General features: G+C 46.6%; 1 long non-coding RNA gene across 1 annotated transcript; it reads right to left on the minus strand.

Moving 5' to 3' along the window:
• Positions 1-35,537: 35,537 nt before the first annotated feature.
• On the minus strand, positions 35,538-51,718 carry LOC144761670 (uncharacterized). The gene is made up of 3 exons (XR_013595840.1): positions 51,196-51,718; positions 44,192-44,338; positions 35,538-35,985 (listed from the first exon to the last, which is right to left on the minus strand). It is a non-coding gene; the product is annotated as an uncharacterized LOC144761670 (long non-coding RNA).
• Between the last annotated feature and the right edge of the window lie 20,371 nt (positions 51,719-72,089).

Raw genomic sequence — 72,089 nt, forward strand, 5'->3', positions numbered from 1 at the left:
AAAGACTCCAACTTCCTGTTACAGTCCTTTGTATGTACTTTGTTATTGTGGGTGGCCTGACCATGTGGCTGGCGGACATTTTGTTAAGCCAGGCATTGTGCTTTTGCCATAGGCCTGCATTGTCTTGTATTCCTTTACTTTTTTTCAGAGTGGCCTGGCCATGTGGTGGCAGCCATTTTGTGGGATCAGCCACTATGATTTTGCCATAGGCCTCCAAGCTTGTGGCCTAGTCTGCCAGTATGCCCAAAGGTACTCATCAATCATCATGGGTGCATGAAAATTGAACAACTGTTTTTGACATCATGTATGGCATAGATGGCATTGAATTGAATTGAAAAATGTGAGTTTTTTGGGGGGTATATTTCTCTTTTTGGGCGTGTTAAATAAATGCATTTTTTGCATGTGTATGTGTTGTTGTTGCTCCCTGATGCTGTATCCATCCCACGTGATGCACACATTTAGGGCAAACAGGCGCCACTACATTTATGTTTTTGATCTTTGCTATTCTTATTCTTTCCTGAGTGTACACAGTACAGTACACCAGGAAAGCCCTGGCCTTGTTGTCAGTCTCATAAATGGCTACACTGTTTTTGTTCACTGAGTTACTAAAATGTAATAGTGGGCCCAACCCACCAACCCAGGCTCAAGCAGATGAGTGTGGAAGAGGTATCCAGCCTAATGGTGGAAAGCAGTGATGCTGAGACTGACCTAAACTTATCTCTTTCTCAAAGTAGTACACAATCAACGTAGGAGGGAACACAGCAGATAAGTGGTCAACAACAACAGCCGCAACCACCACCTGCAATAGTAGTTGTTGATCCTCAGGAAGTAGGGGCAGTTCAGGAAATTGAGCCTCATGCAGAGGAAGAAGAAGAGGAAGCCACTCATTCAGGGGATCCATTGTCTTCCAAATTCCTAGCAAGGAAAAGGAAGGTTAGTCCATCGAGTTCTTCGCCAAGCCTCCCTTTTGATGATCTAGATGTCACTTGGGAGTCACAAAAACCTGAGCATGAGAGGGAGACACATCCCAAGACCAGGATAGGGAAAAGGAAGGTTCCAGAAAGCCTTAGACTTATCGATGTAGAACAGCAGTATAATGATGATGAGTCAGTCATCACGAACATCACTCCTGGCCCCGAGGACATGGAGACCAACATTACCCTATCCAGAATGGCTGAGAGGGGTGTAGCACGCATACCTCCAACACAGGTAACACCAACACGACCTCCAGCTTCCTTATTTACATTAGCAAAGGGCTGGCAGCGTCCTACATCCAGTACAAGCACCACCTCAGCAGAAGTGGGTAGTGGTACTGCACAGCCACAGAGCCAAATTCAACGCAAACCCTCCTGTTCATCTGGCATTGGAAGTGGCACCTCCAGCAGGAGACAAAAGTTAAGCTCCCAAGTGTGGGATTTCATTACGATTAGCACAAAAGGAGGAGAACATTGCTATATGCTTCATTTGTCATACCTCTGTTAGCCGTGGTAAGCTTGGTACAAACTATGGTACCGGAAGCCAAATGACCCATCTGAAAAAACACCACGCAATCAACTGGGAGGACCACCTTCATCGCATAAAAACTGAAACCATTGCTGTTGGTGGGGATAAACGAGTAGAAGGTCCGCTCATGGTGGACCAGGAAGAAGAATAGGGAGACATTCTCTCTGGTAGTGGTACACTAAGTATCCCTGTCCTCAGCACTGCAGTGGTACCGCCCACATCCTCAGCAACATCTCAGTGGCACAAGAGTAAGAGTCAGCCTGAGACACCAAGGAGTACTGCAATGAAAAAAAGTGCGGCGTTGAGCCTAACAGAAAGGAATACCACGCAGCCTACCATTCTTAGCATGTTTACTAGGCAGTACGAACACAACCACCCAATAGCACGTTTGTACAATGCGAAGTTGGCTAAAATGTTAACACTGGACCTTCTCCCTTTTTCTTTTGTTGAAGGGGTGGGTTTTCTGGAATTTGTGACAACCATCTGCCCAAAATGGAAGGTTCCCAGCCGCTACTATTTTGCCAGAGTTGCTGTTTCAGAACTACATCACAACATGCTGGAACACTGGATCTCTTTTTCGGGTGTTAGAGAAAAGATATCTGCAGGTGTTGACATTGCTGAGATTTTTAATGATACTCACAAAAATGCAACTGTAGCCATGTTTGCTATGGAGAAATCTCATACTGCTGCAAACATTTTGGATGAGTTTATCAGCAAGGTCTTTGAGTGGCTGCGACCAAGAGGGCTTAACATTGGTTTTGTTGCCACAGACAATGGCAGTAATGTACTTAGGGCCATGAAAGATGGTGGCTATTTCAGGGTCCCGTGTTTGGCACACTGCATTAACATTGTTGTTCAAGACTTTCTAAAAAATGAAAGCAAAGTCAGCAGCTTAATGACCACCTGCAGAAGAATATGCACACATTTCAACCATTCTTTTAAAGCCCGAAAGCAGCTGAGGGTCATTCAACGTGAGCATAAAATGCCAGTCAAAGGACTCATCCAGGGGGTTCCAACACGTTGGAACTCAACTTATTACATGCTTGATCGTCTGTTTGAGCAGTACATACCAATTAATGCTTATGTCATGAAAAAATTAGTCCTACTGTGAAAGGCATGACTGTTGAGATGGCCCAATGTGACCTTGTTAAATGCCTGACAGAGATGCTACTTCCTTTTGAGGTCTTCACACATGAAATCAGCAGGGAGGACTGTACTATGGACCAAGCTATCCCATTGTTGTACATGCTAGAGCAACAGCTGAAGGAGGTGTCTGAAATGTACGCAGGTGTGGATGACAAAGTAGACGCATATTATTTGGCGGACACCTTAGCCGTTCGCTTATCTGAAAATACAAGGATTCAAAATAACATTGTGTCACATCGACATCACATTACTACCACAATTTTGGATCCGCAGTACAAATTATTTCTGAACAGTAATGCAGTAATTCCTTTTTCAGAAGTGGATGTTGCCAAGTACAAAACTTTAATAGCTGAGGAAGCCACTAATTTTGAAAACGAACGGCTCTTAATTAGAGGCCCGCCACCCCAGGACAGAACAAGTACTACATGGTATTCAGAGTCCAGTTCTACTTCAGAGCCTGAGAGCAGTGCGTTTGCCTCTCAGCAGTCACCAACACTACCAATAAGTACATCAACAACAGCACAAACAGGATCATCAGCCACATAAAAAAACAGCAACTGATTGGTTTCTACGTAAAGGGTTTGGTAGGTCCATTGCTGATGCAAAGGCAAAAGAGGCCAAGCAAATCGGAGCACCCTTGAACATTGAGCGGATGGTCCAGGCCTATCTGGATGACACAACAGAGGTCTTCATGGAGCAAAGCCCATTGGTGTATTGGTATGGGAAAAGAAGCCAATGGCCAGTGCTTAGTAGGCTGGCAATAAAGTATCTGGCTTGCCCTGTCGCAAGTGTCTCTTCTGAGCGTGTTTTCAGTGCTGCTGGTGCCATTGTAACTGTGAAAAGGACTAGTCTCTCGCCCAAAAGTGTGGAGAGGTTAACCATGATCAAAATGAATCAGCACTTCATACCACCGGAGTACAAAATACGTGAATCACAGCAGGAAGAGGAGAGCGACTTCGATGACATAAGTAGTAGGTTACATGACCTCCTTCTGTCCGAACCACCGGAGTTTGAGGACGAGCTCCTCTTTCCTGACAACTAGGCATTCAAATTGTTACTTTCTTCCTTCCTTTATTTGTGTGTGTATCTGTCTTTTTGGTTCAAATCAAATCACAACAAATCCATCACCACCGTCTCCTCTATTTTTATTTCCATTTCCCTATTGGAGTTGCACGTCTGTGCATTTAACTGTCCACTCCACTCCTCAGAGTCCTGTTTCATCTTCATGACTCGCCCTAAATACATTTCCATCAAGCCAGACATTGGATGGAGATGGAGAATAGTACAATAAATGTTGCCTCTAACAGTCCCTCCATAAGAAGTGAAACGTGACTATAGCTATCTTCCATTTTGTTTCCGAGCCGAAACTCATCACTGTCCTAAGGCTTCTGCCTCTGTCTGCAGGCATCCACAACTCTTCACTGTCAGAACTTGAGCAGGCATCCAAGAGTAAACTCATCATTGTCAGAAGGCTAGGTATCTGATCTGACAGCCAAAGAGAAGAGCAAGACAGTTAATGATTAATGAATGATGGCATGCATTGCATTGGATGCTTGCTGACTCTGAGCGAATGTGCATGAAGTCGAACTATACTAGTTAATCTACAAAGTAAAAGTGACTCAAATGAGAGTCAATGTTTCCTTGTTGTTTAATAACCACATTGTACTCCTACTACTGCAGGTGCAGACCAATATCTGTTGCAATTTTTTTAATATGGAATATGGACTTAATCAGAGTCACTATAGACTGAGTTGGTGTTGGACAACACGTACACGTACCACACCATGATAATGACCATACTATATTTGCATCGGAGATGATTGATGGAATAACTGTGTTTTATGAACTGGCATAAAAGGTAAACACAATAATTTAACAAGAACCACAGCAGACCTAGGCTACATGTCCATGTAGTGGTGGAGACGAGTGTAGTGGTATGACTGACAGTGGCGCATTGATTTAGTCACTTGATTTGGAAAATGCTAGGTTGCTGTATATGCATTTTGACTGGCTCAGTCAAAATTTAAGGTAAATGGAGGTTGGGTCACAGCCCGGTGCTGTGGGCCTGTTCAGTGCTGGCTCCTGTCCTGTTGTTGTTGTAGCTTAATGCTGTAAATAGAGAAGACACAATGTATCCAAGCCACTTCAGTCTGAAAGTGTTCTCTCAAGAGTCTTGTCTTCTAAGTTCTTGCACTCCACTGTAATTGATGCTTTTTTTTATACATTTATTTTTCAATACCCCTTTTGTTTTTCCATCTACACTTAGAGGCCGGCCTTTACCCTGTGCTATACTGGGAGAATCAACTCACACTTACCTTACCAATCCACATCAGGCAGGCAGTGGCACCCAAGAATGATGTGCAGAGTGTCAATGGAAGGGAGGACCAAGATGAATGACGAGATGCAACTCCACAATTGGACCTGGATAATACAGTAACTTTAGTATCATTCATCATTCGTCTTTTAATTAATTTGATTCCTTTTTTCTCCTCAATCATTACGACTGTGTTTTGTTGTGTTGTTGTTTGTTAGCTAATTGATCCCTACAACTACTTTTTAATTTTCTTTGCTAGCTTTAAAAGTAAGACCGGTACAGCATGTAATTTGGGTCTCTCTAAGGGCATACAGGCAAGGCAAATTTCATATTAATAGTACTGCTGCCCTGTACTGTCTAATTGTGTAGGAGTAGTTAGTAAGTACTACGTACTACTCATTAACCATCAAGTTATCTTCATCATCATGCATGCATTTACTTTTTCTCCCTTGGTAGGTTTATTGGATAATGGATCATGGTAGTCTTCCAAGATTGAGTTTTACTTTTGTTGTGTCCATGCGTACTGTTTTTCTTTGTCAAACCTTTCCCCCTTCCCATCCATTCATCAAACACTAACCCTCTTCCCCCGGGCTGTGTGATTTATATTGAGGTATGATGTGGTGACTACATTAAATGTACCCCAACAATTGATCACACGCTTGCTTGATCACACGCTTGCTGGGGCAGATGTGGTGAAAGCAACACTAATTCAATTTCAAGGCAGGACGAGGATCTTCTTCTGCTTGCCCACCCATGCTCAGTCTATGTATAAGCCAATTTTTTTTTCTAAGGGACCCACCTAATACATCATAATTAATTGTGGGCATTGATTTGATTCATCATCAACATCCTACCACACAGCAGTAAAGTTTTCGAATTACGATTGTGTTAGGTGACTCACTCGACACAACTAAAATTTATAACTTCTTGTACTAGGCTGTCCCTGCCACCATTATGTTTTATTTTACTTTAGCAGTTGCAATATTGTTTGCTTGGCAGTATTCTTCTGTACTGTACTTTACTTTGTTCTACTACTCCTCCCACAGTCTCTCTCAGGCAAGTGACTGTCTCTTTTTTTTGTTTGCAAATGCTAGTGCCAGTGTCTACTACCACCACGACCATGGGATCTTCTCCATTCTCTTGGGAAACCATGCAGCCATCGCTGTGCCGAACTTAATCATCATCAATCACAGGTAAGATAAGTTTGGTGGGAGGTATGATAGACTAGGAGGAGAGACTGACAGTATTAGCAGGACAAATAATAACTCAGTGAGGGGTAACGCATCTATCTGTGTGTTACAAAATTGGCAGATTATTTAAATTCAACACTGGCTGCTGCCCTGCAGCAGCAAGGAAACCATGTGACATAAATACATTCATGAAACAGAAACTCCCCCACAAGATATTATCATTGTATGTGTAAGTATAAATAAATATAATGTATTACCCTAACAAAAATAAACTTTCCCACACCTGACACACCCCTCTCCCTAACCCCAACCAATGTCCAAAATGAAAAAAGTCCAAACAATGTCCATAAACACCAACACCCAATATCCACCCACCAACAAAAATAATAAAAAAAGGGGCAATGCAACGGGTTCCATAGTTCTAGATTCAGCGGGCTTTAAGGTGTTTGTCCACCATGATCTTAACATGCTCCTCTAGCCGTGCCACCCGGAGGAGAATCCTGCTGCGAAATGCCCTGCAGTTGCACTTGCATCCAGGGTGGAGGCAGCAGTGCTTGCAAAAGTGCGGCGGTGGTCGGTTGCCTGACCGAGGCACCGTAACACTGGAGGCGGGGCCTGGCTGGGGCCCGGGGCATTGGAGGAGGCTGCAGCTGCTGCCGCCTCTGCCTCCTTCTCCTCCTCCTCTGCCTGAGCCACCAGCCGACGGTACTCTAAGCAGATGGCCAGGCTCTGGCTGCCAAATCCTTCCTTGTGGGTTTTTCTAGTTGTGAAGGAGTATCTATACCAAGAAAGAAAAAGAATTGTAACCAATACTCTTAGCAAAACAGTAACACAAAATTAATTCAACACATAGTGGCACAGTACCACTAGCAATCGCTGTACATAACATTTGTGGTAAATATCTAGCATCCCACTTCCTCGGCCTCTAACATTTGTTGGAGTTTTTCAGGCATTATACTAGCACTATGGACTCCAGTACACAGAACACCAGTCTTTTTCTTATCTCTAGTTTAGCTAAATTACATAACCTTGTTGTAGCCGACATGCCAGCTCAGTCAGCTAAGCTTGCACCCAAGACAAACATATGATTCGAGTCATGACGTAGACTCCTGTTACTTTTATTTACTACTGTCTGCTGGTGGGGAAGCTCGAATTTTGCTATTACGGGTGGCACTGGCAATACTCTCTCTGTTACTTGAAGGGCAATTGCTCAATTTCACTTTCACTCTGCCCTGGCTATAACAAAAAGGCAGATTATATATCTGATCCAATAATCATTGATTATATATGGAACGATGACATAAGGTCAGTACAGTAGCGGTCAGTGGTGGGGGTGCTCACGGGCGGTGATGTGGGGAGGGGCAGGGTGGGGGGTAGCAAACTATGGATTACGGCCAATTACAGGTATGTAAACATATAAATAAATCAAACTCATTTTGTAGCTCGCACTGCATCGCATTTGGTGGTGCAGTGCGCACAATGAAATTAGTTTTATTTATTTTTATGTTTACTTACCTATATTTGGCTGTAATCCATAGTGTACTACCCCCTACCCTCCCCCTCTCCACATCACTGCCCGCCAGCACTCCCACCACCGACCGAACAGAGGTAGGGAGTGGTCCTCGGAGTCGGAGGAGGGCGCTTGATAATATATATATATATATATATATATATATATATATATGTATGATGTGCCTGCAAACTACTGTGAGTCAACTGTATTCTGAAAATACTACTTATATTCCCCTCCGCTTTCAAACTCTGGCGCAGTTTCTTTTAGATTCTCTACAAAGTAAGACTCTGAATCTAGTGACAGTCTCCACCTAGGCTGTCTATCATGATGAATACATCCAGGCATCCATCCATTAAAAGTAAATGTCTTTCATTCTTTTTTATATATCTCTTAACAAACCTTAGTTGGTTTCACCAACAACCACCCATGCGTCTGCTCCTTCCTTGCTTGCCTTGGCTATGAGTTTGACCAATAAACACGGCTGATGATTCTTTCTATCTAGTATCCACCCATACTGTGTCGCCCACCGAGGCAGGCATCTTCTTTAACCTTCCACCCATCCTTAAACAACTCATGCATCTGATCTGATTCCTATCAGCCACCTATGCATGCTTCCAACATATCCTTCTCTGCCAGTCATATCACATCTCGCCCGTCCTTCCACCCTTCTTTCCCTTTTTGTTCAACACATCCATCAAGGTCATCTGATCTGACTTTTAGTCTTCTCCATAAAACTATCACAACTGAGTTAGAGTCAGATAGAAGAGGCCATTGGTTACTCAACTCACGCTGGTAATGCTATTGCTAATGCATTGCTAATGCTAAGTAAAGGGTGTCTTCTTCAACCGTTGTATAATGTTCACTACAACTTCATACTTAATAAGTCTCACAGTACAGTGAGTGAAGTGAACACCCTTTCAGCTAGTAGTAATGTCAATAAGTAATAAATATAACTTACCACCGCCCGCCACTGCTGCTGGCTCCCCCCCGTAGCTCCTGCAGGTACCGCATCTTCTCCTCCCCCCTCCGGAATGGCCGCATCGCCATCGCCGCTGGCCACGCCGGCACTGGTGGTTGGTAGTACGCCTAGAAAAAACATTACACATTTTTAGATGCCTGTACACCTCCCCTTATTTTATTTGTTTTCACTAGGAAGATTAGAAAACAGTAAGTTTGGGCGTAAAATCCGTTCCGTTCGCGGAATTTGCGGATTTTTGGCAATTTCGCGGTCCGCGAATCCCGCGAATTTGCCCAAACATCCGTAAATTCGCAAGCTTGCGGATTTTTTTGCTTGGTCGCGCTTGGAAAATACAATATCGCGCGCGCGGCGTTGACTTACTGTGATTCTGAGTCCGCCGAGTTGTTTTTCTCCCGGTTTGCGTGTCCTGCGCCATTTTGGATCTTGCTGCATGATCGCGCGAGAGTTTTTCGACCGCAATTACGTCATCGCTGTCCGCCCTCTTGCACAGCGAGAATTTGACGACGCGAGTACGTCATAAGGGCCCGCGATCACGCATTGCGGGAGTAAAAAGTGCCGAACACGTAGATGCGATGCGCAGCTGACTTCCGGTGGCTCGCTTTCCCGAACTTGCAAAAATTGCAATTCTGCACAAGAAATCCACCGCAGGCAGCATAAACCTTCTGAAAATCATGATTTTAATCAGAATAACTCCTCAGATTGACATTTGGCTGCACTTTTTTGTGCAAGGAGTCCATTTTGGGGGGGGGGTGGGAGGAAGGAAGTGCCCCAGAGTCTCCAACTTCCTGTTCCTGTCCAGCAGGCTCCTCCCAGTGCTTTTTCCATGCCCTGGTCGCTTTTGATTTGGATCTGGAGCTGGAAGGATTACTTTTTGTGGCTGGTGCTGGATATTTGTATTTGAGGACTTTTTAGATTTTGGAGTTTGGATCACTTTTGGATTTGAGATTTTACAAGTAAGTTGGTGTTGTTAGTTTGGGGTATTGCAGTTGCTGCAACTACAATTTAAAAACTTTTTCACAACTTTAAAATAAATATATTGTGGGTAGCCACAGTATCCAGTAGGCCCAGGGTTAGTCATGGGTGCATGATACAGCTGTTTCTGCGAGTTTTTTTTAACTTAAATCTCATTTATGTCATGGAATTTTAGCTCACTGTTATATGTGGATTTTTTTTATTTTGGGGTGCCTGTAAAGCCTCACTAGCCAGTAGGCCCAGGGGTAGTGAGTGATGTATGGACCAAGGCTTTGTGTGGGGCCTCTTGAATTTAAACATCATTGAGGGCATGGATGGCATTGGATTGTGGTGATTTTTGTGTGGTTTTTGACTTTTTGGGGTGGTGTTGGGGCCTGGCCATGTGGGTGGGGGCCATTTTGAGGCCTGGTCCAGGCAGAGCCTGGCCATGTGGCTGGGGGACAAGGGGCTATTTTGAAGCCAGGCAGTGGGCTCTGAGCCATAGGCCTGCACCCAACCTGCCCTGCTTTCACCCATTATGCCCAGGGGTAGTGAGTGGCGCATGGACCAAGGCTTTGTGTGGGGCCTCTTGAATTTAAACATCATTGAGGGCATGGATGGCATTGGATTGCGATGATTTTTGTGTGGTTTTCGACTTTTTGGGGTGGTGTTGGGGCCTGGCCATGTGGGTGGGGGCCATTTTGAGGCCTGGTCCAGGCAGGGCCTGGCCATGTGGCTGGGGGTCAAGGGCCCACTTTGAAGCCAGGCAGTGGGCTCAGGCCTGCATCCAGTTTGCCTTGCTTTCATCCATTATTCCCAGGGGTAGTGAGTGGTGCTGCATGGCCAAGTCTTTCTGTGGGGTGTCTTGAATTTAAACATCATTGAGGGCATGGATGGCATTAGATTGTGGTGATTTTTCTGTGTTTTTTGACTTTTTGGGGTGTTTAACTGATGTTCCTCTGGCTTCCTTTGCTTTTAGGTGCACAAGAGAACCACCAGTGCCAGGAAGAAGTCCTGCAGCGGTGTGTGCAGCACAACGTCACGTGATGTCACGTGTGGCCACAGACACAACAACTCTGCAACTCTGCAACTGCGGCCTGCTGTTCTGACATCTGAAGAAGATGGGCCCAAAGAAAGGTGGCCTCAGCGAAAAAAGTTGCCAGTGCTACTGCCAGTAAGAAGGAGCAGAAGAAGCAAGTGGCACCACCTACCAAGGAGACCGGTGGGCCCACTGACACCTTTTTTGGGAGAAAAAAAACTACGCCTGCAGCAGCAGCGGTGTCCGCCGGGGACCAAGCTGGAAACAGCACCTCCGCTTCATTAGGCTCAGTGCCACCACTCCAAGTTAGGTCCAAGACCATGAGTGCTGCTGAGGCAGCCACTTTAGTTTCTCAATCACCATCGACCAGTGATGTTGGCTCATCACAAGAAAGTACCATCCAATCAACGCCGGGTGTAACTCAGCTGACGAGTGTTCAACAACCACAACCGCAACGACAACCACAGCCGCAACGACAACCACAGGTGCAACTAGTACAAGCGCAAGTACATGGGCAAGGAGAGGCACAAGTACATGCGCAAGGAGTGGAGCAAGGAGAGGCGTAAGGAGAGGCGCAAGTAGAGGCGCATGGAGAGGTGCATGGAGAGGTGCAACTAGAGGTTCATGGAGCGGCACCACTGCCTACAACGCTTGTACCTCCAGAAGTAGGGGCACATCAGGAAATTGAGATTCAAGCGGAGGTATCATCCGAGGAAGCCACTCCTCCTGATGATGATCCATTGTCTTCCAGATCCCCAGCAAGAAAAAGGTCAAGGAGGGCTACTACTACAACAAGTTCTTCTTCAAGCCCCCTTCATTCTGATGATCTTGATCTTGATTGGAACCCATCAATGCAGTCTGAGAGAGAGGCACGCCATGTGCTGACAAAGGTAGCTAAGCCTAAAAGGAAGGTTCCCGCAAGGCTTCGACTTATGGGTGATGACGACGAACAAGAAGTGGTGTCTTCTGCTGCTGATGAACAGTCTGACAACGACCCAGTCATCACAGTCGTCACTCGAACCCCAGCGGGCATGCAGCAAACAGACATTTTCACCCTATCCCGAATGGCTGCTGAGTGGGATGTGGGCGGCGTGGCACTGGTACCATACCAACGCAGTTAACTACAACACCAACACGACCTACAGCTTCCATATTTTTTAGTCAGAAGGGCCGGCAGCGACCTCCATCCAGCTCGACCTCCATTACCTCAAGTAGTGGTGCTATAAGTGAACAACAGAGTCGAATTCAGCCACGCCCATCCTCCACTTCATCTGGCATTGAAAGTGAAAGTAGCACCTCCACCACCAGCAGACATCTCCAGTCCCCAGTTTGGGACTTCTTTAGTGTTAGCAAAAAGGCAGAAAACATGGTCGTTTGTTCGATTTGTAAAATAGTAGTTAGTCGGGGTAAGCTTGGTACCAACTATGGTACCGGAGGCCAGAGAGGTCATCTCCAAAAATACCACCCTATCCAGTGGGAGGCGCACCTAAGGAAGATCTGGGAAGCCAAAAGTAGAACTGATCCAAATGTATCCATTCACATTAAATGTTAAATGTTAAATGTCGTATACTTGTAAAGCGCACAGCTGCCCCAGCAAAGGGGCGTCCCGGCGCTGTATACCGCTGGGGAACCCGTCCTGGCTTTCCCTGTGGGATGGTCCCTACTGGGAATCCCCAAGGTGGAGCCAGGCATCCCCGGCGTTGATGGGGCCGTTGTGGAGATTAGGCAAGCTAATGCCCAGAGTTACCGAGTGGAACCCCAGGTTAGAGTAGGCGCTGAGGCGAGAATTGTCGAGTCCGCTGACCCTGGTCCATGACCCTGCCGCGTCGGGAATTGAACCCTGGTCCCGGGCCGACTTCTGCTCCCGGGTCTGCCGCCTCTAACCAGTGAGCCACACCACTCCATTACATCTGATGATGACGAGGGGCTGATCGTGCAGGGGGGAAGTCAAGAACCGACCGACATTTTTTCTGGTACACCCAATACCCCTGGCAGCATGAGGCACACTAAGAGTCTGGGAGAGACACCAATGCGAAAAAGTACATCAATGAGCCTAACTGGTTTGAAGAAGTCTGCATCATCATCATCACGTAAAACGGTCCAGACCACCATTAGCAGAATGTTTTGGTCGGATGCGCCATTTGAACGCAACCACCCAACGCCAATTCTGTATAACGCAAAGCTGGCTAAAATGCTAGCGCTGGACCTTCTCTCTTTTTCTTTCATGGAAGGGGTGGGTTTTCTAGAATTTATGGCAACAGTCTGCCCTAAATGGAAAGTTCCTAGCCGGTCCTATTTTGCCAGAGTTGCTGTTCCAGCAGTACATCAAGATGTGCTGGAGGTGATTGGTGCATCTATTCTGAAGAGTGCTGTTCACACTATCCACCTGACAACAGACATGTGGACCAGTTGCCAAGCCCTTGATTACATGTGCATCACTGCACACTGGGTCTCTTTTGCAGGGGTTAAAGACCAGTTAAAAGCAGGTGTTGACACGGACACAGTTTTTCAAGCTACTCGGAAACATGCAACAGTAGCCATGTTTGCCATGGAGAAAACTCATACTGCACCTAACCTTTTGGAGGAGTTTGATAGGAAGGTCTATGAATGGCTGCATCCAAGAAATCGCATAGTTGGTTATGTTTCCACGGAAAATGGCAGTAATCTATTTTTTTTTTTTCTTAATCCTCATCTGCCCAACACGCTTTCCATAGATGCAAAAAAGACAACCCGACCACCTCACTGCCATTGGGAGCAAAGCCCTGGTAATTGAGCCGCTTCACAAGCTAGGCAGAACTTATTACGAGTTGGTGGGAGCTACAATGCACCTTGTTAACGCTCCTCTAGGCAACTTCATGCCTGTTTGGCCATTAGGTAAATAGCGGAGTCGGGGCGGACCACAATACTAAGCCATGGAGTAGATGGGCATAATCATCGGATCTTTGGGGGGGGGGGGAAAAAAAACCAACGAGCCGAAGTAAGCTTCACTTCCAGTCTATCAAAAGTTTCCAAAATGTGAGGCTCTGGGTTCTACAAGATCTTTTCAAATCTATTTTGGATGTTTCATAGAGTGAGGTTAGCCAAGCGGAGTGTGTGGGGGGATGGTATCCACCCAATGTATACATATCTGCCGTCTTGCCAACAGGATAGCATAGAATAGAAAATACCGCGCTGCCCCAATAATCTTCTGATCAAACCCAAAGATGACAAATGATAGCGTTAGAGGAATGTTGGTCTTGAGAATTGAGTCTAGAGTAACTTTAATCTCTTTCCAGTAAGTGGATATGTGTGGGCATTCCCAAAACATATGTATATCTGAGGCTGCTGGTGATTGCCATTTATTACAGCATTTCCTGTCCTGATATTTAGATAGACGTAAAGGGGAGAGATACGCCAGGTGTAGAGTAAACAGATGATTTCGTCTCAACCAGGCGAGTTTAACTAGTTTATACAAAAGGGAGAAGGATTTTATCCACAGGTCCTCGTCTAATGATTCAATTTCACTTCCCCATAGCTCCATAGGGAGATTGAAATCCCCATCTATCTCTTCCAATATGGACCAGTACCAAAAAGCCACCTCCTTACCTCCTATCTGTTTTTCGACTAGGTGCTGTTCTAGGGGGCTGAGTCTCCCAATATTAGGATTTTTCCTAATTATGTCTCTGGCCCAACTACTAATTTGTATGTACTTAAATCTTGACAAAGTTGGCCCAACTTTCTCCCTAAGCTCCTCCCATTCTATCAAGGTACCTCCAGATAACAGTTCACCCCATCTTGAGAGCTCAGCTTCTATTAGGGGGGCTGCCAGGGAGTCTTGCAGACACAGTGGGAGCCCAGGAGAGTCCCATATCAGAGCATAGTTGGAAACGTATGCCATCCCCACTCTACGTTTAATTTGCACCCATGAGTTTAATAGGGTAAAAAGAGTCTTGAGCCTCACCTTTTTAAAAAACTTTCGGTCTCCAAACTTAAATAGAAACCCGTCTAACGGGAGGTTTGCCCCCACCAGCATTACCTTAAACAATCTCCCATTGGAAGAGAGATCTGGTGACTTCAGGAGCATTCTTGAGTGAGAGAGCTGGAATGCCCAAGAGTAATACTGCAAGTCTGGGAGGGCCAGCCCACCTTTTTCCCTCCTCCTCCTTAATTTTTTCCAGGCCAACCTTGTAGCCTTATTGCCCCAAATGAAAGAATTGATTTCTTGCTGGCACTTAAGAAGTTGCTTGGAGTCAAAAGCCAAGGGGATAGAATTAAAAATAAAAGTCAGTTTCGGAAGGATAGACATTTTTACAATGTTGACTTTCCCAAAAATTGATAATCGAAGACCCACCCAGGATCTCAATAGGGCCCTACATTCTCGGAAGACTAGATCTAAATTAGCCTTTGCTAGAGTGTCAATGTCTTGCGTGATTTTAACTCCGAGGTAGCGGATTGAAGGTGTCACCACAACGCCTGGATTAGCAATGTTCCACGTCATGAGTTCAGTCTTCTCAGCGTTGATATCATAGCCCGATATGTTTCCAAATTCTTTGGCCTTTTCAACCACAATGGGAAAGGCATTTGCTGGATCACTGGTGTAAATTACTATATCATCTGCATAAAGCCCTACCCTTCTTTCCCAACCGCCAAATTCGAATGAGGAGATTCTTGGATCGTCCCTAAAGGATTGTGCAAGTGGTTCAATATACATATTAAAAAGTAGGGGGGACAGGGGGCACCCCTGTCTTGTTCCCCTACTAATCTGAAAGGGCTGGGTACATGAACCATTAACCAAAATGCTCGCACTGGGATTGGCATACAACAGACCAATAGATCTCCGAAAGTTGGGCCCAATTGCAAATTTCTTCATGACCTCAGCTAAATATGCCCAATTTACTCGGTCAAACACTTTTGTTGCGTCAAGGGTCATAATGGCCAAGGGAAGGGAGAAAGTTGAGGCAATGTCCACTGCCCCAATTAAGTCATACGTAAGGTCTGAAAGCTGTCTCCCTCGAATGAAGCCCTTCTGGTCCGTATGGATTATTGAGCCAATTCACGTCCCAACCGAGTCGCCAACACAGCAGCAAAGAGCTTATAATCGCTATTTCAAAGCGAAATTGGCCTATAAGAGCCACATTTGGCCGGATCTTTCCCGGATTTCGGGATCAGGATGATAGTTGCCTCCCCCATGATTTAGGTGGGGTAGCGCCGTTGACTAAGATGTCGTTAAAGAGTCTAGTAAGTACAGAGACTATTTCGGGTGCCAAGACCCGCAATAATTCACCGGGAAGACCATCAGGGCCCGCCGCCTTGCCCCGCTTCACCTTCTTAATTGCTTCGCTCACCTCTTCCTCTAAAATTGGTCTGTCAAGCCGGTCACTTTTTTCCGGGGTGAGAGTGGGAAGAGTTATCTTCTCTAAATATCTAATCTTAGACATCTGGTCGTCCGAGATCTCCTCCTTATAAATTTGCTGAAAAAACTCGAGGAATGCTTCTCCGATGTCTCTGGTAGAAGATCTTTCATGGGTCTCACCCTCTATGCTAATATACTTGATGTGTTTTTTGGCCTGGTCTGATTTGATTTTCCAGGCAAGGACCTTGCCCGCGGATTCACCATATTCAAAATTCAAAAGCTTGCTTACTGCCCATCTCAATGCGACCCTCTCTTGGAGGATACTCTCTAGTTTCTCCTTTAAGTTCTTTCGTTGTTCCTGCTCTTCATTAGTCCCATTTCCGGAACCAATGCGTCGGTCCAAGAGAGCTATTTCCTGTTCAATGTTAGCGATCTTTGCCCTGTATAATTTCCCTCAATAAGAGGCTCTATTGGTTATGTGGCCTCGTAAATTAGCTTTATAAGCCTCCCATACTATATCAAGCTGAGCAGAATTTACGTTGGTGTCCATGAAGAATTTTGTTTCTTGGATGAGAAGGTCAGTTTCCTCTTCCTCTAAAAGAATAGTACGGTCAAATGACCAAGATGTATGAGAGGGTGGCTGAACTAATTGTAAGGAAAAAAATATAGCAGAATGGTCTGATAAATGCGAGGGCAAGTACACTAAATCCTTCAGGGGATCTCTTAATGAATAGCTGAAAAGAGCGTAATCAATTCTAGACTTATGATTGTATTTATGATTGTGGTATGATACACCAAGTGCGTTGCCTGCTCTCTCCCTCCATGGATCTGCCAATCCAAGCGTTGACATGATCACCCCAAGCGCCTGCCTGGATTTCTTATAAGTTAATGCCCTTGAGTTGGGGGATTTGTCCAAGTTTGGGTTAAGTACCAAATTAAAATCTCCCATCCAAATTATTGGATCGAGTGTTGTTAAGAGGTGGCTCTGGATTTTGTTCAAGTATGAGGGATCGTCCTGATTAGGTCCATAATAACCTACCAAATTATATGGTCTACCCTCTAAACTTACTTTAACATATAGCCACCTGCCACTAAAATCTTCCTCGTGATCAATAATCTGTGCACTGACTTGCCTTTTGAAAAGGATAAGGATGCCCCGGATATTAGCATTGTGGTTTGTGCATATAAAACAGTCAACCCATCTAATTTTCCTCAACATATCCTTCACTTCTTGTTGGAGAAGATGTGTTTCCTGAATGACAATGACCTGCGCTGGGGAGTCCCTCAAATACTGTAATATTCTATACCTCCTACTCCTAACACGCAGGCCATTGACATTCCAGGACAAGAATTTTATCCCCAGCATCTAATATCCTTACTCCTACACCGACTCATTGAGTCAATATAAAAGAAACAACTCCCAAGGCAGATTAAACAAGACTGAGTTGTGTTTAATGAGGTTTGTAAATATAGATCGGTGTCTGACAGATGAAGATATTTTACGATTTTACCCCTTCCCCCCCTCCCCTCCCTGGAAAACCCCCCCTTACTTAACCTGGCTGTTGATGCCAGATTTGTCTCTCTGAGGAGTCCCCCCTCACCCAGCTTTGTTACGTGTTGTTAGTATGTAATATAGTCCGACAGAACCAAGGTTGATGTCCTTAAAGAGAATATATCACGAGTGAAAAGGTACAGAGAGTAATAGAAGTAGAGGTAGAGGTAGATAAACCTCGGAGAGGTCTCATCAGAGTTCTACATGTTTTTTAGAGCTTCACCCCCCCATATTCCCAGTCCGTGTTACTGCTTTTTTTTTTTTATTTGCTTCTCTTCTCTTTTTTTTTTTTAAACACCCTCCCGTGAACATTTTTCTTTCCTTTATTTATTTTTTATATCCTTAAGTATGTTTCTACCCTGCAAAATTATCGAGATGACATGCCGCAACTATAGAATATTTTATGGCGCTAAGAGGAAGGGTGATATAGGGAACTAGATATCTCTATCTATTTATCTCTATACCTCCTTATCTCATTATCTGTTAGACTCTAATATCTAACCGGCTCCCTGCTGATGGTCGCTAATGGAGGCCAGGAGTTCATCTGCCTCCAAAGGGGAATGGATGTTGTGCGTTTTGTTATTGTACATAACCCTCAGGAAGGCAGGAAACCTCATCTGGACAGTGGCCCCCAGAGCCCTGAACTTCTCCATTCTCTGGCCTAACTCCCACTGTCTATCGAGGGTTGTTTTAGACACGTCAGACCTAACAACAAAGGAGAAATCTGGGGCTTTTAAAGATGTAGGTTCAATATCTTCTCCTTAGTGGAGTAGGTTAGAAAATTGACCAGAATCTTTCTCGGTTTTGTTCTCCCCGGCTTTAAGCGGAACGGGTCCCTGTGGGCTCGTTGAATATCCCTTTCCAAGTCTTCAACAGATTCCTCCAGGTTCAGGGACTCCTTAAGCATGGAGGCGATAAATTTTTTCATTTCCCCCCCCCTCTTTTTCTTCCGGAACCTTCAGGAGTCTAATGTTATTTCTCCAAAGATTCCACTCTTTCTTTTGTTGCATTTCTGTCACGTCTTAAATAATATATCTTTTCCTGTGCAGAATCCAATTTAGCTTTTAATTCACCTACTGTACTTTCGAGAGTATCTGTCCTTTCTGTAAGCACATCTACTCTCTCATCGAATGCCGCTTTTATCTCTTGCTGGTTGCGTTTAGATTCAGCGAATCCGCTTTTGATCTCATGTAGAAGTATTTCCATTGATATCCCTTCCTGCGTTTCCCGAGTTTCACCGACTGGGGGGATAGGTCCCTCGTTATTTCCTTTGGCATGCAAGGTTGAAGATCCAGTCACCTCCAAAATGCTATCAACAGAGACAGCAGAGACCACAGAGTCCGGGACCGACAAATTTGAAGAGACGGCCCCTTGGGTATTGTCTATACCACTCATCCTTCTATTTTCCCCTTGGGGTCTATTCTCCCCTGCTCTACAAGTGACTTCTAGGACCTGAGGCAGTACCTTGAAATAAGTCCTAAGTGAGGGAGTAAGTCGCACAGCACTATTTTTGGTGTTTCTGGATTTTGGTTTGGCACCAAGATTTAAGTCAGAAAATCGGGGTGTAGTGACAGTCGTGGCAGTAGTAGCAATATGTTTCCCCGTAAAAACTAAAATGGGAGACCCTAGGGTAACCTCATCAGTACTACGTTCTACTTCATTCACTCCCTCGTTCACAGTGCTAGATCCAGGTCCCTGCTCAATAGCAATGTCTATGTGGGAATCAGCAGTGCCTCCAGACCTTGTTTCACCTAACCCACCCACTGAGTTATTAGTCACCTTACTTGAGGGTAGATCTCGATCCGCTGCCCTTTCCGCTCCCTCCTCTGCTGCCCTTACCTCAAATTTGGATTTGAGGCGCCGTGTCCGTGGTTTTGTTTTATCGGTGCGGGAGGGCTCAACACCCAGTCGTGTTACCTTTGATGTGACCGGACACTTCTGGGATGGGTGGTGACTGCTACTGCCTCCAAGAATCCCGCGAGCCGCCGCCCTGCGGCTCCGCCGCAGCTCCACGGCTGCCTCGGCCCACCGGGAAAGAGAGGCGAAAGGTTGAACCCTGGAGCCGCACATCCACTGGGAGGGCGTTCCTTCCCTGCTCCGACTTCTCCTGCAAAAGCTGCCGACCTGCTCAACCTCTGAGCCTAGCTGACCCCGAGTGGATGCCCGTCACGGACACCACCACGCAACACCCGGGTCAGAGAAGAATCCGGCAAAAGTCCGAGGGCGCACCAGCGGCAAACAGCGGCAGACCACGGCACGACAGATTAGGGTGAGCAAAGCCGATCTGCACCACACGACTCCACCCGGCGTTTGCCGATCACCGAACACAGCACTCCCCAGCAACCCCGCAGAACAAAGGCACCTAAAATAGAGAGGGGGCGAAGACCGCGGGTACACCCAGTGCAACCTGTACAACCTGGTGAGTCACAGCGGTAAAAAGGATCGAGTCCTGCCGATTCCGCTACGATTTTACTGGGACTGCGGGGAGCTCCATTAGAGAGACGCGACCTGCCCTAACCGGCGGCCGCCATTTTTAGTGTTAGCAAAAAGGTGGAAAACCTAGTCATTTGTTCGATTTGTAAAGCTGTAGTTAGTCGGGGTAAGCTTGGTACCAACTATGGTACCGGAGGCCAAAGAGGTCATCTCCAAAAATACCACACTATCCCTTGGGAGGCGCACCTAAGTAAGATCCGGGAAGCCAAAACTACATGATGTACCCATTGATATGGCATTTGATGATGACGAGGGGCTGATCGTGCAGGAGGGAGGTGAAGAAGCGACCAACATTTTTTCTGGTACACACAGTACCCCTGGCAGCAGCACTGCAGTGGTAGCGCCCACACCCTCTACCCCAGCAACATCTATGAGGCACAGTAAGAGTCTGGGAGAGACACCAATGCGAAAAAGTACATCAATGAGCCTAAATGGGTTGAAGAAGTCTGGATCATCATCATCACCTAATACGGTCCAGACCACCATTAAAAGCATGTTTTGGTCGGAGGCGCCATTTGAACGCAACCACCCAACGGCACGTCTGTATAACGCAAAGATGGCTAAAATGCTAGCGCTGGACCTTCTCCCTTTTTCTTTCGTGGAAGGGGTGGGTTTTCTAGAATTTGTGGCAACAGTCTGCCCTAAATGGAAGGTTCCTAGCCGATCCTATTTTGCCAGTGTTGCGGGTCTAGCACTACATGAAGATGTGCTGGAAGTGATTGGGTCAGCTTTGCAGAAGAGTGCTGTTCACGCTATCCACCTGACAACAGACATGTGGACCAGTTGCCAAGCCGTGGATTACATGTGCATCACTGCACACTGGGTCTCTTTTGCCGGGGTTAGAGAAAAGGTGAATACAGGTGTTGACCCTGCCACAATTTTTCAAGCGAGTTGGAAACATGCAACAGCAGCCATGTTTGCCATGGAGAAATCTCATACAGCATTAACCATTTTGGATGAGTTTAAGAGTAAGGTCTCTAAATGGCTGGTGCCAAGAAGTCGCATGATTGGTTATGTTTCAACGGATAATGGCAGTAATATAGTTAAGGTCATGCATGATAGTAACTACTTCAGAGTGCCGTGTTTGACGCACAGTATTAACATCGTGGTGCAAGATTTCTTGAAAAAAGAAAACAGTCAGCAAGTTACTGACCACCTGCCGAAGAATCTGCGCACATTTTAGTCATTCTTTTAAGGCCCAAAAGCAGCTGAGGAGCATTCAACATAAACGTAGACTGCCAGTCAAAGGACTCATCCAGGAGGTGGGAACACGTTGGAACTCAACCTTTTACATGCTTGAGCGTCTGTCTGAGCAGTGGGGGGTAATAAATGATTATCTCTATAAACTGGGTTCTACTATGAAAGACATGAGGCTAGAGTGGGAGGAATGGAAGCTAGTTGCAAGCCTGACAGACATGCTTTGTCCTTTTGAGGTCTTCACGCGTGAAGTCAGCAGGGAGGACTGTTCTTTGGGCAAAGTTATCCCATTGTTGCGCATGCTAGAGCCCCAACTGAAGGCGGTGACTTCAGCGTCCCGAGATGATGCTGAAAAGCAAGACGCATATCAGTTGGCGGAGAGGTTATTAAGCTGCCTAGTTGACAATGAAAGGCTTAAAAACATACATACAGAACAACATTTCATTTGTGCCACTATTCTGGATCCACGGTACAAAAAGGCAGTGGCCAGCAAAGCATTCATTCCATTTGATGAAGCAGATGTTTCAAAGTACAAACATTGGCTAGCTGTGTCAGCCACTCGGTTCGAAAAAGAGCGGCAGAAAATTGAAGGAGCCGGCAGAAGTACAACTGCATCAGCAGGCCATCCGGAGTCAAGTTCCACTTCTGAATCAATGGCCGAAGGGAGTCACTTTCCCTCACAGCCGTTAACGACACCAGCAACCGTATCATCATCCTCACCTGCACCAGGCCCAGCCATAATATTGTCGGAAGCGGATTGGCTAACTCATAAAGGGTTTGCTTGTTCCAGTGATGCAAAGGCCACAGATGGTACGCAAAGTGGAGCAACCCTGGAGAACCTTGAGTCGATGGTGCAGGCCTATCTGGATAACCCAACAGAGGTCTTTGTTAATCAGAACCCATTGCTGTATTGGTATAGGAAAAGGCCTCTATGGCAACTGATCACCAACCTGGCTCTAAATTATTTGTCTTGCCCACTCGTAAGCGTGTCTTCTGAATGTGTTTTCAGTGCTGCTGGTGCCATTGTAACTTCAAAAAGGACCCGCCTCACGCCCAAAAATGTGGAGAGGTTAACACTGATCAAGATGAATCAGCACTTCATACCACCAGATTACAAAATACGTGAATACACGTAGGAAGAAGAGGACACCGACTTAGGTGACAGAAGTTCTTCTCTGTTAGCTGACCTACTCCCGTCTCAATTCATAGAGTTTGAGGACGAGCTCTACTTCCCTGACACCGAGGCCTAAAAATTAAGTATGGGTGGAAAATTTGTTCCGCTCACGGGATTTTCTGCGATTTCGCGATCCGCGGCAAAATCCGCGATTCCGCGAGCGGGACGAATTTTGTTCAGGAAGCACTTACAGGGTTACAGCAGGTGCCCAAGTTGAAGCTAATTTCTTTGTAACCATTTAAATGGTTACAAAGAAATTAGCTTCAACTTGGGCACCTGCTGTAACCCAGTAAGTGCTTCCTGAGGCGCCTCGTTGCCTACTTGCAACTATTCTTTGACCCTGCTCTGCCCCTCAAAGCAGGGTCAGAGAATAGTTACAATTAGGCAACGAGGCGCCTGTCCCAACAATTAAACCTCAGCAGGAAGCACTTACAGATAAAAAAAAGCACGTGCCCGAGTTGAAGCTCAAATTCATTAACGCATTATAATCAGCCCAAGAATCTAGTGAGCACGGTCGATGCTAGGCAGGTGTGCTTTCTCCCCAGATCTACCGTCTACAATTCGCTGTAATCCGTGATGGGGGTCTAGGCATCCACGAGTTTCTCAAGCGCAATTCCCCTGTACTTCCTGTGACCAAGAGGCTGCTTTCTCCTCATCTGCTGTGCTGATCGGTCTCTGACCTTTATAAACAAGAGGCATGTGAACTCGCACAGAAGCCTGGCCCCACACGCACTAGGCTATGCAACCTCTTCCCTCCCTTTCCCCTAATGTGATGGACAGCTCACTCGAGGGACCTCGGCGCCTATGGGCGCGGTGGCAAAGTTACAGACACACGTGGTCACTGAACGCAACTCTTCTGGGCATTTACACAGCTGTAGTGCAGGAAAAGCACGATACATTTACCCAACGATGTAGCACTTACTGTTTTGTCCTCATCTGCTGCTCTTATCGGTCTCTGACCCTTCATAAACAAGAGGCATGTGAACTCGCACAGAAGCCCGGCCCCACACATACTAGGCTATGCAACCTCTTCCCGCCCTTTCCCCCACTGTGATGGACAGCTCACTCGAGGGACCTCGGCGCATATGGGCGCGGTGGCAAAGTTACAGACACACGTGGTCACAGAACACAATTCTTCTGGGCATTTACACAGCTGTAGTGCAGGAAAAGCACAATACATTTACCCAACTCGGTAGCACTTACTTCTTTCTCCTCATCTGCTGCTCTTATCGGTCGCTGACCCTTCATAAACAAGAGGCATGTGAACTCGCACAGAAGCCCAGCCCCACACATACTAGGCTATGCAACCTCTTCCCGCCCTTTCCCCCACTGTGATGGACAGCTCACTCGAGGGACCTCGGCGCCTATGGGCGCGGTGGCAAAGTTACAGACACACGTGGTCACTGAACACAACTCTTCTGGGCATTTACACAGCTGTAGTGCAGGAAAAGCACGATACATTTACCCAACGAGGTAGCACTTACTGCTTTCTCCTCATCTGGTGTTCTTATCGGTCTCTGACCCTTTATAAGAAAACAAGTTACTTACCTGTAACTTTGGTTCCCCAGTATTGATAACTTTAATAGATTCCCATGCTTTTGTATCATTCCCCGTCATTGGAATGGGAGTCTCTGTAACAAAAATACCATAGCAGTAGGTACAAAAGAGAAAGAAAAAGGCCTAGGCCTCATTCCCTTTTGTAGCATATCACCCTCTTTTTGTAAAAGAGACCAAACCAAGGCATCAGCCAATCAGAAGTGCCTCACGCCTTAGAACCTTCCGGAAGGAACCTCAGAGCCTCAGATTTTCGTAGCCGTTGTGTATCAGTCACCATATCTGTTGTAGGCTGAGCTTTCCTCAGGGAGGTGGGTGGGCGCATGTGAATCTATGAAAGTTACCAATACTGGGGAACCAAAGTTACAGGTAAGTAACTTGTTTTCTTGCCCCAGTATTGGAACTTTCATAGATTCCCATGCTTTTGTATCAGAGTAGCAAGCAGTTAGCAATAAAAAAACACATTTTGCGTCATAAATACATTGCAATAGCCAACATGATACAAAGATACAAAATGTGTAAACAACGGAAGGTGGGATAGAAAGGAAAGCTCACCAATTATTGGAAGAGGTTCCTCAGGACAGCCTGGCCCACTGCCGCATCCTCTTGCTGTAAGGACTCCAAGCAGTAATGCTTAGTAAAGGTGTGAACGCTGCTCCAGGTAGCAGCTCTGCAAATGTCTTTAATCTGTACCCCCGCAAAGAGGGCCATTGAAGATGCCACTGATCTTGTGGAATGTGCACGAATCCTGCCAGTCAGAGGTTTCCCTGCCGCAGTGTGGCAATGCAGAATGGCACTTGTGATCCATCTTGAAATCCCCTGTTTGGACAGCGGGAGGCCTTTGCTTGGACCACCAAAGGCAACAAACAATTGAGAGGACTTCCGAAATCCCTTAGTGCGATCTAAGTAGAATTTTAAGCACTGTTGTACATCCAAAGAATGTAGTGTCTTTTCCGCTGGTGTAGCCGGTTGAGGAAAGAACGCTTTCAGAATAACCGGCTCGTTCAAGTGGAAGTCCGAGGGTACCTTGGGCATGAACCTAGGGTTAGTTCTCAAGATTACAGTGTTTCTTTTAAATTGTAGGAAAGGCTCCTGGATAGTAAGGGCCTGCAACTCTCCAACACGTCTAGCCGATGTGAGAGCGAGGAGGAGACCCAATTTCCATGAAAGGAACTTTATGTCAGAACGATGAATTGGTTTGAATGGGCCTTTCATGAGCTGAGAAAGGAATAGATTTAGATGCCAAGTAGGAGGTGGAGGCCTCACTGGTGGATAGACTCTGAACAAGCCCTTAAGAAATTGTTTTACAATCCTGGAAGACAACATGGAAGGTCCGGACCCAGACCTTCTGTATCTCGAAATGGCCGCCAAATGAACTTTAATTGACGAATGGGCTAGTCCCGACTTAGCCAGGGACAGCAGATAAGGTAGGAGCTGATGAGGCTTAGAAGCAAAGGGGTCAATTTTTTCTCTCCTACACCAGATACAAAATCTTTTCCATTTAAGATGGTAAGTCCTGTTCGTTGAAGGAGCCCTTGCCTGGGAGAGGACCTCCTTAATTTTGCTTGAGATGGGGAGATTCATAAAATCTCGCTGCTCAGGAGCCATGCTGTCAGGTGTAATGACTGTGGATCTGGGTGCCAAACCTGTCCTTCGGACATTGTGAGGAGATCCGGTATAGTCCTCAAAGGAAGAAGAGGAACTAACGACAACAGATGGAGTTCCGTGTACCAGAATTATCTCAGCCAAGCAAGGGCTATCAAGATCATCCTGCACGTCTCCACTTTGATCTTCCTGATGAGCCGCGGGATCAGAGGGATGGGGGAAAGGCGTAGACAAATGTCCTTGACCAGGCAATCGAAAGCGCATTCCCCAATGACCCTCGGTGGTGAAATCTGCTTGCGTAAGACCGGCATTTCTTGTTGGTCGGTGTGGCAAAGAGATCCACTTCCCGGTCGAGATCTGGTTCCTCCTTCCTTGTTCAGGTAGTGCATGGCCGTGGTGTTGTCCATCCTGATAAGCACTTGCGAACCTCCTAAGCGGGGAAGAAAGGCTTGCATAGCCAGTCTTATTGCTCTTAGCTCCAAAAGGTTGATGTGGAGCCGTTGCTCCTGAGGAGACCAATAGCCGCTGACATGTAGGTCTTGCATCACTGCTCCCCAACCCTCCAATGACGCGTCCGTTGTTACTACTTGAGGAGACGGGTAGTTTACGAAGGATAGACCTTGGGACAAGTTGTCTTGATCTGTCCACCATAAGGCCGCTTCCTTCATCATTGGAGTGACGGTCACCTTGTCCTCGAACGATCCGTGAACCTGTTTCCATTGGTTGTCTAGTTGCTCCTGCAGAGGACGCATCCTCAGTCTGCAGTGAGGAATCAGGGGAATACATGATGTAATTACCCCCAGCAGAGATTTGTAGCGGCGTACTGAAAGACACCTTCTTTCTTGTAAGTCCCGAGCCAAGGTCTGCAGTTTCTCCCTCCTGTCCAGGGTCGGAAAGGCTTTCGAAAGCTTTGAATCCAGGATGGCTCCCAAGAAACGCGCTTTTCTGGACGGGACTAGGGAGGACGTTTCCTTGTTTAAAGTGAGTCCCAGATTTTGAAACAAGTTTGTACAGGCCTGAACAGCGTCCCGCGCTGCGTCCCTGGACGGGGCCTTCAGCAACCAGTCGTCCAGGTAGGCGAAGACTTGAAAATGGTTTCTTCGTAGGAATGCCGCTACAGGCGCCAGTACCTTTGTGAAAATCCTCGGGGCTGAGCGAAGACCAAAGGGTAAAACCCTGAATTGAAAGTGGCTCTTGGCTACTGTGAATCGTAGAAACCTTCTGTTTGCTGGGTGAATCGGGACATGGAAGTACGCATCCTCGAGATGGAGAGTAGCCATGAAATCCCCCGGGCTGATGAGCCGCAAGATGTCTTGGAGAGAGACCATCCGGAAGGACAGGGAGATGAGAGAGGTGTTGAGCTCCCTGAAAGCTAAAATGGGGCGCCATTTCTCCAGCGTCTTCTTTACCAGGAAGAACCTGGAATAGAATCCTTGTCTCTTTTGATTGGAGGGGACCGGCTCTATCGCTCCCTTCCGGAGCATCTGTTGGACTTCGAGCCGCAGGAGACGCAGGTGTTTCGAAGGAATGGCTGCCGGGGGCTTTGGTGGAGGGACTTGCATAAATTCCAAGGTATGTCCTTTCCGAATGATGTTGAGCTCCCAACTGTCCGATGTTATTTTGGACCAATTCTGAAGGTATTTGGTTACCCTGCCTCCAACTGATGACTTCTTGGAGGAGGGTCCAGTAGGAAGAGCCAGGAGGCCGCTATTGGTGCTTGGACGTATCCCGTCCCCGGCTAGCCTGTTTCCCCTTATTGTAAGGTCTGGAGTAGTTAGAAGATTGGCCTTGTCTCTGTTGATAAGGCTGGCGGTACTGCTGGGAACCTGAGCCATTGGATGAATAACGCTGCTGTTGATAGGATCTCCTGTAGTTATTACCTCTGCCTCTGGAACCCTTAAAAGAAGACTTGCGATTGTGAAGGGTACCCAAGGATCTGGCGGTTTCCGTGTCCTTTTTGATCTCCTTAAGAGTGTCATCGATCAGCTTCCCAAATAGTGCTTCCCCATCAAAGGGAAGATCCAGGACTTTGTTTTGAATCTCCGGTCGAAACCAGGTAGCCTTCAGCCACCCCTGGTGACGGAGGACTGCAGCCCCAGCCAAGGAACGAAACACTGTTGTTGCAATGTCCATGGCACAGTCAATGATCTCCATTGACGTCACCTCTCCCTCCTGCAAGATCTTTTTTGCCTCTGCTGTTGATTCTGGAGGTAGCTGGTCCAGGAACGGAGCAACATCACACCAAAGTTGGCGGTCGTATATGCCCAATATCGCCAGGGCATTGGCAGCTCGCACCAGAAGACTCGCCATCGACGAGAATCTTTTTCCAGCATTATCCAATCTCCGCCCTTCCTTGTCCGGAGGAGTTGTTAAGGGAGCAGAGGGGTTGCAGGAGTTCCTCTGCGCTGCTTGCGAAATAACTGAGTCTGGCTTGGGATGGCCCATTAAGGCCGCTGGCCCATCATCAGGTGTCTGTATTTCTTATCCAGACGCTGTAGCACAGGGACCACCGTCGCTGGGTTCTTCATAGCCTTAAGGCCTTCCTTCCACAGATAATCTACTATAGGTATGGACCTTGTTATCTTCCGGTAGGGTTCCTTGAAGTCGTACAAGCAACAATCCGTGGCCACCGCAGGCATAGCCAATTTGAACCTGCCAGCTGCTCTTTCCATCAGTTGATAGAAACCTCCTACGTCCACTGGCGGGGAATCTACTGGATCCAGAAGAGGAGATGAAGGGTCCGGAATGATGTATTCATCCCATTCAGTCGTATGATCAGATCCATGATCCGAATGTTGATCCTCATCTGAGGAATCATCATGGGCGTCTGCCGGCCTGGAAGGTTCTTGCGGAAAGGATGTCTGAGGCTAAGGGGACGCCTGAGCAGGTAATCCAGGAGTAGCCGTTGAGGCAGAAGCCAAGACAAGCGTTGCAGGCACTGCAGGAACCAGAACTGGCCTAGTAGCCTTAGATTTGTTGTCCTACAGCATCTTATGCAGGTCCTGTAGGAATGAAGATGGTACTGTAACCATATCCTGCCCAGAATAATGTTGCGACTGGGCCGCCTGATGATGTCCACCATCCTCCTGGTCATATCCCCTTCAGAGTCCGTCTCTTGACATTTGACCAGAAGTTGAGAGGGACTATTGGCATAGCCATATGAGTCCTGGTCATCCTCATCTGACTCCCCTTCCTCAAAGAGCAAAGTTGGTGGCAAGGGGGTCACTCTCCTAGGAGATGTCATCTCCGGCATTATCCTTGTGACTAAAATTGTAATTCTTTTTTCAGATGACAATATCGTCGACGGTTCCGTCGACGATGGTTGCACACTCGTCGACGAGATTGGTGTCGTCGATGTCGTCGACGATGAAATTGTCGACGATCCAGCTGTCGTGGTCGTTAAAGTTGTCATCGTCGACGACACTGTCGTCGTCGTCGTCGTCGACGTCACCGTCGTCGACGACGCTGTCACTCTCGTCGTCGATGCTGTGGTACTCGTCGACGACGCTGTCGTCGGCAAACCTCCCGTCAACGCTGATGAACCTGCCGTCAACGCTTCCTTTTTCGACGACGATCCCTTCGTCGACGAATCCCCCGTCGACGAGCTCATCGACGGAACCAATTTCAATTTCGTCTTTAATTTCTTCGTCGACGGAAACTCCGCCGTCGACGCCTTCGTCGTCAAGGACTTGGAACTCCTCTCAGAAGATTGGGAAGAGGGTTTCTTGAAGAATGGGCCAGTCTTCGCACCCTTAAAAGGCGTAGAAGGTCCTACCCTCTCCTTTTCATCATGGTGAGGAGATTCGCCTGGACCCAGGCTCTCAGACTCTCTGGGGGTCTTTTTTGAGGCCTTAGAGGGATGTTCCACAGAAGGAGAAGGGGAACCCCTACCCCTTTTGACTGACCTTCTAGATGACACAGCTGATGATGACTCCTCGCTGTCACTGGAAACGCCATGTTTCCTCTCCTTCTGTTTCTGAAGCCAGGTCAAAAGTCTACCAGCACGATCCCGGAGGGTCTTGGTAGAGAAAGTGCGGCAGATTTTACAGTCCTTCGCTTTATGATCCGGATAAAGGCAATAGATACAATCCTTATGCCTATCTTCCACAAACAACCTTTTCTTGCCACAGGTGGAGCAGGGCTTGAAAAGGGCCTTCTTCTTATCCTTGTCAGCCATCCTTAAACAATCCTGTTGAGAAATTCTGAAGGAAAGTTGAAGAAAATCCTTTGAATGGAGAAGAAATTAGCAGAGCTCAAAGGAGACTCCCTAAGCACAACGTGCGGTAGAAAATCTGAGGCTCTGAGGTTCCTTCAGGAGGGTTCTAAGGAGTGAGGCACTTCAGCTGATGCCTAGGTTTGGTCTCTTTTACAAAAAGAGGGTGATATGCCACAAAAGGGAATGAGGCCTAGGCCTTTTTCTTTCTCTTTTGTACCTACTGCTATGGTATTTTTGCTACCGAGAATCCCATTCCAACGACGGGGAATGATACAAAAGCATGGGAATCTATGAAAGTTCCAATAGTGGGGTAAACAAGAGGCATGTGAACTCGGACAGAAGCCCGGCCCCACACATACTAGGCTATGCAACCTCTTCCCGCCCTTTCCCCCACGGTGATGGACAGCTCACTCGAGGGACCTCGGCGCCTATGGACGCGGTGGCAAAGTTACAGACACATGTGGTCACTGAACACAGCTCTTCTGGGCATTTACACAGCTGTAGTGCAGGAAAAGCATGATACATTTACCCAATGAGGTAGCACTTACTGCTTTCTCCTCATCTGCTGCTCTTATCGGTCTCTGACCCTTCATACATAGGAGGCATGTGAACTCGGACAGAAGCCCGGCCCCACACATACTAGGCTATGCAACCTCTTCCCGCCCTTTCCCCCACTGTGATGGACAGCTCACTCGAGGGACCTCAGCACCTATGGGCGCGGTGGCAAAGTTATAGACACACGTGGTCACTGAACACAACTCTTCTGGGCATTTACACAGCTGTAGTGCAGGAAAAGCAAAATACATTTACCCAACAAGGTAGCACTTACTGCTTTCTCCTCATCAGCTGCTCTTATCGGTCTCTGACCCTTCTTAAACAAGAGGCATGTGAACTCGCACAGAAGCCCGGCCCCACACATACTAGGCTATGCAACCTCTTCCCGCCCTTTCCCCCACTGTGATGGACAGCTCACTCGAGGGACCTCGGCGCCTATGGGCGCGGTGGCAAAGTTACAGACACACAGGGTCAACTCTTCTGGGCATTTACGCAGCTGTATTGTAAGAAAAGCACGATACATTTACCCAACGAGGTAGCACTTACTGATTAGCCAGTAGAAAGTACTCCAGTTAAGTATGGTGCAAATCGCACAAAAATCCGCAATTTCGGTGGAAAATCCGCAAATTCACGGATTTGTTTGCGATTTTATGCGAATTCGCGGACCGCTGATTCGCAAAATTCGCCCATACTTACTGAAAATGACTCCCTTTTTTTCATCCTTATTCACTTTTATTCCTGTGTCTTTCTTTGTTTTGCAACTTTTACCACAACTAAACTCTAATCACCTATTCACAACAAGTCCATCAGCAGCACTGTCTTCATCTTATTTCCTTATTGATTTGAAGGTGCCGCATTCTGCATTCCTGAGGTTCACAAGTTCACAACTTAATCATGCTCCTCTATCCTTCTCCTCCAGACTCCCCCTATCCATTTCCCTCAAGGCAGATGGCTGGATTACTCAGAATCAAGACACTTTGTCTTCGTAGACGAGTCCCTTCAAGTGGGACTGGAATTACTGACTACATGCTTGCTGATTGCTGACAGTTACTTATGAAATTGACAGGAGAGGCTGCTCTGTGGTCCCTCACTTTCAGAACAAGAAGCGGACAAAAAGTGGAACAGGTAATGAAGAATGAGAAGAAGATGGCATGCAGTGGACAGCAATGGCTGTCTGTGTCTGATGAAAGCAATTTCTGTTTGTTTGTTGTGCATTAAATTAATCATATGTCTTCTGTTATTATTTAATCTTTTACACACTAAATGTAACTCAAGTCTACTATGCTTGTTTTTACCTTGTTTAATTCAAATTGTACTTCAACTGCAGGGGCCACTACGTTGCATTTTCCAATATGCAAAATGTCCTTGGACTTACTGTTTGCAAATATACCATGATGATTGATTAAATATTATATCTTTTTTCTTTACAGTCACTCACTGGGATGGATGGATCATCAGCGTCGGTTTAGGGATGAACTATGGCCAATTCGTGAGTGTCAAAAAGATAAACCAGTCTACAACAACTACTACAGCAGAACTACATGTCTGTCTAGTCGTGGTATGGAGTGGTCGAGGCAGTGTAGTGTTGTTATGCCAGGCAGATTACAGAGTACAGCAGTTCATGTAAAATTGGGGCTATGTGGCTTGCTGCATACAATTAGATATGCTTTTTCTGTCTGTGTCAAAGAGCCGAGGTATGCTACATCAGGTTGCTTCACTCAGTGGTGCCTGCCTTGACCGTCTGCATGGCCCTGCCGCAAGCATGGGCCAAAAATCTGTTACGCTGAAGAGCTTGCGAATTTTCTGCAATTTCGCGAGATTCTCGGATTGTGAATTTGCCGCCGAAAAACATTAAATTTTGCGAGCGGAACCGATTTTTGTTTTTGGCCCATGCTTGCGGCAGGGCCATGCAGACGGTCAAGGCAGGCACCACTGAGTGAAGCAACCTGGTGTAGCATACCTAGGCTCTTTGACACAGACAGACAAAGCATATCTAGGGTTTAGGGTTCAGTGCGGTTTAATAGGGTTTTTGGGTTTAATTAATAATTTGGTAGGGTTCCCGGAGTCTAGGGATCAGGGCCCGATGCAGGCTCGTTCATACTGATGTTGGCAAGGTTTTAGGGGGGTTTGGCGTTTTTTCAGAATTGGCCGAATTGTGGCCTTTTTTGGTGTTTTGCGGGCGCATGTGTTTGGTTGAACAAGTCGTAAACCTTACAGTGGATCGATTTTGTTCTGCCTTGCTGAGATTCTTGGGATTGACTGGAACAAGTGTCCTGGTAAGTTTCAAGAGGATCGAAGTAGTGGAAGTGCTTTAAACAGCACTTTTTTCATCAAGGCGCGATTTGAGATTTCCCATGTTTTGGGGACAGCAGTATTGCATGTTTTTGGGGGGCTGCTTGGGGGGGTTCTAGATGTTTGGGGGTGGGTTAAGGGGTCTGGGAGCACTGCTGGGAAGGTCTAATTTTGATTGCAAGTGGTTTGAAGAAAATCCATGGTGGAAAAGGGGGGTTTGGGCCTAGTTGCAGACAGCGTTTTGGCACAATTTAAACTGAGGCCTAGCAGTATTGCATGTTTTTGGGGGGCTGCTTGGGGGTGTTCTCCATTTCTGGGGGTGGGTTGAGGGGTCTGGGAGCACTGCTGGGAAGGTCTAATTTTGATTGCAAGTGGTTTGGAGAAAATCCATGGTGGAAAAGGGGGTTTACGGCCTAGCTGCAGAGCGCGTTTGTAGCGATTTAAAGGTAGGTCTCGCTGAGGATAGCACTTCTGCGTGTTTTGGGGGGCTCTTTGGGGGTGTTCTCCATTTCTGGGGGTGGGTTGAGGGGTCTGGGAGCACTGCTGGGAAGGTCTAATTTTGATTGCAAGTGGTTTGGAGAAAATCCATGGTGAAAAAGTTTTTCTTTTTTAGCTCACTTGCGTGTTTTTTGGGGGCTGTTTGGGGGGGTTCTAGGTTTTTGGGGGTGGGTTGGGGGGTCTGGGAGCACTGCTGGGAAGGTCTAATTTTGATTGCAAGTGGCTTGAAGAAAATCCATGGTGGAAAAGGCGGGTTTGGGCCTAGTTGCAGACAGCGTTTTGGCACAATTTAAACTGAGGCCTAGCAGTATTGCATGTTTTTGGGGGGCTGTTTGGGGGGGTTCTACATTTTTTGGGCTGAGTCGAGGGGTCTGGGAGCACTGCTGGGAAGGTCTAATTTTGATTGCAAGTGGTTTGAAGAAAATCCATGGTGGAAAAGGGGAGTTAGGGCCTAGCTGCAGAGCGCGTTTGGAGTGATTTTCGGGTAGGCCTCTGTAGATTTTCTAAGTGCGGCATTTTCCATTTTTGCTTTTGGCCTGTTTGGGGGTGTTCTACTTTTTTGGGAGTGGGTTTAGGGGTCTGGGGGCACTGCTGGGAAGGTCTAATTTTGTTCTAAAATCGCAGTTTACACTTTACACCTGGCTTGAGGGTAAAGATCCGCAAATTTCACCCACACTTATTTATCCTTGAAAAGGAGACTCAGAGTACGCACTTTCGAAATGATGCTTGTATGTATTGTAATACTGTCGACTCTGAAACTGAAAGTGTTATTTTTGCACTACACATCGTACCTTATATTTTTTTCTCCGTGGTGTTTTAATATCACTTCCTGTTTTTCCATCAACAATTACAGGCCGGATTTTACCTGGGCAATGGGAAAAAAGAATGAACTCAGGCTTACCATTAGTGAGCCGCAATTCAGCATCCGCCAGGCAGGCAGTGGACAAGGTGTCTTATGGTCCCCAACATTGATCGGCGGAGCGTCAGATGGAATGGAGGAGTACCGCGAAAAAGAGGAATGGCTGGATGCATGCAACTTCCAAAATTCAACAGGACAACTACAACAACATACAGTTACAGTATCCATCTTCATTTCTACTTATCTTTTAAGTAATGTTATTGCTGTGAACTTCTATGAGTGTGACTCTGTGCATTTGTTTGCTCTGTGCTTCAATTCATCCCTCCAGCCATTGTATACTTTTTTCTTTTCTATTTTTTAAACTAATTTAATGTACTAAGTGGTTCTTCTCTCTGAGGGCAGATAGGCAAGTGAAATTGCGTAATTACTGCAGCCCTGTACTGTCACATTGTTTCTTCATAGTTAGTACATTGTAGAAAGTACTACGTACTTTTCAATAACCTATCCATTTAGCAAACAACTTCATGCATGCAGTAGTGCATGTACTTCCTTTATGTCCCTTAAAAGATTTATGGATAGCTTTGTATCCAAAGATTTGTTTATCTTCATTTGTTGTTTGTCCATGCTGTGTTTTTTTTCCTCTCTCCACAAAACTTTCCCCACAAACCCCATTCCCATCCAAGTTTCAAACCCTAACCCTCTTCCCCCGGGCTGTGTGGTTTTCATTGAGGTGTGAGTAAATTACAACAATAATTCCACACACTTGCTGGGGAGGATAAGGTGCAAGCAACCTCCTCAAATCAATTTTAAGGCAGCTAGATGAATCCTAGGATATTGTAATTCTGGTTAAAAAAACAACAATGAGTATTTTAAAATAAATTCTGAATTTCATGCCCACCATCGATTGGATCCATCGTCAACATCATCCTCCTACATGTCAAGAAGACTTGTTGTTACGCTGCTGTGTCATTGTTCTTGTTGTAGCCATAATCATCCATGCAATTCTTTTTTCCCCATACTTATCTTCAGCATTGCTTAGGCTACTGTTCCTTCTAATACTCCTCTCAGGCCACTCAATGTCTAATTTTTTTACTTTGCTTTTCATATGCTGCTACTGCTAGTATGGTACCACTCCTACTAACACCACAACAACGGAATTTCGGTCCGGGATGGCGTAATCGCCATTTGCCATGCAGCCAGCGCTGTGCCTAACTCTATTCTCAAACACGAATCACAGGTAAGATAAGCATTTTGGGGAGGTAGAATAATGGGCTAGGACTCAGAAAAAAGACTGACAGTAGTACTAGTAAAGTACTAGTAGGCCAATTGAATTCACTAACTCTATTAGTGGCACTTTTGAATTTTTTTTTACGTTTTAGATAATTCATGCTGGTAAGTTTGAGGAAACCAAACGTGCCGTAACCCCCGCCCACCACCCCACAAAATAACATCAACGCGTACACTATGTTGAAGTATGTAAAATAAATAAATATATATTTACCCTAACAAAAATAAACTAGTCCCACCCCTCCCTAACCCAAACAATTGTCCATTTCAAATAGTCCTATGAAAATTCCCAAATAATCCCCAGCTCCCGATTCCCACCCCCCCAACAGTCTTTAAAAAAGGGGCAAGGAACACAGTCACTTCCGGCGGTGTCTGGACAGGCGGTCCCGCCGCTCCTTGCGGAGGTCCCGGAGCTGTTTCCCAAGATTGTCCACCTTGCACTCCAGGTAGTCCACTCTTAGGCGTAGGCGGCGCATGCGTGCCATCCAGGCTCTGGGGGAGCCAGCTGCTGGTGTTCTTGCAGCTGAGCGGCGGCGGGAGGCTGTCCGAGCATGGCGCCGTCCTGGAGGCTGCTGATTGGTGGACACAGGGGCAGTGCTGGAGGAGTTTGTTGATTTTGACGCCCCCTCCTCCAATTCCCGAGCCCACAGCCGGCGATATTCCACACAAATGGCGTCCAGCTTCCGGGCGCTGGCCCGGACAGCCATCTCCTGTCTGGTGAGCTTTTTGGGAGCATCTATATGAAGAAAGAAAGAGAAATATATTGTAACCAATACTCTTTAACAATAACACAAAATAATTCAACAGAAAGTTGTCTCACAATAACACTAGCACTTTGCAAGCACAGTATAACATTTTGGCATGTATCTTTCCGCCGTCTTTGTAGGCCTGTAACAGTGGGAGTTTCAGGAATTCTACTACCAGGCAGCACTATGGACTCAATACATAGTCAGAGAGTCAGAGAGTACACCAGTATTCTTCTTTTTTTCTCTAGTTTTGCGAAAGAAATTACTTGTACGTGAACTTGTGTTAGCCGGCATAATGCCAGCTCAGTCAGCTTGCACCCAAGAAAAAGAGACACAAGCCATGATGACGCAGACTTGCATGCATTACTTTAAGCAGTACATGCAGGTGGGAATAGGGAAGCTCTTACTTTTGTATAGGGATGGCACTGGCCATACTCGGTTACATCAAGGGATACTGCTCAATGTAATTTATATTTCTCACTGCCCCCCCTGGGCCTTCAGTACTACAAAAGGAAAATGAAGATTATTCATTTCTGATCATGTATCCAGCCGGTCACATGATCTCTTTGCTTATATGATGGATGACTTTAGGTGCTTTGTTGTGATAGATTGAGTGAACAACAGCGATAGTCCACCCATGATTAACAAAGCAGAAAGAAAATTATGAACATAGGGAGTGAGTGTGGTAACCATATTTGCCGGAGGAAGGGACTTGACTTGATATAATTGTCAACTATACAATACATACACAATATATGCTGTGCTTGCAAAGTAAACTACTGTACTGTTACTTTAGGCAAGGGAGAGTTTCTGAACAATCACAACTTGTAGTATTTGGATTTCCTCTGCTTTGCTACGCTGGCACGGACATGCTGTGCGAACAAAGTAACACTCTTCATGCACCGAGCGTCTGCTCTACATACACCACTGCTATGTATGAGGAAGATAATACCATCCAGGCTTCCAAAGTAAACGTCTATCATTCATCTTAATGTCCCAAGTGTAACAACTTTACTTTTTCTCAACAACCAAATAACACCCTTTTCATTTTATTTGGTAAACCACCGTCTTGACTTGCATTTGAGTTTCACCCAAATGATATATTGCAATGCACACCACACATGAATTTTCTGATTCACCCACACAGGCAGTCATTTTTCTTTTTCCTCCAACCATCCTTGCTTCAAGCAGCCATGCATCTGATTCCTTCCTATCAGCCACCTCTGCCTGCATTAAAAAACACGTATCATTATTTACAGTCATAAATGTTACGACTCGCTCGTCCTTCCATTGACCCCAAGTTCTTTCCCTTTTCGTTCATCACATCCCTGAAGTTCATCTGATATGACTTGGCTTCACGATAAAAGTTTCCCAGCTGATTTGAAGTCAAATAGAGGGGGCCATTGCTTACTCGAGAACTACCGCCGCTAATGCTATTGCTAAGTCAAGGGTGACTGTCTTCTCCGTGATTGGCTAAAATGTAGTTCTAAATCAGTAACTGTTCTTTTTTTTTTTATAACTTTATTTTGCAGTTTTTTGTAATAATACATGCAATGTACAGAGTCATTGATACCTCATAATAGATACATCTCGATCGCGGCGGCTCTATATATTTTCCCCTACAACAAATAACCATATAGTTTCGACACAGTACGACAATTACATTTCAGTTAGGATATGAGGTATTAAACATAACCACCGTTCCAATCAAGACAGTTTCACTAAATTCCCAAAGGATTGTTAAGTTTCACATGCAGTTACAATAGTTCGTGTCCGAATTCCCCTTATGTACAGAAGCATAATCAGGATTGTAATAACTCTCTCAACCTATCCCCGTTGGCTCACTGCCCTGGCTTTGTTGTGTGTGCAGGGATCGTTGCTGTGAAGACAGGAAGGCTCCTAGTGTGCCCCAAATGTCTCTACGTCTGGAAGATATCGGTACAGTGTTGGCATACATATCGCTATGTGTTGAGCAGGTGGCCATACTCTGTAACCATCCCTTCTTTGTTGGCGCTCTTCTACCCCCCAAGCTATCGCAACTTCCCTTTTGGCTAGGAGAAGAGAGATTGCGTCAAATCTGCGGATTTTTATGGGGAATTGCACCACGTAACCCAATAACACAATCTCTGGCAGTGGTTCCAAGGGGATGCGAATCATTTTACTAAGGAGTTTATGGATTTCCACCCAAAAATCATGAACTCGCGGATACAGTTCCAGTGACTTTACAGCACTCCAACCACTGCTCGTCTGAGATGGAAGTGCCCAAATCAGCTTCCCATGCTGAGCGGACTTTTGTGTCGTCCAATGGCATCACATCCGAGCATGCCTTATATAACTTTGATATTAGGTGTAGTCCTTTATCGCTATTTATGACCAGGGTAAAGGGAGAGGAGGAGGGTGGTTTCAGAGGGTCCTCGGGGAATTTGGCACGCAACGCTGCTCGCAGTCTGGCCATCACAAACCTGTCCATAGACGAGACCTCCGACAGTGTGGGCATGTTTTCCGGGTCAATAATATGACCTGCAGGGAACAAATCTCCCATTGTTTGGATGTCCAAATTATCACAAGTCTTTTGGACTTGTTTTTCAGAAGTGATGGGCAAGAAGGTAGCATTTGGTAGCAGGAGGGATGAGGAATAGAGAGTGCCCACTTGCGTGATTTTACTGAGCTGTAGCCATGCCCAACTGGTGGTGTGAGCGGGCTGCACGGTCTTGGGATCACGGGGGACGTACGAGGGCAGAACAGATGCCAGGGTATTAGGAAGAACAACATCAGACTCTGGACGTAAATAGGTGACTCTTGCGTCTGGATGATACCAGGCGTGTGCAAAACTGGCTTGTGCAGTCAGATAATATAAGCGTAAATCAGGGACTCCACACCCACCTCGGTCATATGGAAGTGTCATCACTTGCCAACGCACTCTGGGTGTTCTGCTTCCCCAAACAAGTTTGATCAACAATGATCGCAGAGTATTAAAAAATGTAGTGGTCAGGGGAATCGGTATATTCGGAAATAAGTACAAAAACCTAGGGAGGACTACCATCTTTATTAGGGCTACACGTCCCGCCATAGAAAGTGGGAGTTTCAGCCAGGCGTCAACTCGCGTTTCCAGTTGGGAAATCGCTACTCCGTAGTTTCCGTGCATTATCTGCTCAGTATCCCGATGGATATGGATTCCTAAGTATTTCACTAAGTCAGCGCACCATTCTAGTGGGAACTCCGGAGTCCATTGTTTCGTTCCTGTAGTGAGCGGAAAAAAAAACGATTTACTCCAATTAATTTTTAAGCCAGAAAAGTTGCCAAATCGTAGAATCTCCCTGAATAATGGGTCAAGATTAGTTCGGGGATCGTATACATACAGAATCATGTCGTCAGCGTATAGGGAGACTAATTGGGGGCCTGTCCGGAATACCAACCCCCTGTGGAGGTGTTTTTCCTGGAAATGCCGGATCAAGGGATCCATTGTCAGAATAAATAATAAGGGGGAAAGGGGCCATCCCTGACGCGTCCCCCGCGATAAACCAAAGGAGGCAGATAGCATCCCATTTAAACATAGCCTTGCTGTAGGTCGTGTATAAAGCAGAGCTGTGGTCGCTATAAAGCCTTGGGGGACACCCATTTGTTGCATAATGGAAAGGAAAAAGGGCCATTCCAGGTTATCAAAGGCTTTCTCTGTGTCCAATAAAATCGCTGCTGCGGGCATTTCGGGGTCTAACCTATGTTAAGTAAGAAACAAGGTTCAAAGATTGAAGGCAGTAGATCGGTGGGGGACGAATCCCGATTGCGCTGGGGCAATTATGGAGTCCATGAGTAGGGATAAAAGACAGGCCGACGCCTTCGCTAGAATTTTGTAATCTAGATTTAATAATGATAGTGGTCTGTAAGAACTACATTGGAGGGGATCTTTGCCAGGTTTTGGGAGCAATATTATTACAGCCTCCCTCAGAGTGGGAGGGAGTTGCTGAGACTCCAGGGCCTCTGCGTACATATCTAGCAAGTGCGGAGTCAATATGTCTCTGTACGCTTTGTAGAACTAGGGCGTAAAACCGTCCAGACCGGGGGCTGTGGAAGTGTTTAATGCGTCAATGGCCTCGTGTATGCTGTAAGCATTTATGGGTTCCGCCAAAAAGTCTTGCATACATTTTTCCAAGTAAACTAATGCTATTTCCGAGAGGTATTGTTCCTGCCCGGAATTATCAGGACCCAGCTTGGTAGTGTATAGAGTTGTGAAATAAGACAGGAATTCCTTCTGTATCAATAGGGGGTCTGTAAGTGAGTTTCCCGAGTCTGATTGTAGCTGGGTAACATATGCCTTCGCATACGGAGGTCGGAGCATCTGAGCTAGGATTCTACCTGGGCGCTCCCCCTCTCCATAAACTCTGGTGTTGTGATATTTACCCATATATAAAATGTCTCTATCAGCCGTCTCTCGATATTGTAGGAGTAAAGTCGCTCTCTTGGCAATGTACCCGGGATCGGTGGTTATCTGGTGTGAATTGTCTAACTCGGTGAGTTCGGCTTCCAATTCCAATTGGTCCCAGCACTTTTCAAAATGCACACTCCCCTCATATAGGCCTTAAACCCCTCCCATAACATAGCCTCTGATTCCACCGAACCCGTGTTTAAGTCGAAATACTCCTCTATGGTTCCGGATAGGTACTCCCTGAACTGTTCGTCATTCAGTGCTCGGGATGGGAACCTCCACTGTCGCTCATATCCTTCAGGGTGGGGAACCAACATCTTTAATAAAAACTGGGGAGTGGTCGGAGTATGATCTGGGCAGTGTATGTATACTGTGAAACAATCTGGAGAACTCAGGTAAGGCTAGCCAGTAGTCGAGTCGTGTCCAGGTATTGCTGGCACTTGTGTAGTGGGTGTGTGTGGTATGGCTGGGGTCACGGGTCCGTCCCAAGTCTGTCAATGAAAGGCGATCACATAAGGAATGTAGGGCTCTGCGCACTCTAGGCTTCGGGTCAGCGGCTGTTGAGGTGCTGTCTAGGAGATGATCAAATGTAAAGTTAAAATCTCCTCCCAGTAATAGTGGGACGGGTCCCAATTGCAATAGCTTTGCGTACAGGTCATGGAAGAAATCGGGGGAGTCAGTGTTTGGGCCATATATACAGCCCAGCGCAATCTTGTAATAATAGAGTGTCCACCACAAGAACAAACCTGCCAGAATCGTCACAGGTGACGGAATGGCATTTAAAGGGGAGGCGCTGATTAATTAAAATAGCTGTAGGAGCTGTAGTTGGCAAAATATGAGTTGGGACCTCATGAGGCTGCGAACCGGGATCGGTCCATTAAGGGGAGATGAGTCTCTTGGATCAGTGCAATGTCTATGGCATGAAGATTCAAATAGTGCAGGACTTGTCGCCGTTTCCGATTGTCGTTCTAACATTCCATGTGGCCAGGGTGAGAGCGGATGGGCCATCAGTGAGACCTATTTGTGCCATAACTGCATGTGTAGCACGGTAAAAAAGAGCAGCCTATGATCGCATTCTGCTTATGTATCAGTAATGTCTTGAAGTTCAAACTCAGTACAATGCAATGAAAACAATTCCCATCCTGCCTCCCCCCACCCAGCCTTCCCACCCATTCGGAAAGGCAACATCCCTTTGTCCATAATAGCCCATAGTACCCAGAACATGTAAGAATAGCGCATAACCGAACCTTTCGGGTACATAATAGCACAATAAACTTAGATCAGAGGTGTACACCAAGTAGGGGGACGTCTGCTATCCGGTAATATAGTAACCAAAACCAAATAATGAGAATGCATCAAAAAGTACTGTATTGGGACATTTGCGGCAACAATGTTCTAAAAGGATACTTGTTCAGCTGGGACCAGACGTGGAAAATAGGTCCGCACTGGCGTCAGCCCACTCGACGGAGGCGATGAGGTGACAGCATCCTGGGAGCCCTTGCTGTTGAGTTTGTAGGTACGGCAGAAATCTTGCACCTCCGCTGGGTTTTCGAAAATACGGGAGCGGCCGTTGACGTCTACACGTAGTCTGGCGGGGTATAGCATTCCATATTTCAGTCCCAGGTTCCTAAGGGTAGCCTTGACACTCTGGAATTTCCTCCTGGCGTCCTGTACCATGGTGGTGAAGTCGGGGTATATGGATAGCTTGGAACCTTGCCAGTTGAGTTCTCCCTTTTCTCTGGCCATCCGTAGTGCGGTGTCTCTATCGCGGAAGTTCATTATCCTGGCGATGATGGGTCTCGGGGGGAGGCCAGGGTTAAGCCTTGGGCCAAGCGATCTATGGGCATGTTTCACTATAAAACTTGGGGTGAACGCCTCCCGACCAAAAAGGTCTGTCAGAATGGATTCCACCAGATTGTCCATGCGTCCAGTTGCTGTAGACTCCGGCACGCCCACTAGGCGAATATTGTTGCGGCGACTTCTGGCTTCCAAGTCCTCGTTCTTTATCACCACCTCCTTCAGTATTCTTTCCATCCTGTCGACTCTCTTCAGGGACTGAGCCATGCCGTCTTCTAGGTCCGATGTTCGAGATTCCACCAAGTCCAGGCGGCGGTCGTGTATTTGAAGCTTAGCTCCTAAAGCAGCGATGTGTCTATCTAGGGTGTCAAAGAGGACGTCTAAGGCCTTGAACCCCGCCCGCATTTCCTGCAATAGGGGTCCCAGTTGGCCTGCATCGTCTGTGTTAGGTGGAGACTGTCCATCCGCCGCCATGGTGGCAGGGGGGCCTTTATTCGCGTCTGGTGGTTTCTTAAAGGTGAGCTGGCTTTGTTTTAAGTCTCTGCAGCCCATGCCGCACTAGGCTGACGAGGAGAGCAGAGAATCGGAGGTGCGTATGTATGAGGCGTAAGAAGAGGTTTCAACTGAATCGTAGACTGATAGTGAGCTGTCCAGCTGGAGGCATTGTGTGGGCGAGGGTGGCGCTGGCGCGTAGGTGGAGGAGTCACATGCCGTATCTCAATCTTGTGGGGTCAATGGTCACGGGTCGGTCGCACTGTAAATAGCGCTATATGGACCAGGTGCACACTACGGGTCTCAGTGCAACGTATGGCTTAATAAGAGCGATGGCTGCCAGATTTTGTAGAGACGCCCAGATGCTGGGGGTGGTAAGGACAGTGCGATTGGGGCATACCGGAGCACGGGCAGTGTGGGGAGTCCAGCAGCATCTGTTTAAACTGTAGCTGGGCCGAGTGGGGGATCAAAGCATTCTGGCAACACTTACTTTGCCTCGATGTATTAGGTGGTCGCAATGCTGTTCCTGAAGTCTCCGCTGCTCTCACAATCTCGGCGGGGGCAGCGATCGGCCGCCGGGGGCCTTACGTGGTCGTCTCACCCTCCCCCGCCACACGCCGGGAGGTATGGCCTCCTTAATGTGGGACTCCACAGGTGGTCCTACAGATTCCCACTTATGGCCAGCAGACAGGAGAGCCCAGGGCGTCAGTGCCGCGCAGCACTCAGTCCCCTGCCGCAGCCGAGGCAGGGAGCGCAGGGCGGGGAGCGCTCACAGCAGTCAGGGCAATGTTGGGCGAGGAGAGGGGATGGCGGCCCCCTCAGCAGCACTGTGCCTGGTGCGGACGGGCGTGGGAGTGGGACTGTATAGCACTCACCACCACCCGTAGTTGCGATGATGTGCCTCCAAGCTGCAGCTCAATCGTCCCTCCTCCGACCGCGGCAGCGCCGGCGCTCGGGCCGCAGTGAGCCCCACGCGGCGGAGCCTGGTGTCTTTTCTGGCCGCCGGCTCTCTCTCCCGTAGCCGGTCGGGTGAATTGTCGCACTTGGTTCGAGGCCACTCAGTCCGCTCCGTCGCTCCAACCGTGAAGTCGGCAGTCAGGAAAGGCGCCGGGAGTCTTCACGGAGCTGCCATTTTGTTTCTCCCAGCTCCGCGCCACAACAGGTATCACAATCGATTCCACGTCGTATGCTGGCCAAATTAGGAAGCCAGTGGATTCCGCCGGCTTCCACAGGATTCCGACTCTCAGTAGGGTCGAATTTGGGTCGCTAGTTTGTCCCGTAGTACCGGATGGGTTACATTACTCCGGAGAGCTCAGCACAGCGCGGCCATTCCGATAGCTGGCTAAGCCACGCCCCAATCAGTAACTGTTCTTAACTGTACAGTGTACTTGTAGTAGTGTACTGTCTACTGTTCAGTACATCATACACTCCTTTGCGAGCCTACTCTAAATTGTCAACAAGTAAGGAGTATAATAATAACGTACCACCGTCCGCCGCTGCTGAGCCATCCCCCTCAGCTCCTCCTGGTGGCACTTGTGGTGCCGCCGCATCAGCCCCATGAGTGGACCCCTCTGCACTGCTGGCCCCGGCACTGGTGGTGGGAACTAGTGCCGCATCCGATGTTGTGACGCCTAGAAAATACAAGTCATATTTTTAGATGCCATACACCACCCCCTATTTCGTCTCGTAATGGAAGAGAAAACGTTAAACAATTTTTAATTATTGGGACTGAAAAGAAGTCACGGTTTTGGAGAGGGTGTTAACTTATATGCTTAGCCATAACATGCAACTCTTTTTGGCACAACTGATGAATGCTTGCTCTTTAACGTGCAACATTTTTATAATTACAGACAGAACCAACTACTCCTCATCACCACCAGGAGGACTTGAAGTTCCAACAAGGTGAGGGTTCCCTGATCCACAAGAGGAAAACATGGCGGCCGCAGGCTAGTGCGGTGCGCGCGTCCAGGCAGCTCTCTGATGCACCGCTGCGCTACTAACATCGAACCAATGGAGACGTGATTCGGTCCGCTGCCCCCCGTGTGAAGCTTTCTCTTGGACTTCTGAGTTTTCGCTCCGGGTCAGTGGCAGCTCGGGGTCTCCTCAAAAGCAGACTGGGCGGTAGCAGAGGGGCGGCTGCCGGCCCGTGCAAGGCGTCTTTCTGTGCTAGCTGTGGCATTTTGGTGGAAGACACCACCGGTGGAAACGAGATTGGGACAACGGAGGCCTCTGGAGACCTTGAGGAATCAGCTCTGGATCCTGGTAGTAGAGTTGGGGGGTGGCGGGTGATTCTGAATTCAGCAGCTGCAGTAAAGGCACAAACAAGAGGCAGGCCCCTAAAGGTGCAAGTCAAAAAAGACTGGGGAAAGGTCAGAAGTCTGGAAAAAAATTGCAATCTCCAGTATGTGCTATCAATGAGGGGGGAAGGCTTGCTAAAACAGCAGTGGTAACCAGAGAGTTGGAAGTTGAGGCTGTTAAAGGGGAAGGTAGCGGGATTAACCAGAGGGTTAGTAGCAAGGAGGTGGGTAAAGGGGCGAAACCCAGGGGCAGAAACAGTACGTCAATGGTCACCCCCTCCCTGCGATCTTTTTTCAAAGTGTTACCCCAGGTTTTGGATCTGCTACCAAACACAGCCGTGGAAGCTCTCATACCCACGCCCACATTTACACCCACACCTTTAGAGCGGTCTACTATTACCGAGTCAGGGATGGCTGATCCATCCCCTATCTCAGAAGCAGTAGCTGAGGACCCTGGCACCCGTGAACAAGTTCCAACAGTGCAGGAGCAGGAGGAGGCAGCTAATGCGGTAAAGGAGGGTATTGAGGGGGAAGACCAGGGCGGAAAGAGTTTTGGAAACACGCTTGAGGCGTTTGAGACTGCCGTTTCTTGCACTGTTCTTGTTTTTAATTAGAGGGTAAAACAGTCCACAGAATAAAATGTCAATCTTTCTGTCTTTGCCACTCTATTTTATTTCACCACATTCTTCTTTTGCACTGCACTGATTCCCATATTTACTCTATCTACTTCTTGGTCAGCACAGTGATTGTGGGCTAGACTCACGGACTCCTGTTGGAGAGTGGGAGTGGAGGTGGTCTCAATGATCTAGAGACAGACCGCCCCATGTCCATGGATGACCAGATGAGAATATAGATCATCATAAGACATTTGATGGGAATCCATTGTTATTTGAGTCTCCCTGAAAATCACATGTGTTCTCGATCATAGTTCATTGTCGTGCACTTTACGTTTAGGCTCATTAGAAATTTCTGTATTCTCTACTGATTTAATTACAGTAGCGCCTATTGAATGGATGAATAGATCCATTTATCTTAGACCCTTGGTTCTCTGGTTGTATTATATATAAAAAATTAGGCTAAAGAGTGTTAGGTTATCTGACGCTCCTTCCTAAACCCCTTCTAGGGTTGTGATCTAGCGGCAAGGAAGGTTCTGGTGTGTAAGTGGAACAAGCTTACTTTCCCGTGGGAGGGAAAAAATAGGTATAATGGTGTCAAGCATCCCAAACAGGGGCTCACAAACACTAAGAGTGCACATAAATCGGGGCAAATATAGTGTTAAAAAAAAAAAAGTCTAAGTGGGGGGGAATTTTTTTTTCCACAAATCTTCAATTAGGTACCCCTTTTATCCAGACACTGGGGTGGCTTTTAGTTGTGTCTTCTGACAGATAGCTTCATGGGTAGTCGATCGGTTCCATCAGTGTTATGCGGTGCAGGAGGGGGGGATGTCTGCAGACGCAAATCCGGCTATACATCTGGTCGGGGTAAGTTTAGTAGGGTTTTCCATGGGTGCGGGGGTGTTGGGTGGGGGGGAAAAATGGTAAAAAATCCTCATGAGGCTGCCCTCTTTAAATATGACATGTGTCCTAGTCGGGTAACCAAGCAATTTCAGCCCAAAAAGATAGCCAGGAGGCTGTATACATAGGGGCGGGTGGAAACTTAAATGATGACTTCTGTTCAATTTATGTCCTGGAATGTCAATGGTCTGCGCGTGAGGAGTAGAAGAGATCGAATTTTGCAATATCTGAGGGACTCCCCCGCGCAGATCATTGTCATACAGGAGACACATCTATTAAAAGCAGAGGTCACGATTCTACTAAAAAAGCATAGATGGATTGATAATTTTTTCTGTACAGACCACAATGCAAACATAAGAGGGGTCCTCTTTATTTTTAAGAAATCTGCGAAAGTCTAGATCCTGGACTCTATGGAGGACAAAAGTGGGAGATGGCTCATACTGAGAATCTCAGTAGATGGCTGGATCTGTACAGTGGTCGGCTACTATGGACCTAACTCGGACGATCCATCTTACTTGGATAGTATCAGGAATCATCTGATAACCTCCCAAGACCCCGTAGTATGGGTGGGCGATTTTAACATTGTGCTCAAACCTAAATTAGATAAAACTCCCAACTCTAGAGCCTGTGTACCTTCCAAATCAAGGCAACCCCTTATTGCGATAATGACACAGCTTGGTTTGGGAGATTTGTGGAGGGAAAGGGCTGGTAATAAATTAGGGGTCTCTTTCCGGAATCTTAAATATAGGCATAAATCAAGAATTGATTATGCTTTATTTAGTTATAGCCTTAAGGATACACTAACTACCTTAGAATATCTCCCCTCCCATCTGTCAGACCACTCAGCTCTTTTGTTTAGTCTTAGACTAGATTTACAGATTAAACATCCTTCCTGGTCATTTGACCGTACCATCTTACTGGAAGACGATGAAGTCCGCTTTCTGGCAACAGAGACCACATCTTTTTTGGAGATAAATCTTGATTCTGCAGCATTAGCCATGGTTTGGGATACTTTGATAACCTTTTGGAGAGGGTGTATCACCAATAGAGCCTCTCACAGGTGGAAAACATATAGAGAGAGGATAAACAGCCTGGAGCTGGAGATGGGCCTGCTCGAGCAGAAGCTCGGTGCCTCTATGGGGTCATCGGGCGAGCAAGAGCAGTTAGACAAGCTGAAAAAACAGCTGGAGATTATTCTTCAAGAAAGGGTGGCAAAGAGATGGGAGGCAAGTAAGACCGCGCATTTCGAATTTGTAGAGGCAGCTGGGCGGATCCTGGCATGGAAAGTTAAGGCGGATCAAGCCAAGAATTACATCAGAGAAATTAAAGTGGAAGGGGAGCCCCTTGCTAGGATTTCTAAGCAGGAGATTGGACGGGCATTCTTGGAGTTTTTTGAGGAGATTTATAGGGAGGACATACTTAATGACGAGGTGGAAAGGGATACATGGTTAGGTAAAATTTCCTTGCCAACCCTTTCAACAGCGCAGAGCAACTGTTTGGAGATGGAAATATCGGAGGCTGAAGTGAGCAAAGCCATTGGGCAACTTAAGCGAGGGAAGGAGGCAGGTCCTGATGGTCTGCCAGGAGAGGTATATCGAGCACTGGACGGTGCCATTGTCCCAACACTGACGACCCGCTTTAATGGGATACATAGGAAGGGGGAAGCCCCCCAAAATCTTGGGGAGAGGCGACTATTGTTTTGATCCCCAAGCCAGGGAAGGACCCAACGGAGTGTGGGTCTTACAGACCGATCTCACTCCTAAACAGCGATTATAAGATCTTTGCTACCATCATGTCTGCGAGATTGGGGTCTGTGATTGGTGTAATTGTACATCAAGATCAGAAGGGCTTTATTAAAGGGCGGCAGCTATCTGATCTGACGTATGATTTGGTGGGGGCAATAGACATCGCTTCAGCTTTTTCCCTTCCATTGGCTACACTCACTTTAGACGCGACAAAGGCCTTTGACAGGGTCAACTGGTTATACTTGGACGCAGTCTTAAAGAAGTTTGGCTTTCGCAAGGGTTTTTGTCGTGTCATCTCTCTTATGTATAGTGCTCCATCGGCAAGGCTGCTAATTAATGGCGTCCTGACAGAGTCCTTTAAAATCACGAGGGGCACGAGGCAGGGGTGTCCGCTCTCTCCCCTCCTCTTTAATTTGTACATTGAGCCATTCGCCCAGGTCCTGCGGGGAGATGAAAATATTCCTTCATTTAAATTCGGAGAGTGGGAGAGGTGGGTCGCACTTTATGCAGACGATATTCTCATCTTAACGTCTGACCCAGCAGTATCATTTCCTGCAGTTATTAAAAAGGCGGAGGAGTTTGGGCGTATCTCGGGGTATGAGATTAATGCCAGCAAAACAGACATCATGGCGTGGAACATCCCCAACTTACATCTGGGGGTGACAACACCTATGCGCTATCTTGGCATATGGGTGGCCCAAGACATTGGAGACATCGCACAAATTAATTTAGACCGAGTATATAACGAATGTAGGAAGATATTAAAATCCTGGGCTCACCTCCCATTAACCATTCTGGGTAGGGTTAATCTGATAAAGATGTCCATTCTCCCTAAATGTACTTTTATTTTTAATACCATCCCACTGGTTTTTGACACTAAATTATTGGATAAATGCCAGCGAGAGTTAAACTCCTTCATCTGGAATTACAAGTCTACCAGACTGGCATGGAAGAAGTTGAGGAGGAGGAGGGAAAAGGGTGGGCTCGCTCTGCCGGATCTGCAGTTCTATGCATGGGCTTTTCAGTTGTCCCATACGAGAATGCTCGTAAAAACACCATCGGGTACATCTTCTGGGACAATGTTTAAAGCCATGCTGGTAGGAGCGGATTTATCAACCGACGGGTTCCTATTTAAATTTGGGGACAATTTTTTTTTTAAAAAGGTCAAGTTAAAAATTCTTCTGTCCTTGGCGAAAGCCTGGGTTCAGATTAGAAAGAGAATTGGGTTGTCCTATTATACAAATTATGCACCAGTGTGGGATTCCCCAGGCTTACCACTTTGTTTACAGGACAGATTGTCATCTCCTGTGAGGGATGTTGGGAAAGTTAGATGGGGAGAGTTGTTGGCAGTAGGGATGGTGAGGGCCTGGGAGGAGTTACGGGAACAGGTGGGCACTGGCTTTTCCGGATTCAAGTATTTACAGCTAGACAGCTGGGCCAGGGTCTTGAGTCGGAAAGGGGCTCCACTGGGGAAGTTCAGTAACTTGGAACAGCAGCTGGTAGAGCGGCCAGGGGGAGGTAAGGAGGTAGCTCAGTGGTATTGGAGTTTGCTGGATGAGGTTGATGGGGAGTTTGCTTTGCCAGATGAGTTGTGGGGGGAAGAGGTAGGCTCCCATTGTGAGGAGACATGGACAAAATCTTTCACCCTCCTTTATAAAATCGTCAAACCGGTATGGCTGACACTAAATCATCTGTTTACGGTACATAGCGCCTATCTCTCGCCCCTGAGACTGTCTAAATTTCTCCCAGGAAAGAAATGTAATAAATGTAACTACAGTGAAGCATCGGATGTGCATATGTTTATTGACTGCCCTTATATCGTCCGGTTTTGGGATGAAGTGAAATCAACTTTGGACTCTATCTTAAATATCTCTCTGTCTATCACGTTGCCACTGATCTTCGGCTTGGAGGCAGGTATCACTGGCCAGGCAAGGTCCTTTTTGTTTTATGCGATCCTTCTGGCCAGGAGGCAAATTTGCAAAGTTTGGGTGGAGAACATGGCCCCCTCACACTCTGGATGGTTGATGTCTTTATATGAAACATCTAAGGCGGACCTTGCAAGAACTGGTAGCAAACGAAACTTGGCTTTTTGGAACCTGTTGGTCCAGTGGAGATAAGGTTCAGGGTTTTTTTTTTCCCCCGGGGCCAATGATTATGCCTAGTATACTCCAAGGACCAGGGTCCCTCGTTACACTGTCTGTCCTACAGGTTGATGAATACCGAGATGGAGTAAGAGCGGGCCCACACTCTCTCCCCCCTCATACTTTTAAGATCCATCTTCTGCCAATATTGTCAAATCGTGATTCGGTGCGGGAGACGGGAAAAATCTGAAGTCTCTCGGCAGTGGACACGCTAGGTGGTCGGTGGCTTCTTGAAAGGAGGGCAAAGCAAATGAGGACAAAAAAAAAAGGTGAAGGCTCCCGAGTCCCGCACAGTTACTTCTGACTGAAGTATGTGGAAAGTCGAACTGCACCTATCAGCAACAATGTCCAATTTCTCTTGTCCATACTTCTGTATGTGCAGAATAGTCCCTGAAACACTAGCGGTATGGTATGTGCTACTATCAAATCAAAAAGCCAAGTACTAAGCTTATTCTTGGTGGACATTGACATTTTGTTGTTGACTGGAATAGACAGCAAGGGTAACCCAGAAGACTGCACTGAGTGCCTCTAGAGCTATTGCTGGATCAGAGTTTTGTTTAACACCGATTGCCGACTGGGCAAGCTTCGCTACCTACACAGACCGACTCATAATAATAGTAAATAGTAGTAGCACAGAGAGTGATGGTAGAGAGGCAGGATAAGAATGTAGAAACAGTCTACAAGAAGATCAAAGACTATTTTGTAAAAAATAGAATTAGGAAACAGTTTGGAATGAATAGTAGCTGTAAAAGTTAGGGAAGTATAATTATATTAACAACAGAACAACTTACTGGGGCCAGCAGAAGAGCCTGCAGAGGACCGTTCCTGCCCACTCTGTTCCGCCGGAGTCTGGGGTGTTACTGTCTTCTTGCCCCTGGGAGGTTCTGATGATCATGAAATAAACACAAACATGGATGATTGTTTTTTTGAAATATTTGATTTCTTTGACCACATTCTAAAATTATCTCGGGGAAACAAATTAGCAACAATTGCACTACATGTATTGACCTATCTGATCTAGTCAACTAGGAGGACACTAGTAAGTATTGCTGGATTCGCAGACCGCCTACTTGGAAAGTTATGTAAATCGCTAACTAAACCAACAACAAAAAGGTTCTACTACGACTGCCAGCACTCAGCAGCATGCGACGTGACAGACACAGTCCGTCATCATGATTGCAGACCACTAAAAAATTTCCTACTACTAATAACAATATCCTATCAATCCATCACTATCTCTTCTTCTTAGTGGCAGCAGGAGTACAAAGGAAGGACTAGACTTGAGTCTCTAGTCTCTCTAGCATTACGCAGTTCTGTAAAGTACTACACTCATACATATTCAGGCCAAATGAGCACAAAGTTGCAAACAAGTAAGCATAGTAGCAACGCCACTAAGGAGGCGAGCACCTGCAATCGCAGAAGCTATTTAAACATTATTTTACCTGCAATGTAATCGAATCTGCAGCATTCTTGCTCTTCGGGAAAAACATATATTAGCAATATAACACAGAGCGGAAGAAAACAAAGTAGTTATAAAATAGCTACTCACCAAGGCCAGGGATCTCCACGCGTAGTAGGTCGAGCAGGTCCCGCTCCCGGTCGAGCAGGTCAGCCCACCGGTGCGTCACTTGGTCATAGGTGCGCCGGACCCCCGGCTCCCTCCGCATGGCCCGGCACACCTTATCCCACTGCTGGCGACGCTCCCGGAGGCTATACCCTTTACCGGGCCTGCCCCCTCCTGCCACGGTCTTAGGGAGGTGGCGCAGAACAAAAAATATAAGAGCGGCCACCTCCACCGCGGTGAAAACCTCCCTGGCCACTACATCCTCCCCCCTCAATTGCCCGCATGGGAGCTGGGTACGGGGTGCGGGACCCTTCCCCTTGCTTTTCCCCGCTCCCTTTTTTTTTTTTTTTTTGAGGTTCAAACTTTATTTATTGCGTCTGTCATACAGTACACAGCTTTGCGCCTACAACCCTGGGGCCGGCAGCATGTCAGTTGTAACGATAATGAGGTATTTAACAGTTCGATACAGCCTCGTTACCGACAACCCGGGGGTCCGGTGGCATTTGGCACTAATAGTTGTTACACATCATGTACCTTTGGCAAGATATATCTGACATGGCATTACAGTAGAACACATTTTAGTTTCTTGTAACTAAACATACTTAACCTTTCTTTAACTATACAATGATCACTGCATCACAACATTCTTACTCCTACTGTGTTTTGTTTATTTTGTAGTTATTTCCTAACATGGTGTTTCCCTGTACTAGCGTGCCTGTCTGACAATCGTCAGTTTACTCTTCATCTGTTGGTGGCCTCCCTTTTAAATATTCAACTAGGTACATCCAGTAGTCTTTGGGTCTAGATCCCGCAGGCAGCTCCTCCTCATAGGTAATTAGTGTGTCTTTACAGTATGTGAGATCTACCAACTAGTTATTCAGCTTAGGACATTTCGAGCTGTTCCAGGTGAGCGAGATTCTGCGTTTAGCCATTAGCTGCGCAATTACACAGTACTTGCGTTTTCTCGCTCTTATATTCGGAACTAGACCTAGTAGGCATACCTTTACTGTACACTCTATGGGTGTGCCCAACATTACGCTCAGTGCATCCGTCACTTCTCTCCAATAGTCGGCAATTTTAGGGCAGTTCCAAGCTAGGTGTATGAAATCAGCATCTTCTATTCTGCATCTTTTGCATCTAGAGTCTGCACTCAAACCATACCTATGTAATCTGTGTGGTGTGTAGTACATTTGATGTAAGTACTTGTAGTGAATTATTCTTAAGTTTCCATTCGGGGTGAGCATATCAGTTAGCATACATGCAGTGGACCATTCTTCTGTGGATAGCGGGTCTAGCATAACGTTGTTCCATTTAAGCCTCATTTTGTCAGTGCTACCCGCAATGTCTTCTTGTAACCTAGCATATAGCCTAGAGACTATATGTGCTGCTGTAGGCGTTTTTAACAGATATTGTAATGAGAGCAGTTGCTGAGGTTCTTCAGGGTACATAGTGTATAGTTCTTTCATCGCTCTCTGTAACCGGTAATATGTGAAATTAAATAATAACGTCGGGTTACTAATATAACTCAATGCATCCAGTGTCTTAAACCGCCCTTCCTCATAAAGATCACCCATTTTATCTATTCCTGCTCGTTGTAATAATTCCATGCCTACTGTTTCTTGCGTTACCGAGAGCCCCGGGTGATGTGCTGATGGCATGTCAGGTGCATATAATGGAAGCTTTTTCGCCTTTTTGCCCATCAGATACCATGCCATGCTGGTGGCGTCTATTGTATTTATGTCCCGTGTGTGCAGTGACAGGCGTTTATGTGGCAGTATTGTTGATAATGGAACGGGGTGGGCATCTCCTGTTTCATTTGCGACGTGCGACATGAATGGTATTTCATGATACCAGAAGTACGCAAATTGCGCTTGCGCGCACAGATAATAAAGACAGAGATCCGGTACCTTGAAACCACCCTGCGCATAAGGTAGCGTTAGCGTTTGTAGCTCCAGCCTAGCTTGTTTGCCTGCCCAGAGGAGGCTCAAAACCAATTTGTTTATATTTCGGAAGACTTCTGCCGGTGGTTTAATGGGGATGTTGCTGAATACATAAAGGAATTTGGGTAGGAGTACCATTTTTACTATGGCTGTTCTATCTGCTAATGAAAGTGGCAATTTGTTCCATCTGTTTATTTTCTCTTCTAGTTCCGAAATGACCCTCCCGTAGTTCGTACGAATGACCAGTTCAGGGTCCCGGTGATACCAGATGCCCAAGTACCTCGTGGGTTCTTCCTGCCATTCCAGCGGGTAATCCAATGTGAATGGCGTGGTGCTGTCCGATAGCGCCAGTATTTGAGACTTGGCCCAGTTGATTTGCAGACCAGAGTGCTGGCCAAATTTAATGTATTCCCTCATCAAGGGATTGAGGTTTTGGCCAGGGTCTTTCACATATAGTACCATATCGTCCGCATATAGGGATATGTGGAGGGGTCTCGTTGGGACCTGGAGCGTCGAGTAATGGTGATGTTGCCTAATTTTGCATGCTCATGGCTCCAGCACCAACGCGAACAGTAGTGGAGATAGGGGGCATCCCTGTCTAGTCCCTCTGCCTATCACTATGGGGGCTGAGACATGACCATTTACCCTTATTCGTGCTGATTGATATCCATTGTGCAAACATTGTCGGAAAGCCCATGCGTCTCAATACTGCATGTAAATACTCCCATTCAATTGTATCGAAAGCCTTCGCGGCGTCCAGTAGGATCGCCGCGGCTTTGGTGTCTGGTGTTAAGTAATGGGATAGTGCAAACAGCGTTCTCGTATTATGCGTCGTGGATCTCTCAGATATGAAACCTGACTGATCTGGTCTAATCAGTGATGGCATCAGAGGCTTAAGACGTGTGGCTAACAAACATGCAAGTATCTTGGTGTCTACGTTAATAAGTGGTAATGGCCTATACGAGTCGCATACTTCTGGGTCTTTCCCTGGCTTTAGTAGTGCTATCAGCATCGCTTCTCGAAGAGACACCGGGAGGGTTTGCTTCTCATGGGCCTCCCCATACATTGCAACCAAGTGTGGGGCCAGCAAATCTACAAACGCCTTATAAAACTCACCAGTGAAGCCATCAGGCCCTGGCGGTTTGCCGTTTGGGAGAGCTTTAATGACATCGGTCACTTCCTCAACCGTGATCGGGCTGGATAAGTATGCTCTATGACCATCTGATAGCCATGCGATTTCCACATCCGCCATATAATCTAGTATGGTGTCTGGTGACACGCGTAAGCGCGATTCATACAGTTGGCCATAAGTCTGTCTGAATTCCTCCAATATCCCTTTCATTTCATATCTGTTAGTTCCCTTGGAGTCTCGCACTGTATGGATGTGCTGTGGGGCACGACCTGTACATATCTTTTGAGCTAGTGCCCTTCCAGGCCTGCCTCCCTCACCGTATGCTCTAGCCAGACCCCGTTTCGAGACGTATTTAAGTTCAGCATTCGCATACTCCTGATGTTCAGTCAGGATCTGTTTGATATCCCCCAGTATGGCAGTGTCTTGTGTGTGCTCATAGCGGCGCTCCAGTTCACTCAATTTAGATTCCCTAGTTCGTATTTGCTGCCTAATATCTTTTAGTATTCCCGCTGTGGTGCTAATACATTCCCCCTTATCGTTGCTTTAAATGCTTCCCACAGTAGCCCTTTGTTCTCAGTCATTGGAGCGTTGAGGTCAAAGTACTCTACCATGGCTGGCCTTGTGTATGGTTTCTGTGTATGCTGCATCTAGAAGTGCTGTGGCATTGAATCTCCAGGTGAAGGGTGGTGGTATGTAATTAGGCAATTGCAGTGACAGTAGTACTGGACTGTGGTCTGAGAGTGTACGTGGTAGATGCTTAATATCGGCTGTCCATAAAGACACTTCACTCGATCCTAACCAGTAGTCGAGCCTCGACCAACAATTATGTGCAGCCGAGATGTGCGTGGCTTCTGTGTGGCACGGATGACGAATCCTCCAAATGTCGCTTAGTTGCAACTCTTCTATAGCGCCTTGCAGCACTGTTCGTGCCCGTTTGTGTGTTTCTACAGTGTTAGGTGATCTGTCCAACCCATCTCGCAGTGCTATATTAAAATCGCCACCCCATACCAAGTGCGGTACATTTAGATCGGAAATAGTGTGCCATAGTTTAGTGAAGAAACTGGGGTCATCCGTGTTCGGTCCGTACGTGTTTATTAAAGCTACATTCTGGTGTCTAAGAAGACCAAGCACTATGACATATCTACCTTCCGGATCTTTGAGTACTTTCGATACTCTGAAATTAACACCCTTGCGTATTAGAATGCTTACGCCCCATGCATATGCAGAGTAATTGGAGCTGTGTACAGCTTCTGCCCATCTACTCCCTATGGTTGTCGGTGCATGTGCTGCAATGTGCGTCTCCTGAAGGAAAGCAATATCTATTCTGTACCTGGTGAGATATGCAAATATTTGACGAATTTTCTTCGGGTGATTCATGCCCCTTACATTCCAAGTGAGAAAATTTAGGCTAGCTTCTTTTATTACTTCAGTGTGGGACTCGGCTACATTTCATTTCCTCGGCGCTATTTACCATATGTAGTTTACAATTCGGCCTCTCATCAGCGACAAGGAAATCTACCATTACATACAGGCAACTTAATTCGGAGTATGCAATGCTTCTCAGATACAGTGAATTGTAATAAACATCCCCAACCGTTTCGCTCCTCCCCCCACCCACTTCAGCAACCCAATCTTGCCAAAGCCATATCCCTGAACAGGTTAAACTACAAAACCAACATGTGTCGGGGGACACCCATGCAGGGGGTCCACCAGGTGCACACTTCTCCACCTACATTGTGGATGTGGACGGGTAGACTGTCTCAATAAAAAATGTGATCATGGTGCTAGTAATCTTGTTGTCTTTTTTGTAATTTTTTTTTACTGTCGTTATTTTGTACTATGTATCAAGGCCTCATAGTCTGCCATTTGATCTAATTCTGTACTCACTCCCAGAGAACTGTTACCAGTCTCATTCTATGTCAACACGGTTGTATCAATAGGACCCTGCTCAGTTACTGCGTGGATCTCAGGCAGTACATCCCGTGATACGGCCAAATGTTTGCCTAATGGCAAAGTGAAGTTTTCGCGAATCTGGGTTACATAGTCTGCCCTGTTTGCCAGTGTTTCCGAGCAGTTCCATTAACTGAGTAAACTCCATTGTCTGCTCTAAGTAGAAGTATCCTCAACTCATGCATCTCTCATCAACATGTCTCAGGCCCCTTTACCCATATATTGGTGCAGGCTTCGTCTTTCAATAACAGCAAGATGCCATCTCTCTATCTCAGGCTATACTGGAGTAGCTCACTCATCAGGCACACCTTGTTCTTCGAGTTATTTGCTACAGGCCACATGATAGCACCATTTGTCATTAGCGTTCTGAGTTTAGTGCAAACGGTCCCGGGACCGTGCTTCCTGGCCTATGCAATGTGCAGGGCATCCCACCTTCCAATATCACAGATTGTCTTTGATTTATTTTTGTGCGGACGCTGTGTCTTAGTGAAAGACAGGAACACCCGCCTTGGTTCAGTTTACCCAAGTGTAGTCCCTGAGTGCAGTGTACCAGTAAAACTTTTATATCATCTGCCACGGGGCCCACAGAGAGAAAGACAGCAAAGTGCGTGGCCCAGTAAGTCAACACTGGAACATTATTACCTTATAAGGACCTCTCAGCTCTCGTCTTCCTGCTGCTCTTCACGTCCTGACATCCTTCTCCGCCTGTCTAGTTTTTGATATATTCATGGGCTGCCTGTGGTGTGTGTAGAACCGTTGACCTTCCTGCATGGTTCACCTTAAGTTTTGCAGGATAGAGCATGGAATATTCCACACCCAGATCTCTTAGCTTCTTTTTCGCCGACTGGTACTCTTTGCGGGCCAACTGGACAGCCATGGTGTGGTCCGGGTAGAAGTCTAGTTTGTTTCCCTGGAGAGTGATATCTCCTTTTTCCCGTGCCCGCCTGAGGACCGTATCTCTGTCCCTGTAGTTCAACAGACGCGCTAGGATGATGCGTGGGGTTGCCCCTGGCTTTGGGCGTGGTGCCAGGGAACGATGGGCCCGTTCCACCAAGAACACTGTCGAGAATTCCTCCGCTCCAAAGAGCTCTTTAAGGAGATTTTCCACATACAGTTCCATCTTGCCAGTGTTTGTTGATTCCGGAAGACCCGCTATACGAATATTGTTGCGGCGGGACCTCGCTTCCAAATCCTCCGTCTTATTACGTAGCGCTTCCATCGTTTTCTCCATGGTGGCGCAGTTTTTGGTGTTGGTGTTAGAGACATCTTCAACTGCCGATATCCTCGTTTCTGCCTCTACTAGTCTTTCCCCATGTTTGTCCATCTTGGCGGCCATGTGGTCAACTCTCTTCGTAAGAGTATCCAACTTTCCGTTCATCTCTTGCAAGCTTCGTTGTATGGCTCGCAGCACTCCCTCCATACCGGCTCCCTCAACTATCTCATGGTCCCCTCCATCTCCGATCCTCCAGCCGCCCCTTTAGTATGTTTTTTTGCTTCGAATTGCAGCTTCGTTTGTTGCTTTTCTGGCTTGCCCATCGCGCCTGCTGTGCTGGATAAGCTGCGGCTTGCACGCGGTATACTTTGAACGGCGTGCGCTCTTCTTGTCGCCGTGGTCATCCGTTGGCTGCTGGGCTCTAAGTATTTTGGATGCAGTTATGGTAGCTCCAATGGCAGGGTTAGTTGTAATTAAGGCAGTCTATTACAGCTTGATGGCCCTTAGGGATAATACAGGCCAATACCTGTGTTCGTTCATCGCACCTCGTAAGAAACGTTAATAGTCGTCTGTGGTAACTCAAGCATGCATCCCCTCTCGACTAGCGCGTTTTTGCACTTCTCCTCCTGTGGGCATGACATCCATCAAGTACATAACCGCCTGTTGTGGGCACGAGCAGACCGCCAGGCATAGGCAGTGGCCAATGATATGTAGGGCTGTCCTCTTCTGCTAGATATCCTCTATACAGTGCCACCGCGTCTATAGGCCCGCTTCCGCGTCTCACTGTGCATGTAAACCCCTCTTATTCACCGCCGATTTTGTTAGTGAGATCGTCATACAGCGCATTGCGTGGGCACATCCGAAGTGGCTGCTATCCCAGGGACATCATTCTCGCAGCAACCAGTATCTCTGCATGGGCCTGTGGCCCGCGGCTCTTCCGTCTGCGCCGTTCGTTTTTACAGCGTTACACTCAGAATATCCAGGTCTCTGCGAGCACACTCCGGCAGACAATTTCGATCCGCCCAGTGGAGATTCAGACGCTAGTGCGGGGCTTGTAGATTGCCGGGGGCCCCCTCGGTCAGTGGACAGTCACATCAAACCAGCATTTTGGTGTTCGTTATATAGCAGAAGCGCGCTTTATCATTTTGCGTTTCACCAGGGTCGCCATTTTGCGCTCCGTGGAACGCACGCCGTAGTCTACTCACAGTCCCTCGCTCACGCCATTAAGAGGCAACCCATCGACTCCGCAGGGTCCCCGGACACTCCACAGTTCGAGATGAGTACTCGGGGGCCAATTCCCACATCCCGGGGTGCTCGCCTTTATTGTCGCCTCACATCGCAGCCGCCGCCATTTTGGAAGGCCGTCCGTCGTTCGCGCTATTTCGTCTCGTATTTTCTTATTCAGGCAGTTTCAGGCCACGGAAACATCCGTTCGCTAGTCCACAGACGTTCCGACAGCCTACTCAGCAAAGTCCGTTCATTTTGACTTCCTTAGCACCGCGGTATTCACTGCAGCAGTCTCCCGTCCGGCGGAGCTGCCTCAGGAGCCAGCCATCCCGCAGTGCACCCTCTAGCGCCCCCCTTTCCCTGCTCCCTTTACCATGGTCCTGGGCGAAAGAAGAAAAGAATAGGGGGAAAAAAATAAATAAAAGAGAGAGCTAAACAAAAAAAGTAGTTATTAAAGTAACAAAAAGTTGAAAAAAACACAAAATATAGATCTAGACAAATAGAGAGATAGATAATGACAAAAAAAGAGCAACAAAAGTTCTAAGAAACAAAGGATTGCAAAGATTGAAAGAGGATAGAAAAGCCATGCCCAGAACCATAGCAATGAATGAAAAACAAGATGGCCGCGCCCATTGAGGACCGCGTGGGTAAGTTTGCGCTATATTTCCCCGGCGAGCACGTAAAAACACACGCAAACTCGTAATAGCGCACGCACACAACGCGAGCTTGCAAATAGCACCCGGAAACAGAAATACGCAACGCGCACAAGATGGCCGCACCCATCGCCAATATCCTATTTTCTTGTGCAGCATAGTTCTGTATGTGGCTGTGCAGAATCCCCACAACAGTAAAAGATGAGATGGAGGACACATGCATAAATTTGTGCATACACCAAATTGTTGGTTGGTTGCGTCTGATGTTGTTCTGCTACTGACTGACACTGCTAAGCTTACCACTCACTAAACAAACTACAAAAGGTTCTACGGAGGACTGAGATAAGCAGCACTCAATGAGAGAGGAGGCGTCACGCAGACCGTAAAGAAATTATGAACTAATACTAACTAAACCTAGTATCCATCCACCACTATTTCACAGGAGGACAATGGAAGGACTAGAGTCTCTCTAGCAATAGCATTACCTAACTTCAGTTCTCTAAAGTAAACTCTTACATTAATCAGCCCAAGCTAGCGCAAAGTTGCAAACAAGTAAGAGTAGTGCCGAGCACCTGTGTCCTACAATTACAGGAAATTTTGAAACATAATTTACCTGCAATGTAAGCAGCAGTAATATTGTTATTCGTCAAAAAATTATACACAATACTTATTTCTACTATATATTAGCTACTCACCAAGCCCCACGACCTCGACACCTAGCAGGTCCAACAGTTCTGGCTCCAGGTCCAGGATGTCTGACCAGCCGACCCCAGAACAGGGAAATACTGCCCGGAGCACCCTCACCCACCGACGGTGATGCTCCTGGGTAGAGTACCCGGAGCATGGCCTGCCGCCTGCTGCCAAGGTCAAGGGGAGGTGGCAGTGGATAAAAAAACAAGGGTGGCCACCTCAGTCTTGCCAAAAAGCTGCCGGGCCTGTACCCCTGCAGGGTGCATTCTACCACAAGGCAGGTGGCACTTGAGCGCAGGTGCCTTGCCCTTGGAGCCGGTAGTGCTGCTACCCTTGGCCATGGTTCTGGGGTGTGTAGGAGGCGGAAAAGAAAAGTTAGAAGGAAAAAAGGAAGTTAGGGGGAAGAAGTAGGAGCTTAAAGAAAAAAGTAATATAAAACAGTAGAAAAGTAAAAAAATCACAGTAAAAGTAGAAATAAAATGCAAAATATAAACTTAGGGACAGAGAGAGATAGATTATAAATAAAAAAAGTCAGAAAAACAGTGTAAAAAAATAAGGATTGCAAAGATTGAGGGAGGATAGGAAACTAGGCACAGAACCATAGCATAGAGTGAAAAACAAGATGGCCACGCCCATCACAACCGCGTGGGTAAGTTTGTGCCATATTTCCCCGCGAGCACTCAATAATCGTCGCGAACAAGTAAATCGCGTTCCCGAACATGACATGCGCATCGCGAACGCGCTATAAGCGACCCGGAACAGGAAATAAGGCATCACGAGCGGGCGGGACAATTCAAAAACAAGATGGCCATGCCCATATGTGACCGCATGGGTAAGTTCGCGAGATACTATTCCCCGAGCACGCAAACAGCGCCCTGAACACACACAACGCGCTCCCTAAGAAGAAAAACGCATTGCGAACGGGCGCGACAAGCCACTACGCACGCTCGCGAAGCTACGTGTAGCTCTTGTAGTGCAATAACATCTTCACGTAGCGCGACTACGCGAACTATGCCCAGGGTTAGTTACCATGCTGCAGCAGAATTTCCTATGGGCAGCTTTTGTGTCTTATAACTCCAGCTAGTTCTGAATGATGGTCTGTGTATCATAAGGATAGGTTAACTCGGATGGACATAAACAGCCACATCAATCTAGGTGGGGTTTGCTTATTCGTCTGTTTCTATGTGGAGTGTGTAACATGATTTGCTCTAGTTCTCCTGACAAGGAGCTTAGTGACTCAGCAGTCTTTCATTCATAGCTGCTATACTTAGGTCACAGGACATGAAAATTATTCTATGCCTGGACAATGGTTTGGTGGCCGAAAACGAAGGAACAATGGGAATACAACACGATTCTGCCAGTAGATCACCTACAGGTCTTGTGCTGTCTCTTGAACTTCAAAATGCTAATCCTAGTTCCATCCCATTAGATTCAGTCATTTGGTTTTTAGATTAATGGTTTGATTTTAGAAGCCTTGGGTTTGCCCAGAAATATGATCTTTAGGATCATAGTGAAGTCATGAATCTGTTATTTGCCTTCAATACAGGATATTTTTATGGACTCCTTTACTTAAGGGTCTGCAATGACAGTGTGAGAAGTGGACCAACTATTGCAGTTGAATTGACCTCTACGTGGAGACCCTAGAAGAGCTTTGCAAATGGATGGACTACCTTATCAAGTTGAGATGCTCTTATGCTTTTCTCACATAATGAGGGAGGGGAAGGTGGATTGGATCCATCAGAGATGATATTGTGCAGCAGCTGGCTAGACATTTTTGTTGGTTATTTCACACTCTAAAGCTTAGTGATTGCCTGAAATGTTGAGTTCTCCTATGGATAATGAATGGTGCCAATTATCCGTTAACCAGAGTCTTTAATTTCCTGTCATCCATTTCAGAGTGGTGAAAGAAGTGCTGAACGGTGAGCTTTTACAGCAGCTCCACCAACTGGACACAAGTTGGGAGCATATTCTCATGAAGGAATGCTCTCTGATCTGTTCTTCTCTTTGTGAGATGTGAATTGGTGTGCTATAAATTGCTGTACTTGGAGAATAGACCATTAGTACCAGCCTCTCCTTGAATCTGTTGTCTTTAAACTTACGTTGGTGTTTTCTGATGTGAGTCCTGTAGACTGGTTTCAGCCGTACATGTCATAGAAGCTGATAAGTATTGCATTCAGTGTTCATAGAAAAAATAAATGACCATCGGTTTCAATTTTGTACCCTGCTTTTTTGGGGTTGAGCATTTAAGACCTCTTGTATATACCTACATGTGTATGTCGTTTACAATCTTTATTTCGATCTGTTTGGATCATAAAAGATTACAACAATTTAAAATAAATTGAAAATGATGTCAGGTAAAGGAGGGTTGAAAAACAATACAGTAAACGAGGGTTAAGAACAATGCAAAAAACGTGTTTAAAATCAGTTGAAATGCATTACATTTGGGAATCATCAATCAATGCATTTATCAGTGTCTAACTTAATGCAGCGGTTACGAGTGTACCACATTGCTGTTAGAAATGTTGCCACTGCAAACACAATTGGGGGGGATAATTCTGTCTTTAATATTCTGTATGCTGGGAGGTAGTGCCTAAAACCAAGGTTTTTTAGGAGGGAGACAAGCCAGTATTTCCTAGGTCTTTGATAAGCTTTACAAAAAAATATAATGCGCAGGTCATTTTCTTGTGGGTATAGGCAACCTGGGCACTGTGTGGAGGGTTGGGACTTAGCCCAACGATCCGTGAATGCCCTAAGAGGAAGGGTGCCATATCGCCACTGCATGAATAGTTTTCTAGTCAGGACGGGACTGATACCATCAAGGACAAGCTCTAGCAGGTATGAGTCTTTGGACTTGATAAACAGATTTGTTAGAGACCCCTCGCGTGTGCTCTCAGTTGAGACAAGTAACTTTTGTTCGTAAAAGTCTCTCGAAAGGAGTTTGCGTGGGGTCCTACAACAAGCATTTCCGGATCAAGCCATAGTTCTGGTCTTCCTAGTGTCTCGCATGTTTGTTTAATGTATCTCAGCCATGGGATTAGAGTGGCATTTGGTAAGCGTAGGATCTCTTCGAGCTCAGCTCTATAGTTCGTTAATTCTGGGGTGCTCCAGATTCTGCGCCAAAAAGTTATAGGTTTTAGCCCCAGCTCTTCAGTAATAGGTCTGAGACCCAGATCTAATCTCAGCGGGAGGAGGGGGGTGCTAGGTGGTAGAGCTGCCAGCTGCCTTATAAAGTTGTTCTCACTAGTCTGCAGTTTCTGGGCGGTTGTATGACCCCACAATTCTCCGCCATAGCCCACTGCCCCTCTTGCCTGCATTTTATAGATATGAAGGAGGGGACCAAAAGGCTTGTAGGTCAACCTACTTGCCATCCTGCAAATGCCACCCGTTAGCTGAACCAGTTTCATGTTGGCCTTGGTGCGATGCGAGTCCCATGTCATGTTCTGGTTGATGGTTAGCCCCAGGTATTCGAAGGTGAGGACCCTCTCTAGTCTCAACGGCCCTATGGTTGGATTTGGGCGAGTTGAGGAGGGAGGTTTAAAGATCATGTATTTTGTTTTCAGGGCATTGATCTCTAACCCAAGCTCCACACAAAAAGTCGAAAACCCGTCCAAAACCCGTTGTATACCCATGGGAGACTTGGATAGCAGCAGGGTGTCGTCCGCAAACATAATAGCGGGCACCCTGCTGCCGTTGAGCTTCGGAACGTCGATATCAGCCAACCTATTCAAGTGGTCGATCACCCCGTTGACAAAGAGGCAGAACAGGGTCGGTGCTAGCACGCAGCCCTGTCTTACCCCTCTGTCAACGGGGAAGCTTCCCGAGAGAGCCCCGCTTCTGCCACACCTGACCCGAGCGAAATTCCCCTGGTGTAATCTTATCAAGATTGACAGAATATCAGGCCGGGATCCCTAACTCTGCCAGGACAAACCATAATCTATCTGTTGGCACTAAGTCGAAGGCTGCTCGCAAGTCCACGAATACCGTGTACAAGCTGCCGCTCTCGATTGCCGCAGTCTTCCAGAACAAGAGATTCAGACGGAAGATCTGATCCGTGGTTGAGACTCCCCTTCTGAACCCAGCCTGGTAGGGACTCAAGATAGCAAGTTCCTCAATCCAATTTTGGAGGCGATCGAGTATCAACCTATTAAAGATTTTCTGACTTACATCAATGAGGCTGATAGGCCTGTAGTTGGGTGGGAGAAGAGGCGACCCCTTCTTATATATAGGGACGATCTCTGTGCCCAGCCAAGTACCAGGCACCTCCATACCTCTCAGAACAGCGTTGAATATCGTCGTCAGGTAGGGCGTCCATACATCGGGCTCCTGTTTGAATAGGTCTCCCGGTAGACCATCCAAACCCGGCGCCTTACCTGATGTCAACCCTGCGATGGCTACTCGTACCTCCTTTTCAGTGAAGGGGTCCCCCTCTGGCACAATGTCGGTGGTCGGTAAGGGATTATTTAGGGCGCCATCGTCAACCCCGTAAAGGGACTAGAAGTGATCTTGCCAGGCCTTGGCTGAGATGTTGGGTTCAATTGCCGAGGCTAACTCCTCAGACCCCGTATTAACAATACGCCAGAATTTACGTGAATCCCTACATGATAGTAAAATGGTGAGATTTTCCCATTTCTCCTGTTCCCATTCGCTCTTAGCATGGGAAATCAGGGACTTGTAGGCCCTTCTCCTGGCCCTAATCACAGATCTGTCTCTGCCTTCCTTAATTGAAGTCAGCAGGTCTGATTTAGCCTTGCGGCATGCAACATTATACCAAGTGGGTTGGGTGTAACGACCACTACCACTCTTTCCTGTCGAGAAGAGAACTTCGGCCACAGACTTAATCAGGTCCTCGTGCATCAACCACAGCTGTTCGTTAGTGCCCTGCGTGCTGGGTTGCTCCGTTATTGCACAAACCTTTTCAAGTGTGGGAATAACCCGGGCATAAAGCCCTGAGACCTTCACTGGGTTTGAGGCAAGCTTCTCCCACCTAACTCTCCGTCTATTATTCATCAGGACTAGCGCTTGGGCGGGGGGCCCTGCCACCACCCCTCTGTCGTCTAGGCCAGGAAGGGCATATTCCAATTCCAGTGCGTTGTGGTCGCTGTCCTCCCTAGGTATGACCCGGAAGTCGCTAATGTGTGACCAGAAGGAAAGTGGGACCAAGATGTAGTCTAATCTCGACTCCCTACCTACTCTGTTGTAAGTACATTTAGGAGGGATATCAGAATGTATGCGTCCATTGCAGGCCCGCACTCCATGTTTCAGGGTTATGGTGTATGTGTATGTACTTTGTGGGCTCTGGAGATCAGCCCTAGGACTTGTCTGCTTCCGCTTAGGGACTTTTTTTTTTGTTCAACTACCTCTATTTAACTGTTTTGATAGAAAACGACCAGCAGGGGTCAGTAAAATACCAGAATCACTTTAGCATTCTCTAGATTTCAGTCCATAGAAATTGTCTTCCATGAGCACCCGTAGACCATAATATTTAACATTTAAATCTTTTATTTTTAGTGATATGACCACCAAAGGCCCTGCTTTTATATTAAAAACAGAGCTTTGGACTATACCATTTCCCACTGAAAGGCAATATTTCTCTCCATATGTTCCCATACCTGGCATGTCACGCAGTTTGATGCTTACTTTCCCTCCATGTTAAAGATATTTCAGCACCAAGGCTAATGTGCTGCATAGCTAAATACATAGAAGGTCCCAAAGGAGAGACCGATTGCATAGCAAATGCTTGTTTTATTTGCTTTCCTTCTGGGAAATCATGAATTAACATGGTGTTGTATCCCACAAGGGTATACTGAGAGCCCATCTATCTTCAATCGGTTTTTATCAAAGAATCTAGAGTCATTGGTCTTACCTCGTAACTCAGTCCTGGTTCAGTACATTGACAATCTTTTGGTCTCATTGAATATGAGGGAAGCTTGCAGAGATGATACCACTGCTTTGTTAAATCATCTGGCTCAAAATGGAAATAAAGTGTTCCCAGGCAAGCTCCAATATTGCATGAATGCGGTACAGTATTTGGGACATCTAATTAAGAAAGGCAAGAAGAAGGTGTCACAGGACAGGGTGCAGGCGATCATGCAGAGGAATCCGCCACACACTCAGAAAGAGGTCAAGGTGTTTTGGGGATACTGTCGACAGTGGATTCCCAACTTCGCCCTGATGGCTAAGCCTTTGCAGAAGTTGACACACAAAGATGTGTGAGATCCGGTGCCATAGGATAACGATTGCTTGCTTGCCTTCCTGGAGCTGAGAGAGAGTCTGTGTTGTGCTCCTGTTTTAGGAATGTCTTATTGCAAAAAAGCATTTTTGCTATTCTGTAATGACAAGAAGGTTGCGCGCTCTCCATACTCACACAGATACATGGAAGTGCCCGTATATCAGTGGCCTAGTTCTCTGCTACATTAGATCCTGTACCATCAGCGTTCCCCAGATGTCTCCGATAAGTTGCTACATCTGGTATCATTCAATTAAGGGTTTGTTGAGCGCGACTACTCACTCGTATCGGTCTCAAGGTGCTGGGGGGACGGGAGGGCACAGGGTCCTGTCCATCAAGGAGGAGGTCTATTGAAGAGCCATGTTTTGAATGCATGTAATTTCAATGGAGAGTACAGAAATGAGGACACAGAGGTGACCACTTTCCATATGATGTTGGCTGCTGCCGATACTTGGGATGAAGTAAGGCGTCTGCAGGAGGAGGTTTCTGAGGAGGAACAGTCAGACTGGATCACAGCAGGTTGGGTGTAGAGAGAGAATGATATCTAGGTGTTGACTAATCAAAGAGCAGTTCTACCCAACTGCTTGTTGTACCCTATGGCTAGGCAAATTCATGGGTCAGTGCATGAGGGAAGAGATGCGATGGTGAGGCTGTTGAAGCAGACATGCATGATCGCCTGCACCCTTAATCTATTAGCGCCAGGACACCTCCGGGTAACAGAGCGCTCTAGAAATTTAAAAAATAAAATAAATAAATAAAATGAATCAGGAGGACCCTTCAGTAGAATGTAGTTGGATTCTGTTGAGATGCCCATGTGCAATGTGTTGAGGTACATTTTGGTCATGGTGTGCATTTTGTCCTGTTGGATTGAAGCCTATCCAACTTGGAGGAGTAAAAGTCTTACAGAAGCTAAACTGTTGTTGAGGAAGCTCATTCCGAGGTTAGAATGTCCAACTACATTGGAGTCAGACAGAGGAACTCATTTTAATAATGAGGTCCTCAAATTGCTATGTGCAGCTTTGCGGGTGGAACAGAGACTACATTGCAGTTACAAGCCGGAAGCCTCAGGAATTGTTGAACAGGTAAATGTCACTCTGAAATCGAGATTGGCAAAGGTGTATGCTTCAACATCTCTGAAATCACCCAATGCATTGCTTCTGGTGCTGATGAGTCTATGCAGTGTTCCTGATGATAGAAAAATGAATTGGTTCTCAACTACTGTAAAGGATGAACTGATTGGTTTGTTCTGTATCTATTCCGGTTGAAGCAGCGAATGCACCAACGTCAGGAGACTGCGTACCAATGAAAAGGCATGTGACGAAGAGTTGCCCCCATTGGTGTGCACCATACCAAGTCATACTGGTGACTGCAACTGCTGTGAAATGTGGTGGAGTACCAAACTGGGATCATGCCTCACACTCATAGAGTTCTGAGCCCCCCAGAAGCATTGCTAGAAGTGACTGGAAAGTCATAGGAGAGGACGAGCCAAGCTGTAGAGGGACTGGTGGAGGCTTAACAAGCGATAGAGCAATCCGAGGGGGGTCCAGCTGAACAAGCCTCCGACGTTGATCTGAAGAAGAAACAACAGTGGTGTATGAACAAGAGTCCGACCCCAATGAGGGAACTAGTGAAGTGAAAAGACAAGTGCAGTCAAGACCAAAAGCAACCCTAAATGAGACCTGGTCAGAAACAGAACAGAGAAGAAATGTAAGAATCACCTCTGAAAGGGAGCTCGCACTGATAAGTGAAACTTCTGAATGAGAGCAAAGTGAAGCTGAAGGTGAAAGGCTGAGCTAGTGAAGGTCTAAAAGGATTAAGGTGCCTTGTCAGTGGTACTCATCTCCGAAGTGGACTAATTTGGCTGCCAATGCCGATGAGGGCGAGCTCCGGGACATCAGTGCTGATAATCTATGTCCTGCTCAGGATTCTAGGGACTGAGCTGCGTGCTCTTCTTTTATTGACAGTTCCTTACCCACCAAGATTGAGTGGCCTGCGAACCCTGTTATTAAATATTAAATTATGCTGTTTTTCCTCCTTTGGGTGTATCACCATCGCAGGTAGAAGTTGTGGAATTGAGAGCTGATTTATTACAACTAATTGTAAATAAACTTGTCCCAGAATGTATTAGGGATGTTGAATGAACTTTTATGAACTCTGTCAAAAGTGTTTAGAAGATTACCTAGGCCCGAGGGAAGGAAGAATAAATGTAGGGGTTACATTTAGAATAAGATGAAGTTGGGCTAAGGAAGTTGTGGTATCCTCCGCTGCAGGGGAACCTTGTTCTTGTCACTCACCCCCTCCACTGCTATTGTATTGGTTTGTACCTCTGTGACATGTTGTAGAATGTCACAGAGATGAACATTCTATGTTGAGCTCCCTGTGTGGAGCGTGACAGAGTGTGCTTAGGACAACAGCTGTGGCTGGGGTCCTATCCGGTACTTCTGGAAATAAACGTCTTCTTTTATACTTCTACGGTTCCTGTGATTCCACTGAGAGTGAGATGTGCTCTTCCTGATTTTACACTGGCGACGAGGATGAGATACTAGAACGCAAAGCCATGACTGATAGGAAAACTATATTTGATAGACTACATGCTGTCAAAGACATGGGATTCCGGGTGGGGGATCTGATCAAAATGAAAGCACCTACTGGCAGAGCTAATTGGTCCAAGTTTACTGAGCCCACCAAAATTGTAAAGTTGTTCAAGAATGTCGTTAAGACCTAAGAAGGGAAGATATGGAACCTGGGGAGGGTGGTGAAGTACACTGCTCTCACTGTGGACACCAACACCACTTTAGAGAATGAGGGCAGGACGCTAGAGCTGGGGTGTTCAAGACAGACAAGGTAAGTTGCAGGAAGGTTTGCCACCCAAAGTATTTGGAACACTATGTAGACAAATAGATTTAGTTATCTGTTCTCTTTCCCCATTTGCACTGTGTTCTTTTAATGTGTAAGGAAGGGGGATGTGTGGTATCCTCCGCTACAGGGGAACCTTGTTCTTGTCACTTACCCCCTCCCCTGCTATTGTATTGACTTTTACCTCCATGACATGCTGTAGAATGTCACAGAGACGAACATTCTATGTTGAGCTCCCTGGGTGGAGCGTGACAGAGTGTGCTTAGGACCACAGCTGTGGCCCTCTCCTGTACTTCTGGAAATAAACATCTTCTTTTATACTTCTGCGGTTCCTGTGATTCCACTGAGAGTGAGGTGTGCTCTTCTAGATTTTACAGAAGTCTTATGAACTTGTGCAAAAAAAGAGACAATTGCTGTAAGCTCTGCTCAAGAGACTTTTACATTTTCCTGCTTCGTATGAGCAGGGACTTACGCAGAAGAGCCAGTCTGTGGCTGCTATTTCTCTACTCAAATATGATTTAGGATGGAAGCTAGAAATCCAAACTGTGTAGACGCAAATGTATTATAGGTACACTTATAACCATTGCAGTGGTAGTGATAGTAATAGTAATACTAATTGTAGAACCAGTTTACAGATGCTCAGAGGGGGTGACATATAGGGCTAGTGTCGCTGAAATGCCTACTCCTACATTAGTTGTTTCAAGAAAGGGTACTTTAGGATCAGAGGGAGGTTTAACTGCTCAAGGAGAACAGCATCTCCATGTAGATTTGTCCAAAGGTGATAATAACAAGAAAGATCATTGAGTATTATTTTTCTATGATGTAGTACTTTCTGAAAAACCAGTATACAAACATCGGATTAAATTATCACACAAAGAAGACAGTTGAAATTATAGGGAATTATATTTTGTACCCACTGCTACACTAGACACTGCTTACACTTATAGACATAATTTAACTTGCACATTAACTAACATTGAGAAGAAATTCATAGATCAGGTAGAATATAGATTTAAGAGTTATTCTTAGTGGGGGAAATAAACCATACACATCTCCCCATTGGACATAGGAAGAAATAGGTCATCGTGTCACAGGGAGATCAGGACCACTAGCTTCGGATTGGCAGCTAGGAAGGAGACTATGTATTCACCAAGCTGAGAGTGGATATAGCTCTGTGTTTGTGGGAAAGAGCAAGTGTGATCATACATTCTTGGTTCATAGTCGTTGGAAGATGTTGTTAGACTACACTGCACATATTATACTAGGAGTTTACTTTGTGTGTGGGAAGAAAGCATATTTGAGACTTCCTACCAAATAGTATGGTACCTGTTGCTTACCAGTGGGGCGTCTCAATATATACCACATGCAGAATTTGAAAGACTTTGGAGAAGAAGTGGAGGACAGACAGAAATGTGGGTTGAGTGCTGGAAAAGTTGTGGGAGATATTTTTGGACAAATGATACCAAGCTTACGGGTAGTCTTGAATTACATTAAGATTAGTAAATTGTCTACCATAATTTATAAGCTTCCTACCAATACTGCTAGATCTTTGTAGCTTATAGAAAATTGCCCGCCCCCCCTGCCCTGAGGTGCAAATACCCCTAACCCCTCCCAACCCTTGTGGTGTGCCCTTCCCCTGCCCTGATGCCTAAAACTCTGTCCCTTAAAGTGACCCAGTCCTAAAAACTGCCCGTCGGCCCCTAAGCCCTAAAAACTATCCCAACTATCCATTCCCCTCCCCCTGCTCTAGGGCCTAATACCCTAACCCCTACTTAAAACACTACCCCAACACTCCCCCAGCCCTAAAAATGACATCGAACTCCACAACCCTGAAAGCTACCACTAACAGCCAGCCCTAAAAACTACCCCAATGACCCCAGCCCCGATAACTAGCCCCAGCCCTGAAAAATAGTCCCAAACCCCAGCCCTGAAGACTAGCACTGAACCCCCAGCCCAGAAAACTACCCCCATCCACCCCAGCAAAGAAAACTACCCCAACCCAACCCCCAGTCCAAAAAACTACCTCTACCCACCCCAACCCAGAAAACTATCATGATCACCCTCAGCACAGAAAACTACTCTATCCCCCTCAGCCTACATAACTACCCCGACTCACCCCCCAGCCCACGAAACAACCCCACCCCCCCAGCTCACAAAGCAACCCGACTCACCTCCAACCCACAAAACTACCCCAGACCCATCCCCAACCCACAAACCTACCCCCAACCAGACCC

The sequence above is a fragment of the Lissotriton helveticus genome, chromosome 6 (genome assembly GCF_964261635.1).
Source record: "Lissotriton helveticus chromosome 6, aLisHel1.1, whole genome shotgun sequence".
Lineage (NCBI taxonomy): Eukaryota > Metazoa > Chordata > Amphibia > Caudata > Salamandridae > Lissotriton > Lissotriton helveticus.